At 37.5% G+C, this 72089-nt stretch overlaps 1 long non-coding RNA gene across 1 annotated transcript; it reads right to left on the bottom strand.

Moving 5' to 3' along the window:
• Positions 1-32531: 32531 nt before the first annotated feature.
• On the bottom strand, positions 32532-42775 carry LOC106885969. Its single transcript, XR_001411546.1, has 3 exons — positions 42684-42775; positions 33088-33185; positions 32532-32640 (listed from the first exon to the last, which is right to left on the bottom strand). It is a non-coding gene; the product is annotated as an uncharacterized LOC106885969 (long non-coding RNA).
• Between the last annotated feature and the right edge of the window lie 29314 nt (positions 42776-72089).

Below are 72089 nucleotides of genomic sequence, written 5' to 3'. Positions count from 1 at the left end.
AAGAATTAACATACCGTTCCTGTAACTTCGTGCCCTCCAGAGAAATAGATCCCATCCTAGCATCTGCCCAAAAGATCCAAGGTAGTGCTGAGTTGATTTCACCTCTCATTAGTGGCAATTTCACTTTTCACTAGTGGTAATTAACCACGCATTCTTCACACAATTGTGATATTCACAGCTGACCTATCTTGCAGGAGTCATCCACAGTTAGAGCACACTGTTGACTGATTGTGTGAATTCACTGTGAAGACTCGCTATGTTTTGGAAGACAGAAGATCAGGCTGTTCTAGTTGTGTGCTTTCACCAGCACAGCATGGCTCCTTAGAGAGCTTTGAAAATGTCATTAGCCATGTTATTGTGCTCAGTCTCACACAAGAGGCAGCTGAACTACCTGGTGGGAACATAAGTAAACTGCGGTCCTTAAAGCAATCTTGCTGTCACAGGAGACTCAGCTTCACCCACACCTTCATCACCAACATCAGCCATAAGAAAAAAGGTATGACTAAATTTTGTACAGTCTAGGAACACTTAAGACTCTTCTGTGTTTGTCATAGGGCTTGTGGGGCTTAAGCCACCAGCTGCCTACATGTATGTACCTCACCATCTGCCAAGGCAACACCAGTACCAGGTCAGGCATGAACCTTTGGTTCTGATGGAGATTAGGAGTCAAGAAGACAGAAAGAGATTCTTCTGTTTTAGCTAATAGGTTATCAGCAAACAAAGGCACTAAATTACTGATAGAAAATAACTAATATTTTGCTCACTTGCTTACCATTAAGTAAACAAGTCAAGTATCTGCAGATGAAGCTATATATAAGTGGAAAGTATAACCAGAACAGACTGCAGGGACAGATCAGTGTTTGAGGTTCATCAGTCCCTCTGATCAGCATTCTCTGTCTTGGCAGTATCTCAGTCCAAACATCGTCTGATTCTCTCTTTTTTATCAATAAACACCTGTTCTGTGTTAAAAACTTCTGCTCTTGGGACTTTTGGATAGGTAGCTGAAACCAGATCTCTTAGCTGGCAACTGGGCAAGATTCAACATGCTGAAAAGACGTTTTTCTTAACTCTAGTGTATGCCCTGCAGACTAATGAAGAGTTCATGTGCTCTGTGGTACATGTGCTGCTTGGTGTTCATCTTGTATCCTCAACTGCTGCAGAGGCCTATGAATTAAAAAATACCAATTCAAAAAGCATCATTCAGAAGTTTGAAATGTGGAAAATCAAAATCTAATTCAAAATACAACAATACAGATAGGTACATAACAACGTGCTGACTAAATGAGGTTATGTAATGTACCAAGATGTTTAACCAGCACCATATGCCTATATGCACTCTTAATTGTTGAAACATGTAGCAACAGCTTACAGAAACAACTGGCCCTTAAGCTCAGTGCTGGCTCTAAACACAGCTCCTTCCATGCCGTATTTACTCTTTTGATCAGGTTGGAAGAGATACAGGTAAAGAAATCTAACTTCCCACCTTGCTTGACAGGTAGAGAACCCCACTCCCACCATCACTTCTGCTGAAACCGCTCCATGAGTCTATAAACCACACTAATATAGTAGCAAGTTTACCCAGGTGGCAAGAAAAAATATAGTTCTCTGCATAAAAAAACTGAATTAACTCATGAAGCGGCTAACAAGTGAAAAGAAAGAAAAAAACCCAGTGCATCAGCTTAGCTTCTTGTGAAACTGCAGTCGTAGTTTCCATGTATCTCAGTTCCTTCTCTGTAAAACAGGAATATTCATAACATTGTACCTCAGAGGAGTTTGTTGGAAATGTATTCAAATAAATGCCTCAGAAGCACTGAGAAAAGCATGACGCACTATACTGACTACTGAAGTAAAGTCCATGAGGAAATTAATAATTCCAGCTTCAGTGCATGTTCTTGTAATTTGAAATAAATAAAATATAAGGCCAAATACTGAATGAAGAAGATAAAAGTGAAAAATTAAATAGCTGGTCATGAATGGTGAACACAATTCTTCCTGTATGCTAAACAACACACTGGTCCTATTAAACAAACAAACAAACAAAAAAAAACCAAAAACCCCAAACCCAGATAAGACTATTTAATTAAAACTTATATTAAAACCCAATCATACTTTCTGGTTTTTGAATAAAATATGAAAAGGCAACAGTAGATAAATTCTGAAAATGATGCCAAAGCTCACTGTAAAACTAATAATGTTGAGAACACTGTAGCTGGTGATGTTTAAACTGGCCAGCCTGGATACTCTGTAAGACAGGCTTACCTGAACAACATGCCCTTCAGAACTCCCAAAATCCCAAGCTAGGTACTGTGAAATGAACAACGAGCTACAGTTATACAGTACAGTTATACAGATCTACAGTACAGATGCCATGCAAAGGAGAGGCAGATAAAGAGATCAGATTGAGCATTAATGCTACAAAACCGACAGAAAGCAAGTCAGTATGAGGCTGTAGATAGGACATTAAATGTAAAGTTTGGGTGCATAAATGAGGGGAATGTTACATAGAGCAAGGAAATGACATTACATAACATTAGCATATTACTGAGTTGCTGTTTCTCTCTCCCTGAAATTCAGCAATAAATAGTAAATTTCATGAGTCCACTCCAGCAAGAGATTTTACAAGCTTCTTCAGCCAAGCCCTCTCAACTTTGTCAAAGAATCCGGTGCTCTCAGGTGTAAGATTCCCTCCTGTCAGCTGTGAGAATAATCAGAACAGAAGCCTGGTTAGTTACTGTTGGTGTTTTGCTTGCTACATCAGTGAGGTTGAGTATGATTAGCCAGTTGGCAGAAAAAAACCCCCAATATTTATATCTAAACATATATATTTATTATTTATATATATATATATAATCAGTTGTGAAACTCAAAAAACATTTGGAAAGTGCTGATTAAAGTCTTGATCTTCAGATGTAAGTACATTCTGCCATGTGTACTACTGCAACGGGTATGTTAGAACCTGCCAGGAAAAAAAGTAAATCAGCAATGACAGACAATAAGAAAGTGTGCAGGCAAAAAGGTGGCTGAATAGCTTCTTCTCAGATGCTCTCAAGTTTTTCATTTGCAGGGCCTGGAGATTTCTGTGTTTCAGGATGTATTTCTGATAATATACTGTTTGGGCTTTATCTTTTTTTCCTTAGGAAATCTCACTGATATTTCCTTATTTTTCTTATTTACCAAAACTTAGAAATCATTTATTTGTGCAAGTCTACATTATCTTGCACGGAGAGTCAGAAAGACTTCTTTTGTTTACATTTTGGGCATACTAAGATAAAAATACATCCCAGTTTATAGAAATCTCTAGCACATGTCATTAGAAGCACATTATGTAGTTTGGTTCCAAATGTATCAACAAGGACAAAGCAAGGATGAATTTCACCCCAGAGGTATGGAGAATTACAGAAAAAATGGTTGAACCAATTAGAAAAAGTTAACCTTATGTCAAATGCTAAAAAGTTTTAGATTGTCCTATTAAAGTAAAGGTTGCAGGGTATAACAACTCTTTAATGAGTTAAGCTAGCTCAGTTGACAAATAAAAAAAAAGGCAAAAAATTCAATCCATTAAAACCCGATATCAATACTATGCTAGAAATTATCAGTTTGCAGGCAGGTAATTTGTTATTTTAGGGGTTTTTTTTGTGCAGAAGACAAACAGCAGGTAAAAATGTTGACCTGGACTAAATTTTGCACTCAGAGACATAGCAGCTATGGAGAAATTATCTGTCAAAGGAATGAGAAAAAGACATGTTTTGCCATTTAGAATCTGTGTGTTTCAGGAAGAAGAAATATTTGAGCTGGACAATTTCACTCTTTGAATCCATCTGAGCCTGATTGAACTGACAACATCTTATTTTGAGATGTGTGTTTGCTGGCTCTGTGCTGACCTACATGTTATTTTTCACTTTTTACAACTTTTATTTGAAGTATTAAGGCCTTGAGAAAAGTTCTAACAATAACAACTGTATCACCTTAAAGCATCTTGCTCACTGTTTATTTTTTCTCTCATGGCAAAAGCACAAGTTTTTAAAAATAAACCAAATTAACAGCTTATTGAAACTCTTGAGAAACATAGACAATCAGAGAAGCGTGGTTGCCAGTCCTATTATCATGTAAAAAGACTAAGGAGAGATGGTTAATATAATGTACATACTCATGTCAGTCTCTAGATTCAGCAAAGTATTTAAATATATCTTACAAGGTGTCCTAAGTGTCATCCCATGATCAAAAAGTCTTTAGAAGCTCTAGAGAAATCAGAGTGAGTTAAATGATGCAGGTAGAGAAAGTGATTGGACAAATTGAAGCAAATAAAGACACTGTGTCTAACAAAGGGACAGTACATAGAAGAAGGTGTTGCACGCAGAATGGCACAGACCCCAGCAAACCATAGATGCATTTTCAAACACACACATCTTCTCTGGAAACAGAGTGAGCAGAAGCGCATCAGCACACCTGCACTTTCATAGTGTGACATGGAATTTCTGCTGTCATCACTGTATGTGTATGTGCATAACATAATACATATATAAAATACCTATCTATGAAACAAACTGTTAGTTATAAAATTAAATCGCACCTTGTCCATCACAGGAATGAGACTCACTGAGATCTTTCTGTGTCCTGGCCTGATACCTTACCCTGCTGGCACCAGTAAAATAATTTGATGGTGTGAACGGGCTCATACCAAAAAATGTCCTACTTGAAAGAACATAGGAGAAAGCCCTGTTTCCCTGAGCAATGAAGGACCTAGGAAATAACCCAACTTTGCAGTTTTAAAGATGTCTTTCAGCCAGCATAGCTCTCTGAATCACCCACGACTGTTTCTTTCTGGCCCGCTACATTGTGGGTGGGATTTCTGCCCTGACATCCACCAGCTGCCCCAGCAGTTGACCCCCTGTGGTGACATGTTTGAAGGGTCCTGTCAGGAAGCTGCAGGAGAGGACTGCCAGGCTGCACCCAGGAGGCCAGAGAAACGGGCAGGATGGCCGGGAAGTGTCCAAGGAGACTCAGGCTGGGTTGGGCATGGTGACTGATCTGATGTCCCTTGAGCAGGTCAAAAAACCAGGAACTTCAGAAAATGCCTTATTTGTTTATTTATTTTAAGTGATGCCTGCCTTGTAGATAATACCTTCATAATTCAGATATTTATTCAGGAATGGTAAAATTTGATTTTCATGTCCTGCCCATCTTCCACCTCTTAGAAAGAAGGCACCAGCCACCAAGTCATCAGTATAAACTTGGTGAATTCACTTTCCATTTTGAACTGTGCCTCTCACAGGAAAGAAAAAAATAAAAAAGAAGCACCCTAAGAGAAAGAAAGTCCATGTTCTCATGATTGGGACACCAACTGGGACACCAATGTAGGATGAGGAAATCCAGACCCTGGTTCACACTTACAGAACAATTTCTAGGACAATTTCAATGGCCACTGAATCTCAAATCCATAAACAGTTGTGAAAACAGGACTGGAAGACAAGAGTCCCCTCCCTCACACCCACAAGGTAAAGGTCCTAATTGATGGACTACAGAGCCTTTCTTATTCTCCTCTGTTCCTCACTAACTGCAGATCATTAGATAAAACACTTCCATTGGCAGAACTGTTGCATTGCCTACATCTGTTTTGATGGAAAGAAAGATTTTCTCCATTCTTTCAAAACAAATGCCCATGTATATCTGTCTTGGGAAGGCTTTTTCTGATATCTGGAGAGAAGTAAGATTTGAGACATAGTCTCGTGCTTGGTGTTTTTTCTGGCTTTTTGCCCAACATTCAGGGTTTTCTAACTTGTTTTTCTGAGCCATTCAAATAGCACACTGCTGTTTGTGAATCTGCATTCCTGACTTTAGATTCTGTTCTTTTGCCTTTCAGGAAAGAACATTTTAAGTATGGACAATGTCTAACTCATTTTAGGCTATTTTTAAAATTCCAGGTCCTAGCATAGTAGAGAGCAGCTATTGTTGTGTCCAAGTCTCTCATTTCTCCTTTATTTTGCATTCCCACCAGCTTTACCAAGGCATTAAGGCTATCCATAGATGAAAGTCACTCACATTTTCTGGCGTAATTAAGTATATTAGCCACTTCACCATGCAAAATATTGAAAGGTTCATCAGTGGTAAAATGAAAGTAAAAACTAATAGAAGTGGACAACCAATACAATGCAAATAATATCCATGATAATTCTGCCTGTCTGGGGATTCTGGTGCCTTTTTGTAGCAAACAAAGTCAAAGTGAATTTACTAAAACTTCTGAATGGACTATTCAGCATATATACAGTATTCACCATGCAATATCCAGCTAAACAGCGAAGCAAAAGACCTGTTCTACTTTCTTTAAATCTCAGTTTGTAAACAGCTGATCATACCTAAGTAAATCCAGCTTCTCAAATATCAAATCTGTTCTGCCTGAGATATGTTATCCTGCCAAAACACTCTGCAGTATCAATAATTGGAGCTATTAACTGATCAGCAGGAGAATCATATTGATGACTGTATCGTTAGGATAAGACAATTCTCAAGCATTTACTCTGCAAGAAAACACAGAACTAATGATGGGAATCTTCAGCGTTCTCTACTTGCAAAACAGCTGTTCATATATTTGTAAACACTGTTTTCCACTTTCCCCTTCTCCCTTCTATTTTAGCTCTAATGTCTTATTTGTAAGATAAGTAGACACATCAAGAAAATTGTGATTTTATTTCCATGACAAACATAACTTAGAGGGAAATAATAAATCTAATATAACTTAGTTTGGCATACAAATTGAACTACTTCCTATATAGCTCATCATTAGACCTTCATCTATATCCATGCTTTCCTTCACGTGTTTATAAAATTACCCAGATTTGCAGCTACTAAAACTAGCTACTATCACAGCTAACATCACCCTCAGTGCCATCATGCTACTGGCTAGGGAAGCTTTGGCAGCATTAAGACCCAGGAACATTGACTACGAAGAAACAGATTCTAGTTTGTGGCACTACTATTGCCTCCCTCTGCCACAGGTAACAGGAGCTGTATCTTCTCTGATATGCTAAGCAGCTCCCAGGATGCCCGTGAAGCTGAGACAGTCCAGTTACCTGTTTGCTGAGAAACTCCTGGGGGCCTTCACATGCCGGTGGGGTGGTTATTTTTGATCTCTCTCTCACTGCATGTGAAAAGCAAACTGGCACAGCAAATAATTCTGACCCATTCTCACAATATCCCTTAAACCCCGGAGTTCATCCTAAAAGCGATATTGCTATTTTTACAAACAACTCCTAGGTACATAAAATGAAATTACATCAGTATGTTACAAATCACTTTCTTTTCCTGAAAAGGAATGGATAAGAGGTAAGAGAATGCACTAAAAAAGAGAAAAGTATTAATATTGTTTTGTTTAAAGGAAAAAAAATGCATTTTAACCTGGCTGACATCAGCCACAGAAACTGACAAACTGCAATCAAAACATATGACTTTGTGAAATCAGAATCCAGTTGATGACTATTTTGAAGCAGAGCTAATTCAATTATTTGACAAGTGTGAAACTACCACCTTAATTGCATGCATTTAGCTGGTGCTAGATAGAACACTGATGTAAACATGAGAGAATAGAGATATTAATATGAAGGAAACTGGAAAAGTTAGAATGTCAGAAACGTACTGAGGAGACAGTCAACTGAAATGTCACTGGGAAATGAAAGTCAATGCAAAACTATTTGTATAGTGAAAGGAGAAGAAATGCTGGGAAAAAATAGCATTGACAGTAATTTATACACATTTAGAACTCAACATAATGAGGGAGCTAGGGGAAGGAAATGCAGGTGTAGACTGTTATCTAAAAGACATCACACATCAGAATCAAAGGGGAAAAGAGCCTTTTGATAGCTAGCAATAAATCCTGCCCAAGAAGATAATGCAATCAAGCCAGTTAGAGAAAGAGTAACACATTATTACTGGTAGAGGAAGGTCTCCTGCTGTTAACTTATGTTAATTTTCCTTCCTCCCCCACCCAGCAAACCTGCTGACACCCTGTTTAACTTGTGTTCAACAGGATTTCTTGAAACAGGGTTCTAGCCTATTTAGGAAAAGATCCTGTTTTCTTACCTCATCAGGGATACACCAGGCAGGGAGACCCAGATTGGCCACTTAATAGTCCCACAGTGAGCAAGTCCTTAGATATTCCTTGCCATGCATAATGTAAAGACTACAGAACTAGAGGCAAATAAAAAGAAAGAACAAAAAAGATCAAAATCAACAAAGAACATTAAGATAAGTGCTTTTTTTTAACGTGTAATGATCAAGAAGAAAATCACTTACTTAAAATTACAGGAACGTTAAGTTGGAGAATCAAATAAATCACAGGTAATTAAAAGTAGTTTGATTAGAGAAGAAAATGAATACAACATGTGCTTTATAGTCGCACAGTATAAATTTCAGAAATATTCACAGTATGTTCCTTGAGGAAAACAATCTGATTGGAAAATCCAATCTTGCCAAGATCTAGGTGTAATCCAAACAGCTTTTCTGTTTCTAAATTGTATGGTTCACAGTTATACAAACCTTGCTTTAACGATACCCATTCTCTGATGTTTTGCAGTATAAAGGCAGACATTTCTGGTTATCTTTAGAGGGGCTACAAGTACTGTGCACTGTGCATAAAATAGAAAATATACAACTTCTTTAATTAAGTTATTCTCTATGTAGTGTTTAAATGATACTAAGAATGGTTCTGTGACTGTCGTGGTTTAACCCCAGCCAGCAGCTAGGACCGTGCAGCTGGTTTCACAATTCTCCCCCTTGCTCCCAGAAGGGCAGAGAAAAGAGGGAGAAAAGGAGGGGAAGGGAAGGGAAAGGAAAAAAAAACTCATGGGTTGAGGTAAAGACAGTTTAATAGAACAATAACAGAAAAGGGAAAAAACAGTAACAATAATAATAATGACATAAGTCACTCTCACCCCACAGTGAATTTGTACTTTCCTGAGCAGTGATCACAGATTCCAAACTCTGCCCCTGGCCACCCCCCATTTATAGACTGAACAAGATGTCCATGGTATGAAATATTCCATTGGCCATTCTCTTATTCTGTCTGTGCTCCTTCTCATCTTCTATGGGAAGCTGAAAAGAGTCCTTGAAAAATATTAACATTGCAAATAATAATAATGACATAAGTCACTCTCACCCCACAGTGAATTTGTACTTTCCTGAGCAGTGATCACAGATTCCAAACTCTGCCCCTGGCCACCCCCCATTTATAGACTGAACAAGATGTCCATGGTATGAAATATTCCATTGGCCATTCTCTTATTCTGTCTGTGCTCCTTCTCATCTTCTATGGGAAGCTGAAAAGAGTCCTTGAAAAATATTAACATTGCATAGCAACAACTAAAACAATATGCATTATTGACATTCCTGTCACAGCAATCACTAGAAAGAAATTTAACTCTTTCCCAGCTGAAACCAGGACAGTGATCTTCTGATTCTGAGGAAAATAAAGGAGTCCACTTTTAAAGCTTTTATTTTGGAAAATTATGTTTTGTGCAATTTCTATCAGGATGTTTGTGTACCGCTGAGAAAGCAGATTCTAATAACAAAGAGGTGAAACACAGGCAGCGGTATACCTTCTCATCAACTTCCACTAGTTGTGACAGATTTTGCTATGATGAAAAATATAATAGGATATATAGATAAAACTTGATTACTTGTTTTGATTTTACATTCTTTACTTGTTCAGTCAAGTGCACTGAAGCCAAGCACAAAATGACTCACCTGGAGTTTTCAAATTTATCTAGTTCTTTCAAAGTCCTGGTTTCTCTCAAATATCTACAAAAAAAAGGGGGAGTAGAAAAGAAAAATATAACAATGTTATTTCTTTGCCAAGAGCTAGTCCCTAGGTCAAATAATTCTTCTTTAAAAGGCAATATTGCTATATCTCATATAGGATGCAATAAGAAAAGTAATTTCTACAGGCACTTTCAGGGTTTCAGGTTGAGTTTTGTAATTCTCATTGATGTGAAAGAAAGTCATGCTAGTAAAGCCCAATAATGTTCATTTGGAAACAGGAAAGAAGAATATAAAATAGAACTGAATGAGAATGGGAAAAAAACAGACACTATGGATCCCAGCTCTAAAAAAACCCCAAACACCTACTGTTGCTTCTGTGACCCAGTGCAAACTGCATGCAAACTGTAACCCCTATCACACCCCATGGACAAAGCTCTAATACACAGAAGAGATTAAAAGAGGGTTTTTTTTTTATTAGGAGGAGAGTGTGAAGCAAGTTTGGACCCTTCTGTTGAAGAAAGAAGGTTAAAGAAGCAGATGTGTTATTCTGAATCAGTCTTGACCAAGATAGCAAAATAACTTCATACAATTGATTCTCTTTACTCAATCACTACAGAGGAGGCAGAGTAAGGGAAGGAGTAAAAGAGCGTTAAGTCAGCTCTGTGCTACATTTGGTAGGCCTATTCAGGACTCGATATGCTCCTACTATAAACCAATGGCTTCACAGACAGCTTTGCATGCAACAATTTCCCCCATTACCTGACACCTGCCTCTCCCAGAATCATGTGCTGCTACCATTTTTCTTGTAATGTTTCAGATGCTCACTGGCCACTCCCAAGTTGATTTAATTAACTAATGCAGCAGAAAACTCATTTGCCTAGAGGAAAAGGAGACCATATCCTACTGGGACAGCAAGCTGAACCGGTTAAGAGAAGAGCTGTCAATGAGTTGTCACTGGGGAGGGAGTGGGATTGTCCCTTTTGGCAGCAAAGAACCATTAGCTCAGCCCAGCTGTGCATACCTGCAGCTAGCAGTGAACTCACCAGCAGTACCCCTTGCAGATAATGTTTTCACAGAATCACAGAATCATCGTGGTTGGAAAGGACCTCTGAGGTCACCGAGTCCAACCATAAAAACACCCCTACAATCTCAGCCACTAGAGCATGCCCTGAAGTGTCACATCTACACATTTCTTAAATACCTCCAGGGATGGTGACTCAACCACCTCCCTGGGCAGGCTGTTCTAGTCCCTGACCACTCTTTCAGTAAAGTAATTCTTTCTAAGGGCTTTCTCATCCATCTTAAAGGACCCTTACATAAAGAAATAAAGAAAAAGCAGTAAATCAAATCAAGCTCAAAGGGCTTCTAAAAACTCTCATCAAAACACAGTTACAAAGGCAATCATTATTTCTGCCCCCCAAATAGGTAACAGATTGCAGATCAACCCCTTGTTCTTGGTTTGCACAACAAGAAAATGCACTGGCTACTACTTGTGTTTAGCTCAGAACAACACACTAGGAGCTCGGTGGAGCACAGCTACTGAAATACCCTATACTTTTAAGATCCCTCTTTATAACGAGCTGGGGCATCAGTTCTGTCTCCCCTTCTACACTTAGCAAGCTCGGCAGTACCCAGAGTGAAGCAGGTGTTTCCTATGTATTAAGCTCTAGATACTTTTAAGTAAAATTCCTCAAAACAGTTCAGACTCAGAACAGGAGAAATATTACTTTATAAAACAAAATGCTAATAGTTCCTCAGACCTCTCATTCAAGATAAACACGCTCTACAGACAAAGCCATGGATGAATTGCTGTTTATGGAGATAATTCCAGGGAGCTATTCAACAACTTAATACTGCAAGTTCTTTCCTCACACATTGGGAACAACCAAAAATACAATAGAAATAAGATTTCAAAATAAAACTTATGTTAGGAGCAAAACCAGATGAACTAAATATAAAAGATACATAGTGATTTGCATAATATAGACTGTAACAGTGTGACTGAAAAAATAAGTGAAGAAAAATTGAAAATTGTAAAACATCAAAATGCAGTAGTGTAAATACCATTAAGGTTTAGAGGGTCTTTAATACGTTTCTTTTAGTTCAACTTAAGGATCCTTTCTAAATCACAATACCTTCCCCCCTCCTTTTTTTTAGAAGACAGACGTATAAATCCTAAAATCTCATGGATAAGTTCAAATCAATAAAAATGTTTAAAATGCAGACATTCAGTGTCGTTACTATGTAAAAATATTGTAACCGAGAAAAGATGATTCCTAAGAATGGTGCAAGGGATCTGGACCTGTAGGAATATAAATGTTGTAACAGAAATTAATTCATAGATCTGAGAGATATTAAAAATATTATCAAGAAGTACAAAGAAACACAACCTGAACACTTGCTGAACAAAAAGATAAAGAAACACATAGCTGTAGAGTTTGAAGATAAAAAACATCATTCCAAGTAACTCACCTGAATGAATCAAAGCACAGCCCCCAACACATCTACATTTTCACATACATCAGTGGGGCAGTATTTCATTCTGTATCAATAGCGAAGCACACTGCAATGAACATAGCACCAGTCTCACCTTTGCCATTTTCTTGCATGTTTCTGTTTTATGAAACTGCTTGCTTTCATTTCTATTCATGCCAGCCCTTAAGCATGTAGACAGAGCTTACCAAATACTAAAATGTTCTCTTGGATTGAAAGCTGGAAGCACTTTCTTGTCATTCTGTTAAAATCATTACAGTGATTTAAGCAGGACTTCAGCACAAAATGTACATATATAAATATTTCACATGTTTAAAAATAGACACTTCTCATTGAAATAACACCTACGGATACTAAAAGCCACACACGCGTGCAGCCAAGTGGAGAACGCACAAACTCAAACCACCGGACAAGGGAGTGGATTCACTTAAGAAAGCTGCCATAAGAATTATCCTGCCATTGCTCCTCTTAAAAGTTGTGCTCTAAATGGTCTGTGACAGCTGCAGGGAGGTAATCAAATTATTCAATCTAAAATAAGTTGCTTCTGCTACACTGAGAAACTCTGTGTGAGAAACTCTTTGTATGAAAAAGGTGGATATGGGAATGGGACATAAAATGCAGAACGCCCTTGGAAAGTACAAGCAGGGTTACGCATTACCATGAGGGAAATGGCCCAGGTGTCAGGGACTTTAGATCCTGCTGCACTCAAATATAGCTCCCTACTATTCCTCCTCACGCAGCACTATTCGTGCCAAGGTCAGATCAAGTCATGGAAGACATCCATTTAAGGACAAGATAAAAGTTTTACCAGTAGATAGACAAAATCACATGCTGAGGCACTTCAGGCCTTGTGAACTTTACTGTGGTTGAACCACCCTCCAAATCTGGAGTTTGGAAGTGCTCCTGGATTCCTCTTCCACACTAAGCTAACACATCCCCCAGCTATGCTTTCCTTTCCGACCCTATATTTGACTGGCTGAAAAATCCATCCTGTGCTAACTTACTAGTCTTCAACCATGTGATGACAGGAGTGTTTTTCCTGTTTGTTTTTGAAAATTAATCAATATCACAAACTGTTGGAAGCTTTCATCTACAGAACTTTTATCCTATTGTTACGCAGAGGTATGGAAACAGTAAGGAAAGGTGTTGTAGGTAACGATGGCAATCCAAAGGTGATAAAGTGCAGGGAAGGGCTGGATTCCATCCTTTCATTTATAACAGAGCAAATAGGGAGGTCATGGTCAGGAACAGCACATTATTTCATGGATGTCCAGCTTGAGGTGTTAAGATGTGATTAACTGTTTAACACCCCAAAGTATGAACTGAATAAAATCAGGATAAGAAATTAAAAGTGGGATACATCTGACCTGAGCTTCGGATGCTCCTTGTTAAATAGAAATGTCATCATTGAGAGTTTGTGTGCATGGGCCTAGATGAAAGCCTTGGTTTGCATTCCAACTTCAATCCTTTAAAAGCTGTGAAGTTTCTAAGACACAAGGTCTTGACAACCCCTAGTTGAGAGAGGAAAGCCATCCCACTGCCCCAATCACTTATGTGGAGGGACACGAGAAATAGTGTTGCTGGGAGCTGATCCTTATTGCTGGTGAGTTCTTAGCTGTTGCTTTTCAGATCCACTCTTTCTTCACACCATGCCTCTGGGCAGTAGCAGACAGAGTTGCCAGTCACACACAACTGTTGCCTGCCCCCCAGCCCCCAGCACTTCAAAGCTGCATTTTGGAACAAATGATTAATATAGAAAGATACATATACTTTTACATGACACCAATGCTTTTAAACATTCACAACAGTACTCCTAAAGTCCCATTTCAGCTGCTGATTGCATATTCATGATCATAAATATATTCATTATGGTTGTAGTTGTAGCATGTTCCTCAAAGTTTTAAAACGTTTTGTTATAAATCCACTCACCCTATACTATAGGTAATTTACATCATTTGCCTTTTTGCAAATTTATGAGAGGTGTTACTGCGAAAAACAAGGTCATTGAGCAGACCACTGTCCTTGACCATTTTACCTAAGACCATTTTTATCCTTCTACATAGCCTCTAATTTAACATTAAAAGCAATAACATATATAAGTAGCTGCCATAGTCCAGATAAGGCAATGTTTTCCTGACCCTCAAAGTCATAGTTTGCTTGATAGATTGATGTTTCAATCAAAAAGATTTTTTTCTCTGTGTCAGGCTGAAAAGATATTTGATACAGAACTAAGCAGACAACATATCTTGTCTTTATCTTTACTTACACAATCTCCAAAATTCTGACCTAAGGTTCTATTCAAATATGGGCAGTGTTACAGATACAATGGCACATGCTGCTGAATTACACTTCATAAATGTTTAATTTGTTGATCTTCATACCCACTTCATTATTGGCTCCATATGCCCCAGGATTAGTCAGACTATGTTAAGTAATTGCAGATATGGAGACAACCAACTTTCTACCGAGATAGGAAAGTCCTGTCATTATGGTGTATAAACGTGATCAGGAAATGCACTTCAACAAGAAACAATGCTATAGATTTTCAGTCAATTACAGCCTAAGCTCTTGAAAGATAAGCTCAGAAAACTGCTTAAAGATTGGTACTTGCTTTAACATTTTCCTCCATGAGGCTTCATATCAGTTCCCCTCATCTGTTAAATGAAGGCGACATAATTTCTTTGCAGAGAGTTACACATGTGATCTTTTTTTCAGGCTAGTTCTGTTTATATGGTCCTCCTATTGCATAAGAAAAACTGAGGGTATATGGGTTATTTCTATGCCATTTAAAAACTGCTGCACTCCACTTGTGTTTAGATTATTATTATTATATAGATAACTGAATTCTAACAAATATGGTCTCATCATTTCTTCATAAACTAAAGCATACTGCCTCCATTTCCAAGAAGGAACTTCTTCAGACTATTAGGACAATGCCTTTTGAAAAGCTATGAGTAGGTGCTCTTTTAAGGCTCATTTGTTCTTCTCATCCTATCTCAGAGTGTCCTCTAAAGTTCTTGAAATCCTAGTATTCTATTAGACTATGCAGGAGAATTTTAGTGCTGAAATGCTTGGATGTGACATGTTCTTATAACAGGTATGAATCTAGTCTGCATTTGGACTAGCACCTTTACCACATCTACAAATACAAGTTCACATATACAGATACATAGAGTTTATAGATGTGCCAAGCTATGTGTGTGCATCATACACATACATGAATTATGTTATTGTCCCAAATTTTTCCCAGTGGGTGAGAAGCAAGGAGGCTTCATTTCAGGTTTTGACATCAACTGAAATTGTGAGGAAAAATCTGTGACAGTGTGTGTGATTTTGAGTTCATTCATTTCCAGTTTACGAAGTATTTGTGAGCCAAGGAGATCTTCACCTACTAAAACATGACCAAGTAGCACATCACAGGTTTAATCTTACATTTCAAAAGTCCGAGCAACATTCTCTAAAGATTTGCATTCAACAATCTACTTCCCAACTCTTCCTTCTCTTTATAGAGTGACATTATAAACAAACGCAGTTTTTGTAGCAGATTCACATCTGAGCTACCCATATATACCCCTTCTGATTTTTTATGGTGTCCATTAATCCAAAGCAAAGAAACATCACAGAAGAATGACCTGGTCCATCAAGCTCAGTCCTTCCTAATCACATGCATGAAACTGATTTTTAGTACTGAGAGGTTGTGGAGAACCCGTTTCATCTCCATAAGACATTCCATTACCCAAAAAACAAATACAAAAATTGTAATAGACCACAAACAAAGATTTGCTAGAGGAATATGCCAGGAAAGATCACAGGCACTGTTGTGTCTTCCACCCCTGCAGCAGAACAAGCAAAACTAAGGTCCAAATGTGAAGTTAATGGCAGAAAACTCTACTAACCTTTAGTAAGGATAATCATGTCTTACAACAGGATTTGCTTTGCTAAAGGCAGGCATCACTCACACACAGTACTTGCTGCATAAGCTTGTACATTACAGAGCATCTATGTTAAGCTGTTATAAAGGAGAAGGCTGGATGTTCTTCCCTTCCCATCCCATTTCTCCTTTACTATTTAAAGACCACTTTCCTTAGATGTTGGACATCTTTCTTTTAATATTTGCTTGAACTTACTTCTTATTGTGCTACTACTTATAAGAAAACCACCTGCAGGTTTTGCACTCTCATTATTCTTCCTACACTTTTGTGTGCAAAAGACTGAAAAATAGCTAAATAATTTCCCAGGACCTGATGTTCAGGCACCTCTGAGGTCAAACAATAGCTGTTTCGACAACACACAGTACACATCTGCAAATGAATTTAATCTGAGCTGAACAAAATCTCCAGAACAAACTGCAATTGAAGAGAAAAATAGTTATGAATGACAACATTATTCATAAAAAATATCCTGAGAAGCTAACAACATCAGTTTTATATCAGTCTCACCATATACCACAATTCTACAGTGAAGTGACAAAAGTTGCCATTGCCTGCCCTACTTCAACTAGAAAAGTCCACTTTACCCAAACTTTAATTGGTTTTGGATCTGCGAACTTTCCGATTTTCTCTACTGTGGAGATACAGACCAGTCTGGACATTTATAAGGAAGGAGAGGTGTACATGCATCATAAAATTAGCTCATATCTGACAGCCCGACACAGATATTATGGCTTATATTAAAAAAAAAAAAAAACAAACCCACAATATATCCTGGAAAATGATGTGTCACCATTGATGTATAACAGTCAAATGATTAAATGCTTAAATTCAAACAGCAAGCGAATGCTTGCTTGCTATAGGTTCTAGATAACACAGCTGCTTCACCTCTGTCCCTTAACTTCATTTTTTGTATTTCATGCTAGAAAAAAATCAGAATTATTTATTTTATTTTTTCATTGATATTTTTTGGCTATTCCATAACCCAAAGCCTGTAGCTTTAGATCCAGCAATATGTAAAATCACTATGAGGAAAGTTGGATTTTATCATGACATTATATGAGACACAAAGCGATATGTTGTAAGTGATAAAAGAAAAACATCACAAATACAACGTACAGAAAGGATTATTCTCCCCTGCAGATACAGAACTCCTGAATCTCTGATTATTGGTGAGGTATTAAAGTACACTATCTTCCAAAAAATGCCAGCTTAAGTAATGGTACCTCTGTGCAATAAAGAAAATATATTGCCTGAAACGGTAAGAGTTTCTCTATTTAACTTATTTTCTCTATACCATTTCAAGTAAAAAATAAATATTGGAGTATTAGGTAAACTGTATCAGTCTGATGAAAATATATTATTGAAATGTGCATATACTAAGAAGTGACGAACATATTTACTTAAAGCTACTGAAGAATCAGTTTTTACAAAACAAAGAATGTAGTATATTAAACGAATTTTAGGATGATAGCAGGACTTGATAGTGAAATGGAAAGAAAATGCCTTACTAAAAATTTCCCATGCTTTATTTTCACTTACAAGTATAAATATAGCCATCTTGCTAAATTGATATATAGAGAATATTCCAATAATACTTACCTGTAATACTACTGCACTGAAATCAGAACTATGATGAATAAAAGTAGACCAAAATCATCCAAATAACAATTGGAGTTACAAAAGCTGCACTGAAATTAAAAAAATACCAACAAAAGACAACAAAAAACCCCTGTAACCATACTGTTGTTAACATGTTGGGTATGACTTATTTTCTAGAATAAAGGGAAACATTGTGCCACAGCTGACCTGAGATACCAACTCCTGAAAGCAGCTAGCTGTCCAAGCCAATGGCAGCGGGCAAGTCCTGCCAATGTTGACTTTTTTATTTTAACTGCAACATAACTAAATGTTCTCCATATCTTGCTCTAAAAAACTAGTTATGCAAGGAAAGCAAAAATTGTCTCAAAAATGAGTCTTCCTTGCCTTCTCTCATATTCTAGAAACTTCAGGTTAAACCGTGATTTTGAGACTGTTGCTTAAGTATGGTCTACATAGTCAGAGAAACAGCAAGCCATTCCTATTGCTTCCTTCTTCAGTATCATTAGTTCAAGAATGCTTTGCAATATGTTGATGACGTTCATTGAATTTTTTCTGTCCTGCAAAATACATCCTCTTTTTCATGTAGTTGATTAAAGTTGTCCATTCATAGGGAACATAAATTAAGAAGGAATAAAAAGCACCAAGTAAACCAACCAAATTCCACTTTCCTAAATCCAACAGTACACTCCAGTATTAGTCAGTTAACTTCCCTGAATTAAAAAATAAAACATTTATTATCTGGTGTTACCCATAAAAATTTATTTTTAGATTGCTAATTTAGAGAGATCAGTCTGAATACACTGAAATATTTATATAGGATGAGCCAAATCCAAAGTACATGAATGACTTTGAGCCCTTTCGCTAGAAAGAAGAGAACTTTTACATCCATTATGAGAAAAGACAGAATCTGAGACTACAATCTCCTTCACTATTCTCATGTTTTGTCTCTTCTGTTCAGATTCTTTGTATGTTGTCTCTAATCATTAGAGTGTTAAAAGATTCCCTGATCATAAATAACTTTGTAAGCAGAGTTAGTCACTTGTAGGGCAGAATCTAGAGAGGAAAATGAGCCAGAAACGCTCTTGGAAAGCATATGAGAGTCTTCAATTAATAAAAGAATAGGTATTCTTTATTAGCATATGTCCTCCAACAAGCCTATTTTATGGAACAGTCAGAAAAGATACGCCAAGGAAGCCCCAGATGATGGATGCCCTGGAGGGACTAAGGGAACAGTTTCCAGCATTGTGTTCTCAAACTATTTTTCAATGCTTAACTGAACTGAGCTTCCCTATTGCAGTGTTGACCTTCCCCTGTGGAAGGATGTACATTTATATCAAGTAGGGCTAGGTAAGAACATGGCCACTGAAGAGATCCTTCATGCCATTTTACCACAGATGAGTCTGAATTTCTGTTTCCACAAAAGTTACAGCTGCGTAACACTTTTCTGTACACTTAGTATAAATATTTGGAACTCATTGTCTCTCACATGTTCATATGCAGGATAGAAAGGAAAGTAAGTGAAAAGATAATGGTTGGTTTCCCTCAGTGTAAGTAAGCAGAAAGCACAATATCAGGATGCAGTGAGGATTTTTGCCAGCAAAAGAGAGAGCTGCTAGCAGCAGCTCAGAGATCGTATATGTTACTGACACAGGCACAAAGGAGAGCCTAGCAGAAAGCTAAAATAATTTTTTTTTTCCAGGGAGAATTTTTTTTCAAAACAAAACCCAAACCAAACCAAAAAACCAACAAAAAACCCACCCAACTACAACTCTAGCATCTATTCATATGTAAATACTACTGGAGCAGCCTTCCTGCCATTCTTCCTGAATCAAATGTGGTATGAAAAATTGGATTTGACCAATTCTGAAAGCAGAACTGCAGACCTTCCATGCCTATCAAAACCTGGTTTGAAGAGCTACACAAGGATTGAAGAACAAGACTTGAGACTGCCTTGTTTGTGAAATAACCCACTTCAGAAAAGCCAAGAGGAATTCCTTGGTAACTTGGGTTTTTCACAAACAGGATGTTGCTCAGATGCTGCTAAACAGTAATGTTGCAATTCATCAATTAAAAGGAGCTGGTGCCGTCAACCTGAGTGTTATTTTGAGATGCGTGAGCAGCCGCTCTGCTCTAGTTGATTGCAGAAGCTGACGTTTTTGCCACCGTATTGACTCTCCAGTTCCTGCATTTCAGCCTTAAGTGAATATTGAGTCATTTCTCAGGAACTGCAAGAAACAGCTAAGCAGATGCGCTCAGTCAGCCTTGTCAGCTTTTCCCTTGTGCAAATCCAAATGTATCGAAGTTTGATTAGCACTGTAGAGAAAAAAGACCATCTGCTAACAAACCAAATGCATGTCCTATTGCAAAAAAAGGAGCAAAGACTGTTAGATACCTGCTCTGCTGAAATATAAAGGGAGCAGGAAGTTGTTGTTTCTCTCAAACAAATATGTGCCCAAAATAATAAGGTAAACTGTGAAACCAACACAGCAAATGTGAAATCACACAATCAGAGCACTTTTTCTCACAGTCCTCTTTTGCTGTATGTAAAAACACAGCAAGTACTGCTGTTGCATCCAGTTTTCAAATCAGATTAAGGAAATCCATTATTCACTGGATAAAATGATCATGATTATTTTTTGTGGTTAATCCTAAACAATTTAGATTAAATTCCTAAGCCTGTGTCTGCTTAAATTCCTGTGGAAAGGCTTTTGGAACACACTTTATAGCCATCTGCTTAAGTGGATGAAGTAAGGTCACATTCAGTAGCATTCGTCAATGAAAGAGAAAAAAATCTTTTCACAGTTCTTGGTGCTTTTGAAACATTGGTTTGGGGTGGACAGGAAAAAGAAAAAGAGGTCCTCAAATCAATTTTGTTTCTGTTTATCCAACAGCTATTGCCCAAAAAGATTGTTAGCAAAACACAGAAGTTGGAGTGATATTTCATTCATGCCTGCAATATCTATTACTTCATGAAATAAATGACCCTGAGGAATGTCAGTTTATACATTTTAAAACAAGTTTTAATTTAGGCCTGTTGTCACAGTACAGAGCAATATCATAATTAATGATGTGAAACTGGTAGCTAAGATGTCATTACACACGGGAATGTCACAGTGAATCAAGTTCAACTAGCTACTAAAGAAATTCAGCAATGGAATATTAGTTTTTATACTCACAGTATATCAAATAAATCTTTGACAAGCTACAAAAAACGGTATGGATTTAATACGATATGGGATGAGCAGATTTGGTACAAAGCTGGCCCAGAATCTCAAAATGCCAGCAAATCAAGGCCTGTGGGTAAGTCAGGATATTTATTTGCCAAGCCGACCTACTTCTATTACACTTATCATTCTTCTGAATACCATTTACAAGAGTCTTTCTGTCAGAGCAAAAGACAATGTTAATTCATCAGAGCTCTGATGTCATTTCTAAGAACGCTGCATACCTCCTGAACACATTTACAAACATTTCTAGGAAGTACTTTCAGCTGCTCAAAACTCCTTTATCCTGTTACCAGCTAGCATTTTCTAAATCAAATTAGAATTTACACCTAAAAATTAGGTGTAAAATCAAATTAGCGTTTACACCAGATTAAAGAATACTTTCATTTTTTATTTTGCATTATAGAAATATGCTTGTTAGTAGCATAAGTTACTTCTCATCTAAATAGTCATGAACAATACAAAGTTTTAAGAGAGCAGAACATAAATGAAACTGCATAATAGACTGAAAGTACAGTGTCTATTAGAACTGGTAAAGAGCCACGTAGTCCATTCCCCTTGTGGCCCTCTCCTTGGGGTTCCTATGGGTAGGTAGGAGGTGTGTGGGCATGCCTAGCCAACAAAATTCCCAGCCCTAGGGAAAGCGGTAGAATTTACACTGGGAATCCGAGCTGTTGCTTTTATAAAAATAATTTGCAGTGTACTGCTATTCCACTGCATTCAGTATATCTTCAATCAAACAATACACATTATTCATTGACTGACTGGAACAGAACAAAGTCATTTAAAAACAAACAGCTACAAAACCTCCAAGTTTTACTTATTGTATATGCATTAGCTTATGGCAGGAGACAATTACCTGTCTGCTACCAGCATGCTCTGATGCATAGGCCTTTTCATTTCAACAAATGAGGACATACAAGAGCTATTACTGCTCTTGTACACATCAGTGGATTTTTGTTCCATTTTGTAATGGAATTTTTTCCCTTTAATAATCCTCCTTTATTAATCTTCTCTTGTTTAAACTTGATTTGTACTTCTGAATCTAATTTTTCCCCTTAACTAAGGACTGCACTCCTGTCAACAGTTTCACTAGCCACTCATATTTGAGAGTTTTGTACCATCACACATTGCAGCTACTGGAAAGTGTGATCGCAACCTGGGGGCCTGCAATACCCAGGCTCATTTGGAACTGGTTTGTTCAGCCAATAACTTCAGTGATGATTGTGCCTCACGGGCTTTCTCCTGCTTTTGCCCTCATTCATCAAAACATTTCCATAGGCTTACATTTAGAAGCTCACACTGCTACCACTGCAATCATCAGTCCCTTTAGCCAGAAAAAGCTACTGCAAAGCTATGTGTACAACAGTCACTTATCCCTTGTACTACAGATCCACCTTTAGGTAATATAAATATTTAAATGGGATGTTTTGGGAGCACCCTTATGGGGCGTGCTTTCTCTGCCAGTCTCTTCACAACTAGACATTTTCACTGTCCTCTAACGTTACCCTGGATAACTAAAGCTTACACCTAGCATCTATCTCTAATTAGCTCTCTTGTACACACACTCAGCCAGTCACATCTGCAATGAACATATTTACACCTCTTGCTGAGGACTTCTGGCACAGGGAATACCTGGGAGAGAGTCCATCAGCTCCATATCAGCCTTTCCTACCTTGATACGCAGTTCAACTCCTGAGTTAGTAATGGGATTGTGGCTTTGTGTCAAATATTTGTACAAAAAGTCACGTTAATGAAACGTACAACACTACTGAGTGCTGGTATGCAAGTAACTGTACAAAGTGACTCCCTTTTTTATGTTAAAGAAAGTATGTTTTCAGCATTAACTGCATTTTGTTGTACACATTGTTCCCATTTTGTCATTGTCATAAGGGCTTCAAGCTACACACTACTCATGCAGTCCTGTAGACTACTGAGAAGGGAGGAGAATGGAGAATTTCCTATGCTTTTTCTTCTACTCAGCTTTTATTGTTTTCACAAGCCTTTACAGTCATTACTCTTACACAAAGACAACGTATGAATGCTTGTATGTATAATTAAAAAAAAAGCATTTCATGCTGTGCATGCTGTCTTGAGTCATCAGTTACCTAACTTGTACCAAATCATACTCCAAGGGTGTTTTCTCTTGTTCGTTCTATCCTTAAGAACCAGCAGTTAAAATCACCTTGGCTCTGATTTTGGCATACTAACACCAAAGACAAGACATAAAAAAAAAAGCAAGGGGATGGCATATAGTAACATATCATCACTAGTGTTACCTGTAGGGAAGAGCTGCACATGCTCTTGAGTTCACAGATAGCATGGCAACCTCAGCTGACGTTTCCTTTCACAACCCACAGTCCTCATTCCTTAAGGAGGTAAGGATAAGATGAAGCCATTACTTTGTTCTAACTGGGGGTGGGTTGGGGATGGGTGGTGAGATGAATGTGCCTTGACTTGCACAAGAATATTTTTCACTACTTAAAGCAGTGCTGGGCAAACACTGGCCAGGCAGGCTTTTAGAGCAGTTATTAATTCTGTACCTAAAATCTCTCACTATGGTGCAGGAAAATGCAATCTGAACTCTTTTCTACATGACTGAAGGCAGAAAACAAAGAACCTCACTGCTCACTGCAATAAAGACAGCACAGAGAGTTTCACAAATTCAGCAAAGTTTCTAGGGCGCATAAGGGATAACAGTTCATAAAGGTGTGCTATGCATTATCCAGTATGCCTTTTCCTCAAGTACCTTCCAATTGTCAGATCTAGCAAAGGGTAAACCGAGGGTCATTTAGTTCAAGTGATGAGATGAAAGTGAGGCAGGTCACCTTGCCTATCTGAAGGCGTTTATGGTAAAACACTGGCGGCACAATTTTGAAGGTGGGTGAGGAAAAGGAAGTGAAAAAATTCCCTTTGAAATTCAATGTTATTGAATTCAAATACCCAGGAGAACATGGTTAGTGTATAGAGGTCAGCTTTCTGCCAACCACTGCAAACTGGAAAAAGCTCAGAGATCAAATCATTGTCTTTGCATGCTGAGATGCAGAAGCTATGAGCAAATATTTAATAGTTATAAATAAGGATTAAAATAATATTGTGTCAAAATCTCAACTATTTCAAAGTGCAGCTGCTGGCCAAAAAAGGCAAGTTTGAATAACACCCTACCAAAAAAAGGCCCCAGAGAATCATGCCAGGAGATAAAGCAAGCACTTACTGGAGCGTGTGACAGGTATATTATTACTGTTCGTAAATAGTTCTGTAGCCCCAGCACCATGGTAGCCGGTTTACAGACTGAATAACAAGATGTGTGCTGTGAAGAGCCTCCAGCTCACAACCTCAGCTGACAGTTATACAAACATGCACAAGGAAGTGGAATAACAAGGAGGTGTGAGGATACACATTTTCATCAAGTACCATTTCAAGAAACAGAAGCCCAAATATCAGTTCATTGTTGCTGAAAGAAAAAGTTCTTCTCTACCCCATCCCCACAGTTTTTGCCTCCCATCCTTACACCCAAACATACCTCCTGCATCAAATTCTCCTCTCCCTCCCAGAATCACATAATTCTTGGAAGGGAGCTCTGGAGGTGATCTGATCCAACTCCTGAAACTCCTTCCTCTCCTTCCTCACAGCTAATTTGACATACTAGAATGTCTAAAACCTACTTAAAAAACCCTGAACTGTTTTTTACTAACTTAACAAGTTAGACAAGGTCCCAAAAGGGACCACTGAGGTCATGTGACCCCATGACTGGGAGAGAAGAAACAGGAGCAAGACTCCTCCCTCTGAAGGTGCCAAGCCATTACTTGAGTTCAGCTTGTAGACACATCCTCTCTGCTCCATCCCTTATGGAATATTGCTGCATTATTTTTAATCTTAGATATTTTTTTTATTGCCAGTAAACTAGCTGAGTAGGTGCAGGGAGGTAGTGCATTATGTCTCTGTCTAAAAGTATGCTTTCAGGAGCATTTTTATTCTGCTTTGCCTTAGGAACTCTTCTCCAGCTAGGGAAACTTCTCAGTCACATTTACGGAGGTTGCCAAGAGGACTGCAAATGAGAGATTAAAGACCCACGAGATTTGTCCCTCTAAATTTTGAACAGGTATTTTCGAAATCCCTGACATAGGATTCTTGAAGTTATTTTCCTCTAGTACACATTTTTACATCTAACCTCACTGCTCTTTGAGTGACCTCAGTAGAGGTACTTCAAGGTATTTGCTCTGGTGCTTTGCTTCTGATGTAGCGAAACCATGAGGGATTTCACTGGGAGCCAAGCCAAAGTAGGTGCTACAACACTTGAAACCACATGACTTTACTGACTTCTGCAAGGGTTTCTTCCCTTTCATATGTTTGTATGTGAATAGGGACTGAAAGCACAATTCAGTTAATAGACTATGGTGCCAGCTTCAGAAGCTTATCCAAAGAATACTAAAATAACCAAGGCATCCATTAATATATAATGGGAAGGTCAAATTTGAGTTGAGTATATTCACACTTTATTCAGCATGTCACACGTATTAAGCGATAATAACACTAAAAGCACAAGATAAGAATGACAGTAGTGACCAAAATGGATACCGCACTGACCTCTGAATCCTACTTTATAGGTTCCAATTATAAACTGTGCACTGTAAATTCTGGAGGCTCCAGCTGCAGCTGTTTAAAACATATGGCTCCTCCTCTTGAAATTACCACCAGTCCCTTGCAGAAGTTTCAGAAAGGATCACGTCGGTTCCTCAGCATCTAGAGCACATTGTCACCTGATATAAGACCACTGCAACCACGCTACCACTGCAGGCTCTAAATAGGAGTGGCTGAAAACTGGGTACATATTACTTCAGCTGCTCCTGCCAGAGAGGTGGTAGCTCTTAGCTGAGGACAGTTTGTCCTAGACTTCAACCGCAGGAAAATTGACTGCAGTTTTTGGTAGCATTACTTTACAGTGGGTGACTGGTGATATTCAGGTCTGTCAAATACATGTTTTCAATTAAGGATATCAGTGGATTCCACAAAAGATTTTAAAGATAACATAAATGACAACTATAATGTATTTGAAGATACTTTCCCTTTTGAAATCAAACATAGGGAACTCTTCTCTGCCAGAAGAGCTCAGGGGTTGAACAGAATCATCCCCTTCTCAAACAGTTTGCACATCCCTCTCCTGTGCATGTTACCCCTTTAGCAGAGCTGAGCAGAGTCCTGCATGCAGCTGACAGGGCTGGAGCTGGGGTTGCCTGAGAGAAACTGGAGAGGGACTGAAGGAGCATTGGATGTCAGGAGTAGTCTGTGAAGGAAAAAGCAAGTGACTGAGGAAGAATTGAGAAAGCACCAATGGCAATAAGCGTGTCAGCAAGGAAAACCACAAGCTGTCAAAGGATATTTTTTTGATTGTGAATGCTGGTATTTCTACTAGCTTCACTGAGATAAGTCATATATGGTAAGCAAGAATGGCTCCCTCTCAGATATTAGCACCTAGTTAGTTACATTCAGAAATCCAGACCAATGCTACAGCAAAGAAAGCAAACTCATCCTCAGGCTAAGCATTGCATTCATATTCCAGCCACCTCCTTTCACAAGAGAAAAAAAGTGGTTCCTGTCTTGAGCTCAAGAGTCTGACAGTCACATTTAAATGCTTACAAGAAACATACTGTGCAGTTAAAACTGCAAAGGAAATATGGGGATTATCACTCAGTGGTAATGGCAGTGATGAGGGCAGTAGCAGCGCAACTAAACGTCCACTCTGGTATTTCACAAACCTAACTGAGAAAGGCAAGGGACAGAGAGCCTCTTGTCTTTTTGGGAAAGCACACAGTTAGAGAAGGGATTACTACTCAGGAGAAAGCAATAAAAAAAAAAGTGTTTGCAATATATGCTGGTAATTGAAGAGCTACTGCTTAATCCTGTTCATAGGTTTAATAGCTTCTAAGGGAATTTAAATAAGTTAGTGAGGTTTAACATTCCTCTGAGAGTTGAGTCCATGTATAACCTTGTATTTCATAATTAAAAATCTCTTTGATCTGTAGGACTCAGAAAATTGATTATAGTAAATTACGATCTGAACAACCAGCCACTTGATGCTATGAATAATGCAGGAAAACTTCAAGACCAGATTTAGCATGTCTGGACAATCTACCAAGAATGTGGGGCAATGAAGGTTTTAGCAGCATAAATGAGAAGCACATGTTATTGAAGAACAGGAATAACGTCATCATCTGCTTCCCCTTACTCCTCATTAGCACTATCCACAGAGTAGCAAAATGTGCATAATTTTAGCAATAATGTGAATGGTGTAATAGTAATAAAAGAACCCTTAATCCTTCAACTGGGCTAAATGTTTAAAGAATAAAAAAATGGCAGAAAATTAAGACAAAAAATCCACAAAAGGAGTTGGAGAAAAAAGAAGATTAAATAGGTAAAATGAACTGGCCATATTGTGGCTAAGAAGCACCAACTGGGTTAAAGGAAGGGCATTGTAAATAAAATAATAGCTCAACCCAGGACATATTGACATGAGCTATTTTTACTTCAGTAACAAGTTGTGTTAATTTATTTAGATTAAATATTGGATATGTTAATTCAGTTACTGAGCTGAATAACAAATAAACAAATATGGGTGTATACAAGTCAAAAGCATATTAATATTTAAACATAAAGACCTTGAATTTCCACCTTGCTCCTCCCTCATCATCCCTCTTCCAGAAATCAATCCCTTTTTCCCAGAAAATAATATTTCAAATTAGCAAGCAAGGAGTTTGCCATTAAGGTCATAAAGTCAAAGATGAACCAAGGGAAAAAATGTTGGGGAATGCAGAAAAGGGAGTGTCAAAGGCAACAGCAACATGAAACAATTTTAAAGCAAGAACATCTCAATACTACACCATATCAAGGAAAGCATTAATTTCTATATCTCAGGCCATTCTGAACTCTACCAAGACAATAGTTGTCCTTTGTATTCAAACTATAATGACACAGAAAATACCATACTCTCAGCACTTTTCCTGTTCTTGTTCCATTCTAAAACAGAAAGCTATGCCATAATTTGGTCCATATAGGTAAATGATAAAATGAATTTTTTTCATTCAGTGCACTTTCCATCCCCAGGTAGCCTTCCTATGAACACTCATGAAAAGTGTATGCTACAAATCCAAGCTTTTCATAAGAATTCAACTGAAATTCAACTGAATTTTTCCTATTTTTTTAGCATAAAGAATATCACAAGGTTTGGTAGGTTGTTTTTTTTTTTCATTTAGATAACATCATATGCCTGCGTAACTACTCAGCCAACTTTTGAAGTGTTTCAAATTCATCATTTCCAACACATATTCCAAAATATGTACTTACATTTGGAGAATACAAATTATCCTATTTAATCCCATTCATTGGACCAAGGGAACATTTTTATTTCAGTGCAACTTGTAAAGGTAAAATAAGCAGGAGACGTATGCAACTCTTAACAAACTAGACTAAGATGTCCCCATGTTTTCTTCAGTAGGATTTTATACTTGGATAACCATGTTCATCTGGTCTCTCAAAAGAGACATATTCTTTTGCAGTGAAGACATATAACTATTTTACTAAACAGTTCAGCTTGCAAAAGTGTCATAATCTCTACAGCAGTTTATACTTAATGAGTCAGAAATCTCTTTCTGTACATCTCATTTGAATGTCAATTCCAAAAATAATGCCAGATAAAAATCTTTAGAGCTTTCTGCTATTCCTTCTCCCTTCCTCAACCAAGCATTTAATTTTTTTTTAATTTCTAAAGATTCAACTCTACACATTAAATAAATCCCATAAAATAATAATACCTGTAAAAATAAAATCGCTTACTGAAGGCAGTATCACTTTTTAATGACTAAATTACTGTACCAGAAAAAAGACATCTTTTTGCATTCCTCCAAAATCACAGGAAGTCATGAAATAGGTGTTAAATAAAACTGGTAGTCACCAAATATCTACTTCAACCAAAACCACCACACGCCATCCTCTACTTACTATCCTATCCTGCAGCCATGTAGACAGCACTAAAGCCAGCACTGAATTCTAGCAAGAATACTATTATGTCCTATAGGTAAATTTGGTCAAATCTGGTAAACCATATCCTGTATTCTCCAATTACATGGATATTCTGTATACATGACTAAAATTTTCCATTACTGGGCAGAGCAAGGTTAAACTTCTATTGTAGCCCTGCATTTTCTTTTAAGTATCTGTTGCAGTCATTTTTTTGCTGCTTACACAGCACACAGTCAAATAAATAAGGAGAGTATTAAGCAAAAGCCTGATAACAGGTGATTGCTGAGAGCTGTGAACTAATGATAATGCTTTTTTCCTGTTTTTCAGTGCTGTACTCAGCAGCATACCTACAATAACTAAAGTAGCAGATAATCCCCCTATCTTCTTGTAGAATCCTAATGATACCAATTATTGTCAGAGAGCTACATTTTCAGTCTTACAAATAACATCCTCAGTTTTTTCCCTCTTAAGAATGTTGAAAATAGTGGCATCTCTTTTACACTTTTGTTGTCATTGCAAATCTATGTCTGTCCATACTATATCAATGTGATAGCTTTTCTAACTGGATCTATTTATGGGAGGAGGAGGGAGGATCAGTAGCAGAGAGAGACAGAGAGATACATTTTCAGAGGTGAGTTAGGAAAAATATTGAAGCTGAATTTTCATCACTATGACAGGAGCTCTGCATCTAATTTCTATAAATATGGAAAATAGAAAAATTTTCCTTACAAATGTGGGTTTTTTAAAACAGATGAACATTCAACTAAATCAGATGCTGTAATTATTTCTTTTTTTACCAGTCCCAAAACATCCATTCAGAACATTTAACTAAACCTTTGAAGATGCACAAATTGTTTGTGAAGAACGACAGAGAGACTTAGATACATCCCATGTTGGGCAGCAGAGTACCTAGATGGTCAGAAGCTGAACTCTTCATAGCATACAGGCCTCCCGACACTCACAAGCATGCCAGTGAAAAGAGTAGTAACTTTGCCTTAAATAGACCTTCTACACTGGCTTATTGCATCAGACATTGGACAAACACTAATATTCAACTATGCAAAATGTCTTTAATTCCTTATCTTAACGGAGTAGTATAATGTCAATAGCTATTTCCTCACGTAAGGATACAGAGGAGATACAGATGTTTGGTAAGGAACCATAAAAATTGTTCAGCCCAAGACTCACTAACTGTACCACTCACAGATTTGGGCCTCCATCAGTCCCTTAAAAAAGAAGTAGTATGTCAGTTTTTGCTCAGCATTAGTACAGAAAGATACTGATCCCAGAGGCTGGCAAAAAAGACCCCAAACTCCTCCCTCCTCCCCCCCACTAAAAATAAAATAGTATGGAGCAAGACTGTGAATATGTCAAAAGTATAGCCAACTTGAAATGAATGGTCTATTATTTTACCCAAATGCATCAGAAGATTCAGGCTAGGGAAAAAAAAGAAAGAAAAAAAATGTACCTTTTAGCATTGTTTTGCCAAATAAAGTATCAATTAGTGGCTCAGAAATTATAGCTCTACATCAGATTATGGGAGATCAAGATCCTAGTTACTGCTCAGACTGAGGGATGGAGGATTCAAAGCTTATACTTTTGACTACCCAAGTCTTGGCCATTGGCTAAGGGAGAATGACTCAATCTCTTGCTGTGAAAGCTAATCTGTTTTGTAAGAGCTACAAGTTCAGGGCAGCAGGAAGAGTACCCAGGTGTCCCAGCTTCCAAAGTTTCTTAACAGATATTTTTAGCTCTCAGCACCTGTCAGATTGCAAAACATACATTTTCCACTGTAAAAGCCCGTAGTTTGTTGCCTATCATCTTAAAACAATGGGATTTTAATTGTCTTGTAAAGCTAAATAAGAATAAGTTGATTTAAGTCAAAACATCTTCCCTTTTCCCACAAAATAGATAAATTAAAGATTTCAAAGCCTATCTATTGTCTACCAAAGTGTTTACAACCAAGTTAATTTTCAAAGTCTCTGTATAGTATTTTTCAAACATGCTTTCAGCATATTTTGGGGCAAATGACTGAAAAAAGCAGCAGCACCTAGAAAGATTAGTCACAAGTTATTAACAAGTAGCTATTTTTTGGTTCAGGTGTTTTCAACACACAGGCTTTGTAATGTCAGTGTCAACATAGAGCTATTGTTTAGTTGATAATAGCATTTCCATGAAAGTGTCATTTAGTTCTCCTGAGTGACTTCTCAAAGATCCAGGGGGATATGTTAGAATTCTTGCCTCACTGCTTTTAGTTCTGCTTCATGCTAAACTGATCCCACACTGCGTCATTCCTGCCAATAGGACTTTTCCTTGCAACAAATATCCCTAAACTTAAGAGATAAAGTCTCTGGTTGCTGCTGTGGTGCTCCCTGCATTTCTTTTTCAGATAAGAAACTTCTAAATCAGCAAGAGATTTTCTATATAACTGCTGGAGCCAAGTTTTAGGGTAATATCTATATTCCCTTTCACAGAATTATTTTTTGTTGTTTTGATTCTTGCAGCTTGTACGTTCTGTTAAAGATGTGGATTGCCTAAAATTTAAATTCTCAGAGAAACCCCAGATTATTTTTTAACTGCAGGCATTTCCATTGTTGAAGTCTTGAAAAAAAAATAATTTCATACTGTTACAGCTATTAGGTTCCCTTTGTTTTTGGATTCCCACCCCAGTGAAACTGTGTGTATCACTTCATTTCAAAACATGCATACACCTACATTTAATATCCAGCATGGACTACCCAATCTCTCTAGTATGTTTACAAAAGTGCATGTTTCAAGGGTGACTATCTATGCCTTCAAGCAAAGAAGTATAAATGCACACATTGTACCTAAGACAAACATAGGGGTAGTAAATAACAACATTGTGTCCCTGACTGGGTACAAAGGCTGCCAACAGAGGGACAGTGAAGGGATAAGGATGATATATACTTAACAAATAGTAGGTGTTACCTTCATTTCTTCTGGCACAAGCCTAATCACTTTTGTATTGGAAGAGGATCAGATCAGGGAACGCTTAAGCAAACATAAGTCCAGAGGCTCTGTCTTGTCCCCTTTGGTCAGATGGAGCGGCAAGCTGGCATGAGGAGGAGGTCCCTTGAGTCATGGGAGGTGCAGGAGAACTTGCAGAACTGAGCTTTGTTGGCTATATTACAGTTATTTATAGAGAAATATATTTAGCAAAGGAAGATATATCCCTCTCTTCTGATACAATTCAAGAGAATCAAAATACCATTATAATGAAAAAGCTTCTCCTTTCTTAATCATTCCATCAGTTTGCCAGAAACACCCTATAATTGAATTATTCTAATGAATAAATATAGCAATGTAAATCCAGACATTTTCCCCTTATTAAAGAATTCTGATTATCTTCATTATCTTTAATATGAATTCTGGAGTGATAAAAGAAATAGAATATGCAAATTAATTACTTGCTTTCCCTTTGTGAAATTAACTTTTCATAATTTAAATGTTTCAGAAATGCAATTATTACGTACCTTGTCTTAAAATAATGTGTCTCGTGGTATAGAGTTGACCAGATAAGATGCTCCTCACTAGCTGAACTCAGGATAGTAACATCCAACTGGGTGCAAACAGGCAGTGGTAAACTCCCGTCCAATATCCATACCCTTGTAGAAGAGAGAAGGAAGCCTGACATGATGCAGAGCATCAACTGACATGAAAGTGATTTCCAGCCTGTCTCTATCATCAACTTATAAATTGACAATTTACCATTTATTCTTATTCTGCTCTCATGTCTTCAAGGTATTTGTCAAAGTAGATAACACTTTTCTTCTACTGAGAATATCCAGACATTTTATTCTCCAAAGCTCCAGGTTTAACCTATGCCAAAATCAGTTTAGCATAAGAGTTTGGTTTCCAGAGTCTTAGTCCTACCTGGCAACTGGCTAAACACTGGTACCTAAGGATCCCCCTGAAAATTCTGTTGTATCCATTAATGTTGCGTGAATAAAAAACCCTACTGAAGGTATCTCCCCATTAATGGATAACACAACTTCTCCCTCTGCTCTTCATAACGAAGGATACAGGCAGCCAGCATAAGTATCTTCACATACCATCTTTTCCCCTCTTGTATCTTCCAGAGCTATGAAGAGAAAGGGGAAGGGATCTCTTGCCTCCTACCATTCCCATCGCAAGAGGACAAGTATACAACCTGAAAAGGAAGATACCAAGTTATGAGACATAAAGGGGGTCCATCTTTGTTTAAACTAGCCTACTTAATCCCCCAGCACTGCTGAGTTGTTGCCACTGTCTGAAAATTGATCTCTAGACCTTTATTCAATAAACAGCAGTATCTGGAAAAGTCTGAGAAAAAGCCTCAGGATGACAAAGTTCTCCGGTGTCTTGCTCCTTTTCCTGCAACTCCAGAAGATTCCTGAGGGAAATAACGATGGCTAACACTGTCAGTAAACAGTCACATTTTTTTTCCTCATTTTGATGTATATTTATTCTGGATCTGAGAATTTCTTCCTCTTGTGGCAGCTTTCCACAGAACTAGGACCTTTCAAGTTCAGCAATGGGTAGAAAGAGAATCAAGAAGAATGAAAGCCCATTCTACTTTATTTAATTGCTTATTTGTTTTCTTTCGGGTGCAGAGGAAGTCAAGAGAAAAGTAGTTCACTTGAATCAAGTTAATTACCTTCATAATGCAAAATTATCAGATTACTTCCCTTATTATTAAGGCAAAACTATTGTCAGTATCAATACTAATACATTTAAAACTGTTCTTGAAAATGTTTCTAAACTAAACGTAGGACTAATGCAGCAAAATTTGTAAGCCTCATCCAAATTAGATCTATGACTGGCTTTTTCCTCAGCTGGTCATCAGATTCTCCTTTAAAATGATGGTACGTATGAGATTTATTTTAAATCTTTTTTTTTTTTCTTTCCTGTTCTTTTCCAATGCAAAACAAAACTGTGATAACAAAGAATCAGCTTGAACATGAACAGAGGCTTCAATTTGGGCTGTTACCATGAACATGTTACCATGGAAGTAAAAAGGACCTCTCTTAATTAGACAAGGACTTGTCTTGGTTAGGGGACGCCCCAGAAGGGAATAGAGTACCTAAAAGATGTAATTGCAGAGGCCTTTACAGCCTCTAAGTGAAACACATGCTTCCCACTGCTAGAAGTAGTCACCAGTACGGGAGTTGTTCGTAATGCAAACAGAACTGGGGTGAATCATAGAACCATAAAACAGAGTTAGAAGGGACCTTAAAGATCATTGAGTTCCAGCCCCCCTGCCATGGGCAGGGACACCTCCCGCTAGAGCAGGTTGCTCAAAGCCCCATCCCGCCTGACCTTGAACACTTCCAGGGATGGGGCATCCACAACTTCTCTGGGCAACCTGTTCCGGTGCCTCACCACCCTCACAGTAAAGAATTTCTTTCTAGTATGTAGTCTAAATCTCCCATCATTCAGTTTAAAACCATTACCCCTCATCCTATTGCTACACTCCCCGATAAAGAGTCCCTCCCTGTCTCTCCTGTAGGCCCCCTTCAGGTACTGGAAAGCTGTTATAAGGTCTCCCTGGAGCCTTCTCCAGACTGAACAATCCCAACTCTCTCAGCCTGTCTTCATAGGAGAGGTGCTCCAGCGCTCTGGTCATTTTCGTGGTCCTCCTCTGAATTCGTTCCAACATGGTTAAAGGACATGGACCTGTTAAACCCATGGATTGCTTACAGAAGTGGCTACTTCATCTGTGTTCCCACAGGCTCATTTGCTGAAGGACTGATGATTTGCCTCCTGCACTGCCCACAAAAATCTTGAAAAGCTCAGGTAACTGACAAGTACATATGATCATGTGTGTCTGACCACCCAGTGTGCTGATGGGGATCAGTTACCAATGTGCTGTATCCCCAGGTATCATCCTCTTATGATGTTCTGCTGCAAAAAAACAGGTCTGGTACATTTTGATGTTATTGGCCTTTAAGCAAAATTGTATAAAGTGTGCCACACAGATCAAGACAGCAGAGAAGAGATGTAATTAGGTAATGTCTTGACAAATCAAAGAGGAACTTATGAAATGCATACACACGGAGAACCCATGACACGAAAAGCAGATCCAAGGGTTTCAAAAGAAAAAGGACAGGCCTGCGCTAAGAGGGACGATTACTGCAAGAAACGCCAAATTTTAAGATCATATGGAAAAATGGACATCCAAATTGGCAATCTTAGTTTCAAGGGAGAGGTGAACCAACAGATTTATATGCACAGATGGAATTTTAAATCATCCTAGTTTGGTCAAGTCACATACATTTATGTATTTTTAATCTGATCTGATAAAGAAATCCCTCTTCATGTTAACACTGATCAGGCTATCAAATATTTTTCTACTATTTATTTTCATTAAGAGATTTCAAATTGAGCATTTTTCTTATTTTCTGTTTGTCAGAATCACATCTCAGCTATTATTACACAGCTTTTGGTGGCTGCTGAGAAAGTTTCTACCTGCAATTCAAAATCTCAAGAGGTTCTACTCTTTCAAAGAATTGTTATAATTAGTTACTATAGGTTGTTAGAAACAAATGTGATAGATACCAAATTATAATGTTTAGGCAAACCACATTTACTGATCAGTGTAAGTTCAATTGCAATAACCACTGATCCATGTTATAACTGACTTGTAATACAAGTCACTGTATTTAAAATATAAAATGCCAGGTTTTGCCCAAGCTGCTAATGCCTCAGAAGTAAAAATGCTTAGCTGTGTTCATCTAGAGAAATAAAAGTTGCTGAGTTTAAAATGTCTTCATTTGAGCTCTACAACCTCAGCAATTCTAAAACAAGCTGGACCTCTCTCATATCTCTTACATAGCTTTCAACTACCATCAGTGTTAGACCAAGATTTTTAAGTTTCTCAAGGCAATGGAAATAATATCAAAAGACAAGACTTTTAGCCAAAAGTTTCAAATGCATGCATTTTATTGTCTATTATACCATTAAATAAATGGCATCATTGTAATTTTTGTTTGTTTTTACCTAAAGTTTGGGGGCTTTACTCTTAGAAAGGTATTTAAATTTGAAATCATCAAGACATTAATTTCCTGTAGCAGTGAGGCTTCAAATTTCCCTCAAGATTAATATTTCCACTTCTGGTTCACCATACTTAACCTCCTTACCACTCTTGTACCAACCTCCTAGTAATCTCACCAGATATCAGTATTAGTAGGAATGTTTTCATGTCCCTTAATCCCTTAAATCCTTGTGTCTATTAATACATCAATCTACTGTTGTTGTATATGAAATGAGTACACAAAGGACTTTTCAGTGCAATGCTAAAAGGAAAAGATTTCTGTAAGAGGACAGTTTAGAGCCTGTGCACTAGAACATTTTATTCCTCTTGCTACATTTCTTAGAAACACATCGTGTCTCCTGCTACCCAAATGAGATCATTTGGAGTACTACCCAATGTCCTGCATGGTCCTTGATGATACAAACTGAAAACTATACCTAATCTCAATACCTTAACATCCTTTTCCTATAGATCTTATATTTCTGAGTATAATATTCCATGCAGCCAGTACAAAGTACTACAAATACTGTTAATATGAAAAATGAAACATAAAAATTTGAAAAGAACACTTTGAATCCCAGTCCCATGGTCTGTTCCAGCCCCTGCAAGGAAAATACACTCTCACAGTTATTGACATATGAGTAGTAAAGAAATTAAGTTTTATATATTTGTTCTAATACCTGGTTTCAGTATGTGTGATTTTGCATTTTGTTTTTCATCTGATTTGTAAGATGAGAAAATAAGATTTATTTTTTTATTATTCTAGATAAGGAACATGAGTCTTGGATCAAATAGAAGTACTAATACAATATAATAATGGACAGAAGACCTGAGCCAGCCAACACTTACCATGTTCCTAAATCATATAGAAAAATGCCAGTCACTGTGAAGAAAGCTAAAGCATTCATGCATAAAAGGGACACCAAGTGCAAGGTTTCATGGCTTCTGAAGTGGAAAGTTCTCAGGAAGAAAATCCACACAGCAGCTCCATGAAGGTCTGTTAATGGTGACCCACATCCTTTGAAACCTTTGCTGCTACAAAGTCTCTTGACTGTTCCTTAGCTCTGCCAAATTGTTTATGCAATAAATACTAATGATTGCCTTAGAGCTCTAAGGGTTTCTTACAGCATACAAAAGCCATATCTGACTATCTTTCTGTATAAAACCAATATTTCTGATTCTTTATTCGAATAAGAGATATATTTCTTATTTTACATGACTGCTTACAGTAACTTACCAAGCAAGTGAAATTCTAGTAATAAAAAGATTGGAAATGTCTACTAATTTCTATCAGCTTTAATTTTAGCATGATCTGTCTTACCTACTTGTGATTACAATCCTTTCTGCTTGGCCACCTACCTGAATTCATTGATTTCTTAAATACTTGGGCTAAAAAAAAAATACTTCTATCAGGTAGCTAATTCCACCTGCAGTCTTCTTACCCCCTTTAACCTTGAGATTCCAAAGACTTCAAGAGAATGCAAAACTCACAGAATTTGCATTGTGAAGGAAAAACCCCAAATTGGCCAAATGTGGTTTGCAGTTCACCAATGAAGGGATGGTGAAGGCTGCAGAAAACAAAAAGCCCAGCTAGTTAAACACATTTCAAAATAAAATATTATTCCAGGTTTGTTTGTACTAGAAATAATGTTTTACAGATCAGCTATCATATTTTCATTCTTCTGATGAATACCTCAAAAATATTAATAATTTTTCATACATGTTAAACAGTTACCAACAAAAACAACCCCTAATACTCTGTCAAGTATCACAAACCTCTTGGGTTTCCTGCAGGAGCTTTGCTGCATTCTGTGTGGCATATGATCACAAAGTGGAAAAATAAGAGGAAGATACCAGTGCTGAATAAAACCTAAACATCACTCGTATCAACTGTGTCTTTCACTTGGGCTAAGAAGCAAAATAGACTTTCTGAATACCAGCTGGAGACGAATTTATAGCTATCAGCACTTTGCTCTTGGTAGACAAATGTTTGGTATTTGTTGATATGAAACTATTAAAATATTACAGCCTACCCATTCTTCAAATTCACAACTCCCAAAGAGCATGCCATTATGCTCAGACATAAGAAATCATTAACACACTAACAAGGCAGCAAGAATACTACAGGGAAAATAAAATTTGACTTAGTTATCTGCTTCATAAAGTACATCAAAGAGCACAGAGAGAATGACTGTTTCTGTCAGTGCATTTACATGGCCCCATTTGTTATTCTTTTCATAGCTTTTCCAACTGTATTTCTTATTTAGTCATAGCTTAAATCAGAGATCAACAAGCAAAATACACCATGAATTCACAAGTTTATCTAGCAATACAAGAATGATATTGTGCTGGCTCTGTCTGGGATGGAGTTAACTTTCTTCCCAGCAGCCTGTATACCACCGGGCTTTGCATTTGTGGCTACAGCAGTGTTGGTCCCAGACCAGTGTTTTGGCTATTGCTGAACAGTCCCCACACACCATCAGGGACACCCCTCTAGCTCCGCTCCACCAAGAGCCAGTAGGATGGGAGTGTGTCTATACTGGCCACATTTGTCAGTGTTGTGATGGTGTTACTTAGGGGTGGGGAATTTTTGTTGCTGATGCAAGCAGTTTGTGAAAAGTGCATAATGAGCTTACATTTTAATGATGATTCATAAATATGTGTTTCAAAGAGGTGTAGGGTGGAATGTACCAGGTCCAGGTGCCCCCCCTGCAGGGCACAGCCCAGCCCCACAGCCAAGGTGGGGTATTTAAGAAAGGACAAAATGCTTCATGGCAACCATGGGAAAAAGGAGTGAGTAAAAATGTGAAAGAAACAGCCCTGTAGACACCAAAATGAGAGAAGAAGGAGGGGGAGTAGGTGCTCCAGGAGCCCAAAGGGAGGGTGCCCTGCAGCCCATGGAGACCACAAAGATTTATCCTGAGGGACTGCAGCCTGTGGGAAGGATCCACACTGGAGCAATTTGTGAAGGACTGTATTTCTGGAGAGGGACCCCATTCTGAAGCAGGGGAAAAGTGTGAGAAGCAGCAGAGAAGAGCTCAAACCACAACCCCCATTAGCCGTTACCCTGCACCAGTCAGGGAGAGTGGCAAGGAAGGAGTGAAGCTGAGCCTGGGAAAAAGGGCAGGGGGCTGGAAGTTTAATTTGTATTTGGTAAAATTCTGTTTTAATTGACAGTAAATTAAGTATCCCCAAGTTGAGCCTGTTTTACCTGTGACAGTAACTGGTAACTGATTTTCCTGCCTTCATCTCAACCCACGAGTTGTTCCATCTTCTTTTCTCCCGTTGTAGTGTTGAGGAGGGGGGAGTTAGAGAGAGACTGGGTGGGCATCTGACAAGCCAAGGTCAACCCACCACAGCCAGTTTAGGAGACAGACTTCTCAGTCCCAGATCTGCACTGTGGCCTTAGTACATGTACCCTGTGTGCATATTATGTCCCTGAGTGCAGCTATGATATATATTTAACAGCAAGAAATCGTTGCCATTCCACATTTATTTGCCACTCACAGCTTGAATAATCATTTCACTCTTTTATGAACATACTTTCAAAGGTCTAAATGTCACCAGTGAAGCTTCTTTCTTGCAAATACTGATATGGAATTTCAGTGCCTTTCACTTCATCCATCAGTGGAAAGCAGTATTTTGTCAGTAATCCAAGCAATTCTAATTGACAAAATCTGTGCTCTTAACGTCTGTCATTCAGGCATCATAATTGTAAAATCAATTTTCACCAGCACCATCAATACAATGTAATGAATATTATCGTAGATAGACAGCATAAAACACAAAAGGAAATTAAGCAATAAAGGTAAGGAAAATTTTGAGATTCACAGCTGACAATAGACAGACACATAAAAGTTGAGTACCATATCAGTTATGGGAATATTTGCGTATATGAAGCATATTTTGCACTTACTCATATATCTCTAACAAAGGAGGACTATAAGGACAATGATTTTACTTAAGTTAGTATTACCATTATATTTCTAGCCTTCTCATGTTATACTGTTATAGTATATGATGTAATACATGTAATTTATATTATAGATTAGAATTTATAATGTAGACAAAGTAGTAAGGAAGTACACGATGCAAGCAATATAACTAAGAGGGATCATTACCTTATTCTACAAATTTTTTTCAGTATTTGAACTAAAAATGTTCAAGAGAATTGTGGAATGATAAGAAGTATCTGGTAAAATACCAAGCATATGCAAAATTTTGCAGTGTGTTCTGTGTTGCATTATGTGCAGTATAAGTCACTGAATAATGTCACTAAAATGTGCTTCTCCCAGATTGAACCATTATATATATGCAACTCTTGTTCAAATACATTTGTATTGAGGTAAAATTAGGGTAATATTAAATTGTTTTTAAATGTAACCTCACCCTTAAATTGAACATGGTCTCAAAAGAGAGGTGAGGAATTTGCATTGCATATTAACTGACTTTTTTAAAAAAGTAAAAAAATTCCTTTATGATATTATGGTAGCAAATTTCTTACAGTGAGCTAATAAATCTTGCAAATATGTGTTTGTGCACCCTAAACTAGTGCCTTAGTAAATGAATAAACTGGAGGGTAGAATGGGATTTTGTATATCCATAGTTTTGCCCTAAGGCTAAGCCTAAACCTTATAACTGCTTAAAATACTGTGTGGTTTTAATAGAAAATAGCTGCTTTTACTCCCTTTAATAGCTGACAGCTCAAAAAGGTGCTTGCTTATCTCCTGAAATATCTAAACAGTGTCAGTGTATGAAAGCTCCTTTTATATATCTCCTAGGTGACACTTAATATGAATTCCATTCAGATAACATACTTGTTGCCAGTCAAAGAGAAAAAGAAAAAAAGGTATCCACATGCCTATACCCAGTAAAGTTACAGTAAAGCCTCCACAAAAAAAATCAGTAAGCAGCTTTATATTCCTTCAAAATACAGTGAAAAAAAAAAATCCCCCCAAAAAACCCCAAAACTTCAACCAAACACAAAAAACCCAAACCTCTAATAATAATAAACTAAATATTGCATATTTAGATTAATATTTTGGCTTATATTTCAACATCTTACACTAGTTCAGACTAGCAACACATACACTGTCCTTAAACACAGTCTAATTATAAAATATTGCTGCATTCCTAGCTTATTACTGTCTGGAAAATAACAACTGGACAATATCTTCTTTACTGCACACAGATCTGGCAGTTTATAACCATGCTTTGCTGAGGCTCTTCCTTTTTAATACCTCCTTTAAGACCTCTTCCTTTTTAAATAGAAAGAGTTATTCTGCATGCCTCAATTTACAGTATATTACTCTGAAGATATCAAAATATGGGAAACAGGTACCTTTTTACATCTTTCACTCTCACCTTAGAAATTATAGTGACCAACTTTGAAAAATAATCATGCAGTATTTAATCCAACTGAGTTATTGTTGGCTTACGCATTTTATTATACTTGCATTTATTTTATATCTGCTTAAGTAGATCTTTAAAAGACAGCTATTCTCTGCCTTCAGAATTCAAGATTAGTCATTAAAACACTGTGCATATTATTAGCCAGCATAGAGCAAAAAGGCTAATCTAGAAAACAGTTCTCTTTTGCTATTCAGTTTGACAGTTGACGGTGTATTTTGATCTTGAAAATGGAGTTTCTGTAGCCCCGTCACATTTTTTTTCCTGACTCTTTAAAACCAAAGCCAAAAGTACAACCTCCAAGAGGGACATCAGGACTACCTTTACATGAACTCTGCTATATTTATCAATTTTTTACCTGCTTAAAAATTGAGGGAACACCAAAAAACAGAATTTTTCATCTCTGACTGAGGAAATCTGTCCTGTAGTCTCTCTCCTTACAAGAGTTTTTTGTTGTCTTTATTATTTCCCACTGAGAAACTATTCCACAAGGGTGTTGGTATAACTGCCAGTAATTTCATTTTCAAAAAACCCAAACCAACACATTTCCAAGTAAACATTATTAACTGCAAATTTGGTTTTAGATATCTTTAGCTATTTCCCCTAAAAATTGTTCCAGGCACGTATCCACCATTGCTCTTCCTCCAAACTCTCAAAACATTACAAGAGAGAAAAACTGGATCAATTTCAAAGTGAATCTGCCATTGGTTTTAGCACTAGCTGTTTTCCTATCAGCCCTAGATGCTCAAATCTTTATAAGAAAATAAGAGAAACTTAATGAAGGAGGATTTTATCAAACCTATATATTTTAAGATCTTCCTAAAAATTTTACAAAATCTTAAGATGTGTTTGCACATCCCTCCCCCAAGAAATGCATAATTCTTACATTAATATTAACCCAAAACATTCAAAACATCATTAACCAAGTAAAAATGTTTGGTTTTATACACAGTTACTATTTTTTCCCCTTTGCTCTCCCTCTGAACCCTGGACTACAGCTGGGACAAGTTCCTCTCACACACAGAAAGAGCAGAAACTATTTTTAATCTCTAGAGCTAAGCTTTAGGATGCTCAGGAGAACATTTGCACTGAGGCACACATCTGCTTCACACACACTCTCCTATGGGTGAAGAAGAACCCAGTTCTGCTTTAGAATCCATGTTCTAGTAGCAGAATACCACGTTGCTAAAGCTATAAAAGAAATAGAGAATACTAGCCTGATCGTACCTGTCTTTAATGCAGCTTCTTAGTTTCTGAATCAAAACTTCCAGGTCCTTTGGAGCATCAACTGTTTCGATCCTCTCTGGCCAAACACCTGGCTAAAATGTGCAAAAAAAAAAGCACATACCTTTAAAACACATGCTTGAACTTAGAGTTTAAAATAAAAAAGTTTTAATATCAGATTGCAAACTTTTACACTTCTAAGTGCCTGTGTCTAAAAAAGATACCAGAAACAATGTCTTTTTTTTTTTTTCTTTTTGACAGATAAATAAGAAATTTCATATTAAGCCTGTGCGTTAGAAATCCTGTTGATATTTTACCATGTGCCTTTTACCTAGGGATGACAGCTGAAGACTTAGAGGCCCAGAGGGAAAAAGCACCAGAATCTAAATGAAAATTCCAGCTAGCTTGCTTGAAATTTCAGTATCCTGACCCAGTGAGTAGCTAAAACATATTGGAGTTAAAGCTTCCACAAAATTCTCAAATAAAATAATGTGTAAGAAAGAACCAAAATGTATTTATTTTTCATGACAGATTAAATTACAACATTCTGTTAAAAGCATGATTTTTCAGTCAGTGAAATTCTGTAGAAAGTTTATTGACAGCTGCACTGAATCAGGATAATAAAAATGCTATAGTCATATAATGTCTTAAATTTGATAATGGGTTATTTTAAATGCACGCTGGAACTGCAAAACAACGCTTTAAACTATTTTCAGCATGTATTTGAGATGACCTTTTTGTTCCACTTCCTGAATATTATTGTCCTTCTCATGGCAATGCAAAATACCCTATCTTATTATTAGCACTACTGGACATATAAATATTTTATCTTTAAGGTCAGAACCTGACAAAAATGCTCACATAATAAATATAGACTGCCTCTGCCACTAATATGAGTATTAGTTTGTAAAATAGCCATTCCTGTCAGGTTATCTGAAAATATTTGGGTCAAGTGCATTGTAGGAAACTAGGAAATATATTTTCCTGTTTCCCTGCTGTAGCAGAAAGGTGAAAGTTATATTGCTACTTTTTGCCCTGGAACAGACCTCTTTTCCCGTCAATCCAGCATACACATCAGCAAAAAAGAAAATGTAACTACACATTAAAAGGAAGAAAAAGCCAAGGAGAGATTTGTTTTGTATCACTTAATGCATGACATGAATAATTGAGTGCGTCTTTTTTCTCTTCAGTTTCTATGCATAAATCCCATCATTCAGCGTGAAAACACTACCCCCACTCAAACTGTTTACAGATGTTATTAGAAACAAAGTCAAAATCACACGCCTGAAAACCTTTTTTGAAAATAGTGAATTTCTGAAGAGCATATATTAATTACACAAATTGCCTTCGCAGGACAAGAAGTTTTATCTTTCTCTATTAAGAACAATTAATCTTTTTTCTTTTGTCTAAAAATTGTGGGGTTTTTTTATTAATTAGTAATTATATATAACACTGATGCTCCAGAAAAATTATTGAAGAAAAATTAAGGAAATGCAACATCATATTTTAGCTGTGTGAAGAGGTATACTACAAAAAAACAATCCTGAAATACATTCACGTGCTTCAGAAATGAATAATTAACAACTGCGAATGAATGTTTTGGAAAGTTTATTATAGATACATCTGATAAAGTGCATTTATACCTAGCTAATCAGAAGACTACTGCTTAAAGCTGTCCCAAGATGCTGATTACCACCAACATGTGAATACTAAAGAGCTAGGCAGTTTTGCTCATAGCTGGAGTTTTGTACATCAGACAAGAAAAGCTTTTTAATAAAGCAGCTCTCTCATTCAGAATGGTCCCCAATGCTATCCAAAATGACAGCTCAACATTCATTACATTAGGAAGATACAGCTCACACGTAGAATATTGCAGTCTGACATCTTAATGCAACTGATTCCTGCAAAATGCTACAACTGTAGCTCCAGGGAGTGAATCCCCTATTGTTGGCATTGAATCACTTGCTAGACTGGCACAGTGCTGGCCAGCTGGCAACACAGGAGCTGGACTAAAGCCCATAGGATGCTCCTGGCTGCCCCAGTTCCCTAGAGGACACCGCATGAGAAGCCAAGCCAGGAGAAAGGGGCTGCCATCACAGCCCTGCCCCAAAGCCAGTGGCACAGCGGGATTCAGAAGCAGTGGTTGCCACCACCAGCTCCTCAATTGCATCCCCCTTGACAGTAGCAACCCACCTCACTGTGCCAGGCAGAGCACGCAGTGACAATCACTGGCAGTGGCAAGAGGGCCGGATAGAGGGAAGGGAAAGGGGAGCCATAGTGAAGTGGCTCTAGCACTCCTGTAGCAAACAGGGTTGTAAGATATGGCAGTAAGACCAAGGATGCTGCATGGATAAAGAGAAGTACGTATTTTCCCTCAGTTTCAAGAGAAGTATCAATGTAAAACAGACTCTTAAAAGCGTGAAGGCTGGTATTTCCTGCCTGAAATAATTCAGGTTCATAGTTCCTGAGGGTGTTCAAATTTCTGCACAAAAAGGGAGGGAAAGATCAATTTTTTCATCAGTCAGTGAAAGAGATCATTGGAGGTACTTACGTTTCTACATGCAAATGACCTTTTTTTAAATCCAACTTCATCCCCCTCAAATCCCAGCAACTCGCTCAGAGATGGGGCTGAGCATAACTACTTTAAATACTTAAAAAGTTCACCTGAAGGAGGAAAGAAGCCAAAGAGTGGGGTCAAATTCTGATAGTCTCTCACCTTGCAGAAGTCTGAGGCTCTTTGCCTGCCCTGGCATCTCAGTCCTGAGTCATCACCTCCGACTGATGAGCACTCCTTCCCCCCTCCTAGTTCCACATAATTCGAGGCTTTTTTACTTAACAGTTTGCTGTATCCAAGCCCAGGGTAAGTAATAACCAGTGAATCTCAAAAGGTCTCAAGGTTTAATTCAGAGAAACATCTGAAGGGCCTTATATCCCTTCAAACTTAACGAGCTGAATAGCTCACAGGAATCAGGCCTCCGTTGACATTTCCAGAAATGTTTTTTTAACAAGGATTGAAATATAACAACAAACTGTCCTGCTGTTTCAATATTTCTTTATAATTTCCTAAGCAAAATCAGACATAATAGATTTGATGTGGGGGAGGGGTGTGGGGGAGGTGACAGAACAACAGAGAATGAAATTAAAGAAACACAATTTAAAGGAACCTCAGGTTTCAAACAAAAAATTCATAGGTTTTTAGGCAGCTGGTTCGTTAAACATACTTTCCAATTTTGTTGTTAAATTTTTCCCAAACATTTTAATCAAGATTGAAGAAGCACTCTGACATCCTGTCTTAACAATATCACATTTTTGGCAAAGTGTGAGCTCTCCTTCAGAATTCTTTTACTTGAAATTTGCTGGTTCAGGTTACTGAATCCAGCTAAATCTGAATTAGTATTCTTGAATAACATGATCTTTGTCTACAAAGACTATTTCTTTTCCATAGCTCACGGCCTGGTACCTAAGCTTCGCTTTAGTCTCAATATGGACATAATAAAAGATAGACAGAGATGTCACTAATTTGCTATATGCAACCTTGAAATTCAGTCACAGATGAGGTTTTTAAAATAAACAAAGCTGATGGCATCATTCTGTTCAAACACACATGTAGTTTTTTAGAACAACCTTTCTAAATGTACCTTTTTCTTGAATGATAATTTTGGGTCTTTGCTAAGTGTCAGCCTGTGTGATTTCCAAGTTATGTGATGGGACTACTGATTACTGACATACCTGCATCCTTGACAATTGTTCCCCCATGGAGTTAACTTCTGTTTAATAAGCAGTTTCATTCCTATTCTGCGTGCAGTGGCTGTCCTCTGCAGTCATGGTGCTACGTCACCCTATGACACAGTTAAGGTAAAAACGCATTCTGGAACAGATTGTTCCCTGCTGTAATTCACAGAATCACAGAATTGTGGTGGTTGGAAGGGACCTCAGAGATCATCGAGTCCAACCACAAAAAAAAAAACCAAAAAAAACCAAAAAAACCCAAAAAAACCCAAAAAAAAACCCACCACACCACCTAAACACACAACAACAACCAAACCAAAAATCCATCACCCACCCACTCAGCAGCCCACGACAAACCAATAATCTTGGGCACTAGAGCATGCCCTGAAGAACCATGTCTACACGTTTCTTAAATACCTCCAGGGATGGTGACTCCACCACGTCCCTGGGCAGCCCATTCCAATGCCTGACAACCCTTTCAGTAAAGAAATGTTTCCTAATATCTAACCTGAATTTCCCCTGGCATAATTTGAAGCCATTGCCCCTTGTCCTATCATCTGTAACTTGGGAGAAGAGACCGACCCCCGTCTCTCTACAGCCTCCTTTCAGGTACTTGTACAGAGCGATAAGGTCGCCCCTCAGTCTCCTCTTCCCCAGACTGAACAACCCCAGTTCCCTCAGCCTCTCCTCGTAAGACTTGTGCTCCAGACCCCTCACCAGCTTCGTTGCCCTTCTCTGGACCTGCTCCAGCACCTCAATGTCCCTCTTGTGGTGGGACAAGAGGGACATTCCTTTGAAGCCAACTCATTTTCATCAAGGGTGTACTCAGATCACAGACTTTTAAATTGAACTCCTCAGTATTTATTGAAGATAATCCAAAGAATGACTTGTTTCAAGAAAATTCTCATGAAACTTTTTCATGCACTACTGTGCACTATTTCAAGGCAAGATTATTTTATTTGTAATATTAGCCTAATCTAAAACATACAATCGTTTCTGAATCTTTCAAGACACAATTACCTTTTAAGTACCTGAAGTAAAAAAGTGACAGAAAAGATATTCTGAGTGGATTTAATAAATTGATAACATGTCTGGGTCTCCAGTCCCTAAGTAGCCCTTGTCTTTGGTTACTTACCTGGAGTTTCCAGAACACAGAAAGTTTACCATCACTTCATTACATGTTAAATCAATTAACCTTAATTTTCTCCTAAATATAACATCTTTTTCCATTCCCTTTCATTTTGCCTTGTGTTGCTCAATCGTTTTGACCTGTGAATGCAAATGGGAGGAGCTATTCCATTTGTATTTGAATATTTTATGGTCTGGAGGTTCTTTATCCATGTCTTAACCTGTCTCTAACAAGGCTGGGAGGTTGCATTAGTCTCAGGAATATAGAAATAACTAAACTTCTGTGATTTTCACATCAAATATAATACCAGGCGCAGAGAAGCAGTATTTCATGAAATGTCAAAAAATGAACCATGCAAGTCTGCTTGAACTGGAAGGGGCATGTAGGTAATCCCATAAAATCAAAAACAAATAGTCCACAATACATTTAGTATTTCAATGAACCAACAAGAAGGCTACAGTTGCACAAACTGTATCATGGTAACAGATACCAAATGATTTTTTCCCACACACAATATTAGTATTACAGTACAAGTAGTAGAACATAAAAGATCTACCATGATACTGTCAAAATGATGTATGTGGCTGGGAAGTATTTTGTCTTGAAAGACAGATGTTTTATGCTCAGCAAGGCAGGAATGTATTTGAAATGCTCTATTTAACATTGGTCCAGCCTCACCTTGAGTATTGTATGCAATTCTGGGCCCCACAATTAAAATGCATCCAGAGGAGGGCAAGAAAGCTGGTGAAAGGGCTGGAAGGCACATCCAGGCAGGGCAAGGACATTGGCTTTGTCTGGTTTGGAGTAAAGGAGGCTGAGGGGTTGTTCATGGCTTCTGGAGAAGGGGATGAAGAGAGGGAGGTGCTGATCTCTTCTCCCTGGGATCCAGTGTGACAGGAGATGTGGGAATGGCTCAAAGCTGCGTCAGGGGAGGTCCACGCTTGATATTAGGAAATATTAATTTACTGAGAGACTGGTACTAGAACAGGCTTCCTAGAGAGGTGGCCAATGCCCCAATGTCAGTATTTAAGGGGCATTTGGACAACCCATAATATGCTTTAAATTCTGGTTGGCCCTGAAGTGGCCAGGCAGTTGGACTAGATGATCATTGTAGTCCCTTCCAACTGGAACTGTTCTATTCTTTTCTATTCTAAATCTTAAAAATTTCAAAGATTCATAGAACAAGACAGCTATCTCTTGCTAACCTACGCTCAAAAGAGTTTTACTGTTGGTTAGAAAGGTAGGGCTTGACCCATTTTTATGAAGGAAAGAACAATAAAGTGTTCTTCTCAGCCATTCAAATAGCAAGAGCTGAACACCATCTTTTCTGCTTGGTCATTTCTCCAAGTACGCTGCCACGTTCGGTCTGCCAAACTTGTCTCTCCCTTTCTTGTACCATTCCCAATGCAGTTTGCCCCAGGAGATGGAGACAAGCCTCAAGTTAGTGGCACTGGTCTGGCAGAGGACTAGGAGACTAAGAAGCAAAATTTCCTTTACTCTCCCAACTAAATCTACTTCTTAGTCATGTTGCAAAGGGTGTGAACAGTTGTGGACAGAAAAGGTCCTTACACCCTGGAAAAAATCCAGGTGACAGCCTCCGCTCATGCACACATGAGCCCCACACTGTTCAACACCCGGACTTGCCTAGAATACCACTATATCAGCCGAGCTATGCTTGGCCAGAACAAGCTCTATCTTGCCCACCTTTTCTTGTCTCTGATGATTACCAACAGTAAACACCTAAGTATAAAAACTGAGAAAATATATAACAATATTTTTCCTATTTTCCCAGCCCTTGACCACAGAAAGAATTTCTGTGGAAATTCAGATTCTGCCTAGTGAGAAAGTGTATCCCATTTCCTTCTAAAAGAAAGGTACAAAAGAAACCAAATTTTAACAGTCTGTTGTCTCCAGAATTAATATCTGTGCTGCTGGGGTAACAAAATATAAAGGTCAATGTACCATCTCTATTGTACAGTCTCTAATCATTTTGACCATCATTTATGTAGCTCCTAGATGTCAATATCTCTTGTTCATGTAAAAACAGGAACCTAACATAGTTGACTGCTTTATTTATAATTTCTTTAATTCAGTGGATAAAAATGTACTTTTTGGTGTACTTGACCTAGGCTAAACAAATAAAAAAAAAAGCATCAAAGCATGTTTTCTTCTTATTTTCTCACAGAATCCACCATCTGGATTAATATATATTAATTAATATATCTCAATATAAATATATATTAATTAATATTAATATTCTACAATTAGGAATAGATTAGGTATCTAATTATTTGGTGCAACCTTAGAACTGCAGGCTATCCAGATAGATGTATCATTCCCTGATACAAAATTGAATGTATATTTGAAACTCAGCTTGAATGTTGTATTAAGTTGCACAAGCAATTAGGTATATTTCTTAACAAGGTTACCGCTTCCTATGTATAAATAAAACTATGAGACTTGGTATGCATAGTATTATTTGGACATGTGCCAAAGTTCCTTATAGCAGCTGGCTAATTGCTGTATGCTTTTAGATACTACAGCATCTGTTTTTAATTTTGTCATTTGTCTGCCATGCCAAAATCCCTCACAGGAGCAGAATCTACAATTAAAACTTCTTCAATATGCAACGAATGGCAAGAATGTGAATAGCTTCCATGTAACAGAACTAGACTAGGTCAGTCTTGAGCCTATGCGTTTCCTGAATTCAATTGCTCTCCAGCAAGGCTTCATTGCATTCCTCCCACAACATCTAAATGTAGTCACCTGTGACACAATGAGCTCACTGCTCCAGAAACAGAAACAAAAGAACAGAATGAAAAGTTAAAGTTGCTACATACACAAGACCTTTGTATAAAGTCATTAAATCAAGGCAATGAAAATGGCAAGCCCAACAGTGTCACTGCCTTGTAGTGTAATCATTCCCCTGCATGCCTTCATACCTGTTCCTCTGAGACCAAATCTACTAGGAGTTAACTATATGAGAACATCAAACCTCCTTAATTTCTACAGTCTCTGCCTTTATAGCTGAAAAAATCCACTTCATATTACTACAGGAGTATACCTTAAGAGGTGAATCAGAATGCATTTTACTCAAATGAGTAGCTTAAGATTTTAATGACAATTATGTGACTTGAGGATTCAGCATTTTCAAATGCTCAAAAGTTGCAATGTTACAAATAAAGCCTTTATTTTGCCTCCGAGACATAAGTTTAACTTCTCCATCTTGCAGCTACCAGATAATCAAGAAGCTCCACCCTTTCCTCCTTAAGCACATCAGCTTTCCAGCCACACTTTACCCCACACACCAGATCATGTGCCAAGCTTCCTCTTTGCATATTTCTTTCAGGCCTCTACCACTCCTGGATGGACGAAAGAGACAGTCTGCAAAGACAGGAAGGCCAGAATCCTTATGTGATTGGTGTTTATGCAATGCAGATATTGCTTTGCTCTTGGAAGAAGCTGGAGAGTAGTGTTTATCATCATTATTGAGAGAAGCTTGTAAATTCAGATCCCTTGAAAATGCTGGAAGAACACAACCATTTTTGAAAAGTTAAATTTACAGTTCCTTCAAAGATGAAGAATGAACATCTCAATCTCTGCTTAAGAAGGTGTCAGTAGCAGAAAATGGTACTGTCTTCCTAATATTTTTTTGACAACATAAGAACAACAGAACATGTCCCAATTTACCCCTGTAACAACACTGAAACATACCTTGAGAATGATTTGTTCTGTTCATTACACACTCTTGCCCGAAGATGCCTCTTTTTCTCCAAGGACTGTATGCCTAATTGAAATGGCAGCAAAAGTTACATGAGTAAAACGTGACCAAAAGACTCAGTCTTAATTATGTGGACCTGATCAATCACAAAGTCTAGAGAAGAAAAAATCCCCAAGGATCTCCAGATATCCAATTAATTGCCCATTGAAAGATAAGACAGGCACCAAAATATTTCTGAGTGAACTGGTGACAAACAAGCACAACAAAAACATATGAGAAGCATATGAGGAAACCCTCAACTTTAAGAAAACCTGAAGTGCTTTATTATATTTTTGTTATTCTTCACTCTGAAAATAATTCACCTTACAAGTCCTAACTCATGCAGTAGTATATATACTACTTATGCAATGCTTATCACAAAAAATAATAATAAAAAACTAATTAACATCTTCCAAAATAGTATTTCTAATATTTAAGATGATATAATAAACTTCTGAATTGGTGGTATGACATTTCCACAAGTACTAATTTTCTGGACAGCTGTTCTGATACAGCTATTTGATACTTAGGTAAACCAAACCACTGTTGCCCTGCATTTTAGAAAATGAAAACAGAAAAGTCATAAGAGTCTATCACCAATAAATTGATAATCAAATAGCAAGACCACTTTATGTACTCAGGTAGCAATGAAAAAGACTTCAGTGATTGTCATTGGACTGCCTGTGGTACATTTTTATATAGAATTCAGAATTACCATTGGATTTCCCACATTTTCATTTTTACATCTTAAGAAAGGAAAGAGCTTCATAAAAGAAAAATTATCATGCTTTGTCTCTGGTTATGAGCAGGTTAGGAAGTACATCAAAAATTCACTGATGGAGACAGTTGCTACAGATCAACAAGAACTAGAGAAGTTAACGCTTATGAAATGGGATCTCAGTATCAGCAGTTCAACAATTCAGTACCTAAATGTTAATGCTAGAAATACTGTTCGGAAGAAATTGTTCATTTTCTCTTTGGATTACCACCATCACTTCACTACTTTAGCAGAAAAGCAGATGATAACATCCCTCAAGAGATCAGTTGTGTTCTTGTTGAGAGAGACTTAAAATAGCAGAAGAGAGATCAACATTAAGAACTGTATGTGCCAAAAGCTAACTTCTAGTACTGTATGATTACTATTCTTCACTAGGCTTAGATGAGAAAATTTCCATTGTCAAATGTTTTTAATGTCAACCATTATCACTTTTGGAGGTGATAATTAGTCAGCTAACACTATATGAGCAACATAAACTGAACACATAATATGTTCATTTCTAACTAAAATAAGAAGAATAATTACTCTTTCACTGCTGCAATATCCCAAAGTCAATAAAAGACATTGGGTTCTGAAAGCTGAGATAAAACGGGATAAATGGAAGGCATACATCAGCAGCAATCTTCTCATGTTAAGTTCCACCTAACTTCCACTAGAGGTTGAATTCCTTCTGAGAAATTCAGTTCTACCAATATTCTCCTATTAAGCTCTGTCCTGAAAGGGTTCAAGAGATTATTTTGCATAAAAATACCTGCAGATTATCTCATAACCAACTTCTCAGAATTTAATCAGCGAGAATTTAGTCATATACTTACTGTTTTGCCATGATAAAAGTTAACTTTTTTCATTAGATCCTATTTTGTTTTTTATACTTACTGCGCCTACAGAAGCCACTAAAATCAGCTTAATTCCCCTTACTTTAAAACTGAGCTGTCTGCTAAACCTATTTCAGAGATAATAATTTGCTAGCCTATAGTGAGTATGTTCTAAATTGATCTAATTAGAGTGTCTTGAGAATAAAGGTTGCAAGACCTATCCTGATTAGAGCACCAATTTTAGCAATTTATGGGGGTTTTTTTCTGCAATAAACTCCTTCGGGGCTGAGGTTGTTTATTGTTTTGCCTAAGCTCCATAACTTGGAGAGGGAGAAGGTACAGTATCAGTTAGTTATCCTTATATTTGTATTTACAAATTATTAAAACTGCTACAATTTTTTGTGATATCCTAAGTATTCCTAATAAGGGTAAAAAATACCATACATTTCACAGCAGTATCAGGTAGTATATGCAAAGAAATAAGGAGGGGTGGAGGGTGTTAAAGGCCTTTATTTGGTCTTGTGTTTAAGAAAGAGATGCCCAAATCAGTATAAATCAGTATTTTTTTCAGTTTTGTAAACACAGTGGCATTTTTTCTTGTTGCTATAGAGTGACAGCTAAACCGACATGACGAAATGTGCCCATGGTATGGTTGAGAGGAGCTGTTTGGCAGGGGGTGGGATCAGGAAAGATGAATGATAGCAGATGTGATAGCACTCTGAAGTGGATTATCTTCCCAGGATTGCTGTGGTGCCTCACTCAGGGACTTTACTCAGCAAGCTGCTGGGGGCTTTGGGGACTGATACAGCAAAATACCTGAACTCCTGTCCTCAAATATATCTACACAAAATACCCTAGTGTAATATTACACACACTTTTATACCAGCTTAATCACTAGGAGCTGTCTACAAAAATCATGTTGTTGCACATAACCTCTATACGGAAAAGCACCAGATAATAAGGTTCTGTCACCTGCCCCAGTACTCAGAAACACGCTCTGCAGGACAAATTAGCCTGAAACACTGCCACACTGTCATTGATAATACCACCACAATGAGAGCAAGTATTTCTATACTATACTCCAGTTTCCCTTATAAGCAAGACATGAGGTAATATGCCCCATACAGTCAACTAGTCAGGGGAAAAAAAAAAAAAAAGACAAATAAACACACACAACCCCCCAAAAATAAAAAGCCAACAGAGAGACTTTCAAGTGTGTGACCCAAGACTTTGCCTTATCTAGATGCTTAGATCATTACCCCACAACCACACTCATATTCCAGCATAAGAATGCCTGAAGGCATGTTCACAATGTCCCTGGTCACCTCAATATCACTGACCATTAAAATTCAGCAAACCACAACAGCGATAACTCAACAGTGAATGAAGGTACCAATGCAGGTACCCTGAATGCCAACTATATAAAGTGCTGACAACATAGACAAACTCAAAAAAAGCAAAACATTTTGTGTTTTCTGTATGAACAGCCACACAACAAGGCTAGTCTTGTGACTGTTCATGGCTCAGTATTTAGTTGGATAGTAGGCTGTTTCTTTTATACAAAAAACAAAAGTCATAGTATCCATTGCTGAGATTTCATCTGCCACTATATGAGAGTATCCTGTGTAAATTAGAGAACATACATTCACCGTCAAATGGAGAGATAGAAGTTAATTAATTTCATTTAAAGGTTTCACACAGGGCCAGGCTAGTAAGGTTAGCTATCTGTAGTGAGGGAACTGAAGCTCATGTTTTTTGAAGAATAGGAAGAACTGGAAAACAAGTTCAATGTTTCGCTTTCTTCCCTTCATCTTCTGTCACAAGCAACAAATAGAATTGCTTAATTCTTCCCCATGTATTTCACTGAGGAATGGACGAAATGGAACAGAATAAATATAGAGAAAATTTGTTACAAAATAGATCATCTTGACCAGGGAGGATGCAAGCAAGAGTCTACAGTATGAGATGCTGGTAGCAGGATCCTGGGACAGGTTCACTCTTTAAGCATACCAAGAGACATTCAGGGTCTTCACCTGTTGTTGAAAATGGAATGATTTCTTCTCTGAAAGCATAAGTAGGAATAAACCTCTCTAATGATTTTTACATTTACCTTTGCATAGTTCTTCAGTAATTACCATTCTACCTCTAAAAGATAGGGTTTTTAGATCATAACTTTTGTTGACTGAAGAGATATCGCATAAAGTATTTATACAAGAATCTGCTGTTGGAAAACCTAAACTGTAGTACCTGAGTCTAAGAGCAGCAGAATTCCTGAGCCTTAGCCATATTGTCAAGTTCCCAGTCAGCACTCAAGATATGGCGACGGGCATTCCCTATTGGTATGTCATCAATAAAACCCTTCAAAATTACCTTCCCATGGACTAACCAGTTAGTCCTGAGAAATGGCAAAGACAAGGAACAGTTTATGTCATTTACATTAACCTCTTTTATTGAAGACCCAATTTAAAGTGCCACTTATCGATAAGCTTAAATGTATCCCAATAGCAGGAATTACTTAAATCTCACTGAATTTCTCAGCACTGTGTCTTTTTTCCTAATGAAAAATGTCCTTTGATTCCACAAGCCTGTAAGCTCTGACTGATTCTGGCACTGGAGCTGTGTTTGACTACCCTCATTGTACATCTCTACTTTATTCCAGAGGTGTAATTCCAGTTACTGTGGACATATATTACCTTGGCATCTGTTTGAAAGGTCATCTTGGGTTTCACAAAGCCAGCAAAATTTGTCAGGAGGCCTCAGTGAAAATGGCTCCCACAGACCACAATGCTCCACAGCACGAGCAGTACCAAATTATCTCATTTAAAGCCAACCAAGGTATACATACCTATATAGGATTCAAGCACACTTTGGAACCTGAGCAGTGATGATGTTTGTCCTCAAAATAACCCTCAGGAGTGCCTCTATTTTGTGTCCTATTACATTAACTTCTATACACCATAGTTTCATCTAGGGAGTATTTTGAAATAAGAACAAACAATAACATTTGAACATTTCTTCATATGATCTCTGAAGGATGGACTTTACACCCAGGTATCAGAGAGGTATTTCTATCATGAGCTTTCAAGAAGTATTCTATTTCAAGTATAAGAAAGATCTAGCAAGACAATTACAGTACATCTCAAATAATGCAAAGCATTACCATTTTTATTTTGTTAGATTAACACATGGAGCAAATGTCTAATAACAAACTGCTCAGCATATATTATATAGGTTACATTACTATTTACTCGTTTTAAAAAAAAAAAATGAAGTCCACCTATTACAGGTTGACATGGACTAAGCAAGAAAATAGAAAGATGTCTCACAACAGCTTCTGAACCAGATTTTTAGAAGAGCTTAATATCAGCTTTACTCACCTTCCACTGTCAATGGTAGTACAGCTCAAGGCAGCCAACATAAGGGTATGTTTTTAAGAATCATATTCTATGCATATTTTTTTTACAGTATAGCTAAGAAGCAGCTCTACTAATAAATAAAATCTTGGAGCTGAGTTTGCCTCCAGTAAAAACAGTGATCTGAATACTGTGGACATACAGTAAGTTAGAAATTTGTTTTTATTTTCGCTTAAGAAACAAAAAATGTATTTTAGAAATTCATCTCTACTCTTTACAATTTTTTAGCAACACAAGATCACAGAGAAGAAAAAAAAAAACCTCTTGGGCAACCTCACACTCTGGTTTGTTAATAGTAAGCATAGCTATTCCTAGTTAGTAACAAGTTTGGAAGCACCAGCTTGGAAACAAGGTGGCATGCTCTACTTTGAGTAGAACTGAGGCATTAGTTGGAACAAAATACCACTTTGCTTGAAGAAAAATCATAGGCTATAGTTGCATTATCCTTTTGAATCATCAGTCAGAAGGCTGAGTTTTAGACCCTGATTGATTTCTGGATGCTATGCTGAAAAGAAAGGATAGGACCACAGTCCACCCACAGTGCACTTAAAGTAATTCAGAACTGACAGGCAATAAAAGAAATATTGTTCCTCTTCTCATTTAGAAGAACAAGAATAGCTTCATGCAATTTTATTTCTGAATTTGATAAGTGAAAAATGACTCATTTTATTAGACAAAGACCATTTAAAATGTTAAAAAAGCCTGCTGCTATAATTTGCATATTTTGAAAATGAAATCGGTTCATCATAGAACATTTATATATAGTATTATGAGATATGTGAAAGCCTGTAGATATAAAAAATGGTTTACATCATAGGACTTTCCAGTTTTGTGTTACATTAATGATCATTAAAAGTACACAATAAAGATATTATGTAGCTGTTCATATGTCATTTGACATTTTTTACTATCATAGTAGACATGATTGGAAGACCAAAATCAAATTCCTCTGCTGATAAACAGAACTAAAAAAAAAAAAAAAAAACCAAACTAAAAGGGAGGACCTGTTTTGAAATTTATGCCTCTTCCCTGCATTTACAAATAGATGTCCCCATCAAAACTGCAACTGCAAATCAGTTTATCACGTATGTGACTCACAAAGCGTGTAAACGAATGACCTTGTAGCTCTGTTGCACAGCTAGTTCTCTGTCTAAGGTAATGAAGGTAATGAAGATTTTACAGGTTGAGATGTCATCCTCAAATGCACATAACATTATCTCTCTCACATGCACACATGCTTTTAATTCATACATGTTGGTATAGCTGTATAGCTGCATTTCCTCCCTCTATCCTTTTCCCATCTGTGCCATCAGAAAAGAGTGAGCGGTACGGAGGCAAGCTACAGTTACACACCCAAGCAGGAAACAGGTCTGTGGCTGCCTGGATAAATGTTAATATATATGCAATGTAAAATCTCAAGGTAGGTTTAAAAAAATTATATTGACACCATTAGAAACTTGCAGTAGAATTACTACTTTGCTATGTATAGTCAAAACATAAATATCCTTTATGTTGCCAGTTGCTTAATTTTAAAATTTTAATTTAATAGAAATACTGGGGTAAAAAAAAAAAAAACAACTTTAGGAGTTAGAAAACACAATTTAGTATTTAAGTCACTGAGCTGGAATTCAGGACACAGTTCAACCAAGTTCACAGCAGACTTTTTGTGTAATTTTAAAACCATCTAATTGAATCTCTCCATAAATCTCTTTTGTCTACACTTTCTTCAGGTTATGAACTCTTTGGGGAAAGAAGCAGGGGGTTTACATGTATAAATGCTGCACTTAGTTCCCAGGGCCTTGCAATGGTCACTTACACCTGAAAAATGAATAATGAGGTTGTACGACCTTTGTGTTTCCCCCATCACTCACGCCTGAGAGAATTCCCAGTGAACATCTGCAAAGCGAATTGATTATCCTTCTCCCAAAACCCTCCTCCTTCAGATGCCTACAAAAAACTCAGCTGAATCCAGAAGTGGTGTGCCCAGAAACCAGTGTTATGCCAACCAGTATCATGTTGTTTTGTTTTACTATCCTCAATTTCCCTGTGCTTTTAGGAGTGGATATAGTCTCTTTGTCCTGTGTTTTTACACCATCTACAATAAAGAGACTCCTGATCCATGGCTTGGGGTTATGGTGCTCCTGAGTGACCAAAAAGCCCCACTTCCAGTACACTGCCCTGAAGGCCCCAGGCAGTCACTGCTCCTCCCAGTCCCTAGGGACCCCATAGCCCAAGCAGCACCTTGACGGTGATTAAGGTGCATTGTTTTACTCATTTGAAAACTAACAGTACATTGGAATCCTGTTGAAGCTACCTAGCTTTTTATAATTTTACATTTTATAGTAAAATAATTTTACATTTTATCTAAAATTGGTAATAATAAGCACCGCAAACAGAAGTCTTTGGCTACAAACTATTTGATAGCTTTATTTTCTGAATTTCTCTTGATCTGTGGTCTCTTTACTTCTATGAAGTCCCTCACTGAAACTTAGCTTGAAGTACGGCACTCTGAGCAACCCGATCGAGTTGAGGATGTCCCTGCTCTGGGCAGGTTGGACTAGTTGACTATTAAAAGTCCCTTCCAACCCAAACTATTCTATGATTCTACAGCTATTTCCACTTCTTATCAGGGTGTAGGAGGGAAAGGGGGAATTGTAATCAAAAGTGTTACAACAGTTTTGCACTTCTATTCAGTTTGTATTTCTTTTTAAGTAAAAATCATTTAAATACTATTTAACCTAGCTGACAAAAAGTTAAAATTAGTGCAAAAGCAGAAGAGGAGAAAATGACGACATCTAGAAATGAGAAAAGGTGGGTTTGGATGAAAACAAACTTATGAACTGAAGCTCTGAAGTGAAATGGATTCATTTTTTGAAGCAAAGTCACTTCCTCTCTGTCACATTTTGAATCAACGTCAGGTAATGAACCATTTTCATGGAATATTAATATCGCACATGACTTTTTTCAGTTGTTAGGTGATGCAACATTCTAAACTTTTAATTATGGAAAAAGGAAATCAGTGTTAATAGTTTGTAATGTTAATCCTTTACTTGAAGAATGACCTTGTGACAAACGTTAATAATTTTTTCATTTTTTATTTATTCGGGAAAAGGTGCATGCATTATACCATGCCAGTAGCCTAAATGTTTGTCAAAGTCTATGAAGGAAAGAGCAAAACTGCAACACCCGGAGAGACAGTTCAAGGTTTCCTGACAAGATCTTTCTGATGTCAGTGACTTTGGGAACGTGCTTGGCCTAATAAGTTGGAGAAAATTAATTAATCAATGTGAGATTCAATTTTCAAATATGCTAGAGTGTAATTTCAATTTTCAAATGTAATCTCTTACATCCACTTCATGACATAAAACACACAAATTTATACACTGACATACAGAGTGAGTTGGAGTCTAACATATGAATGATAGCCAAAATGTTAAGGATTCTGTTCAGAAAAATTATCTCTTTATGACATTTACAGAAAGTGCAGGAGATCTGAAAATAGTCACATCCAAATTTGGAGCAAAATTTTGGGGTGGTTTAAGTTCTTTCTGCCAGTGTAATTTCCATTTTAAAGGTTGGAAATTGAGAGAGATGTTGTGACTGGTGCCAATTATTAAGTATTATAGAATCATTGAATAGTTTGGGTTGGAAGGGACCTTTAGAGGTCATCTAGTCCAACCCCCCTGCAATAAGCAGGGACATCTTCAACTTGTTCAGGTTGCTCAGAACCCCATCCAACTTGATCTTTGATGTTTCTGGGGACGGCCTATCTACCACCTCTTTGGGCAACCTGTTCCAGTGTTTCACCACCCTCATTGTAAAATATTTCTTCCTTACATCTGGAATGAATCTACCCTCTTTCAGTTTAAAGCCATTAACCCTCATCCTATCACTCCACTCCCTGATAAAGAGTCCCTCCCTGTCTCTCTTGTAGCCCATTTAGGTCATTAATGAAGATATTAAACACTACTGGTACCAATACGGACTCCCAATGGGCACCATTTATCACCAGTCTCCATCTGGATATTGAGCCGTGACCACTACCACTAGTAGTATAGCAAGAAATTCTGATTTTTAATTCCAATTAAGTAGATGATAACAACTTACCTTGAAACATCATGCAAGGATTGCATATGATTAGCAGACAATCAAAGACCATGTTTACACAAGCTAAAACATTTTAACTCTGAGGATGTGATTGTTACCTTGAGCTGTGAAGCAGTGGAGTAGTCTTTTACTTTTCATCATAGTCCAGAGAACCACTTTGTGATATTAGAGATTCAGCTTTGCATCAGAGCAGCCTGAGAGGAGAATTGAGTTACACAGAGAAGAGATCTGAGCAGAGGTTTCCCAGCACTACTTACCGTGACTCTGGCTATCAAGACACCCTTTTTCTGTCTTTCACATCAGCAAGCTCTGATTTGGGGAAAAAGTCTGAATGCTTGGAATGAAGGAAAAAAAAAAAAAAAAAAAAAGCCCTGCAGACCAAAGCTTCGAGAAACCCTGCAAGTTTTTCTGGAAATGCGTAGCCATCCTTTATGCAGCCTTGCTCTGAGTATTTGAATGTTGTCAAGGACAGCTCTAGACACAGATGAAGTCAGTAGCTGCCTAAGGCAGGACACTGCAGACGGCAGCAAGAGAACCATGACTACTTTGTCTTGTCAGTCTGTGCCAGCTCCCCAACATGCCAAGCTTGTTATTACAGTTGTCAAGCAGCGAAGCAAAAGGCCTTTCATTTTTAGGGAAAACAATAAAGTTAAAAATTTATATGTATTTCCACAACTTCTTTCTTATTCTTCACCTTGAAAGGAGGTTTACACTGAACAAAAAAGTGGAAAGAAAAAATACGTGCTTTTTATTCACAGTCAAATATCCAAAAGCTCACAAATTAGGAGATGCAATGTTGCATATCCAAAGTAGAATCCCAAATGATTATCAACACTTACCAGTTAGGCGAACGCTCAGATATCTGACTCGATCACAAAAAAATGGCATCTATATGTATAGGTCCAAGATACAGGGCATACGTACATTATTTCTTTTCTTTTTCTTTTTTTTTCCTTCTTTAAATATGGGAAAGATGTTTTTGAGCTTCTAAGTTCTGTGGAAACTTCTCCACCAAATGGCATATCCTTTTATATTAAACCTAGTTTTATTAAATCAAGTCCTGTTAAGCATAAATTGTTCACCATTGACCCAATTATCTAACTTGTGTGTGTACTTATCTGCCCACATGTACTCTGGCAAATGCTATAATTATCCTGATGAATCACAAATAGAATTTTCATTTTACCTTGCAAGTACCGGAAAGCAGTGGCTAGAGCATGACTTGATTATATAAATGTTACCTTATTTCCAGGAATGACGACAGAACTGGTGAAAAGTATTGTTAAATATAGCTCTAAATGAGCCACTCTCTTCAGCAGATAGAGAGAAAACAAAAATCAGACAAACACAGTGAAAGAAGATAACAAAAGAGGGAAGACCTGAAAAAAAAAAAAAATAAATCACCAAAAGCCTCATGTAAAAGCTGCAAGACAAAAAACCACCAATATGCTGAAATCAAAAGCCTTTGTAGGAACAATTTTAATGTGGGAAGATATAAAACATATTACATAATATAATACTCAAAAGGCAGGAAACATGCAGCTGTGATTCTTCTCCTTCAGTTTCCTAGTGTACTTAAAGCCACTCATTTCCACACAGACTATACATATGAAGCCACTGAAAAGCCCCAGTTCTTTCTCCCAGTGTTCATTCTGACTTACACTCAGCAGATTACCTCCAGATCCCTTTTCAAAGGGCACTTGTTTCAAATGCTATATGATTGGAGGATACAAACTTTTTTTTCTTACAGATATGTAATGCCATGGCAAAGTCCAGCTACATTCTGCCTTCTAAAAACTCTTTAAATCATGAAAACCAGAAGGTGAGGACATGAGAACTTTTGTAAAGCTATTAAGAGAAGTAGATGACAACGTCCTTGAGTTCTGCACAGTAGGACCCAACAGGTAACATCAGCTTTGGTTTCATTTCATTTACTTTGGCTTCCTGTTTTTAAAAGGAATGTTATAAAATACACCCCAATATTTGCTAAGAAATTGATCAGTGAACTCCCAGCTACTGTAGATACATCTCCACAGAGTGGTATCATGATTAAGAAATTGATCAGTGAACTCCCAGCTACTCCCAGATACATCTCCACAGAGTGGCATCATGACTTATGAGGGCAGCTCTCTTTAGAAAAATGTTTAAGCAAATATTCATGGGAGTTTTCAAACTAGCTATTTATGATCATGATAAATTTTAATCTACCTGAGGATTATTAGATTACCTATCAAAAACCTTTTTTTAATTTAAATTCACATCTTCTAATTATAAAGTTTCAAGATATCTGGAAAAACAATATATATTTGGATATAGTTTAGGTTCCAATGCATGAGACTGAATTCGAGGTTCTATTTATCTCTTTTCAAATATTGATTCTCACTTTTTAAATTTTGATTAGAAGTTATTAGAAGATGGGAGGGTTGCTTTTTTTGTTTTTCAATTTCTTTATACTTTCAGAGGGAAAAGGTACTATTTTTCCTAGGACAAATCCTAGTCTGACCTTGGTAAGAATACAGGAGAACAAATGCAAAACCATTTTTAAAATTTAAAAAGACGAGAGCATCAACTAACATGGCTTTGTCTAGAACAAAGCTTGTTAAACTCATTTAAATGCCTCTATGGCAGGGTAACAGGCCTTACAAACGGAAAAGATGCTGTAGGTGTTATACAGCTTGACCTTTGGCACTGTTTCATGTGACATTTTCAAAGCAAGCTACAGCAAATAAGTCTAGCTGAAATTGCTGTTAGGTGGGTGCAAAAGAAAGAAAAAAAATGACTTACAGAGTACCAGTGGTTCATAGTAAAACCGTGTTGAACCTTTTTTCAAATGGGAAGAAAGGGAAAAACACAAAAGAAAGAGGAACCATACAACAGACTTTTTTTCTTCAGTATTTATATAAAACTACTAGTTTTCAACATTAATGTAAATATGAAAGTTTAAAAAAATTGTTGCAAAGTATTTATATTTTCATTAGTATTACTGCAAAATACCACATCCTTTTTAGACTAGTCATGATTTTATTTTGTACCTCAAAAAACATGATTTTGCCTCACACTGCTACACTCAGCCACCCCACCCCTCCCATAGAAGAGACAGGATGCCCCTTTGGTTTATGCAATTTGGAGGGAAAAACTCTTTGCTCCTAAATTTTACATGCTATTTCGAATGGAATCTAGGATCATACTGCCTATGAATGTGGCATAAGAAAAACAGGCAAACTGGTATGAACAACTCTATATTATCACAGTACTTCATTCTATATCAAGAAAATAATTTCAGCCTTAGTTGCAGTATAATCTTGTTAAAGTATCTACTCACTAGCAATGGTCTGCTTTAAAATAAACTCTGCACTTTCATATCCAGCCCAGACTCACTCAAGAAAGGACATAGTAATATGTATTTTCCAAAACGGACTGTATCTCCTTATTCTAAGCTATTTCCACAAATACATTAAATCTTATTCCTTTCCTACCTTTGCTCAAACTGTCTCCTGATGACTGATAAGATGTTCTAGATTGGGATTCTTCCCATCTTACTCTACAATTATGCATTCTTCAGTTGTAGTAAGGTCACATTTCTGTAAGGAAAATAGTTTTGATTGTATGCATTACAGAAGTCCAACACTTGATAAATGCAAAACAGACCTATAACCCTATAGTCTCATGTACTCTATGAACAAAAGGAGAAAAAACAAATTATATGGTCGCTTAAAAGTATTTATCCACAAATTATAACAGAAAAGATCAGCTAGATGTTAAAAAAAATGTAGTTTAGTCAGATTTTAATACAACAGTGAGAACAACCTATACAAAAATAAAAAACTGACACTCTTACGCTAATTACATTTAAAGTACAGCCAAATGTCCTAGTTTTCTTTCAAAATCTGAAGAGTTTTTCCTTAGAGTCAAAACCAATGAAACACTCTGCCATCATCTGATGTTAATTAATGGCTTTGTATTGACCTCAGTGAGCACAGATGTTTTGCAAGGTGCATTCTGTTAAAAGCTACTGATGGTCTAAACACTTCACAGTAACTAGCTCTATCTTCCTCCTCCTTGCATTTCTCATACCCTGAACTAATTAAAACTAGGAATGATTAATAGTAATTTAATGAAAAAGGCAATAATCTTCACCCTTACTGAAATTGTTTTGACTTGGTACAACAGTTATATTCTTCAAGCTAATCTGTAAAATAAACAATAAAGAGCACTAGATGTAAAGAAGGTTAAAAAGTGAAATCCAGAGCAAAGACAATCACTGAAGATGCAATCATTCACAGAAATGCCAAGTGGCTGTGGGAAGTCAAGATGAACTTATTAATTAAGCAGTGCTATTAATTTAACAGCTCAGAAAAAGCAATGTTTTGCTGAATCAAGATATTACTTTGTTGCTAATATGTAGACAGGAGTTTGAATAGGCAGAAAGCATCAAGGCCTTCCTGTGGCATTCAGAAGTACATACACTATGAAATATTCCTGTTTGCATACAATTCCAGCAACAGCCACTAACTTAAGCTGAGGTTGTTGTACACAGACATGCACTGCCACCTATATCGAGAAAAGAAGTCCGTGTTTTGTAAAGCCAAGAGGTTAATACTCAGCCTCATGTTCTGACAAATTAATAAGCTTCAGTGAGTTTAAGTCGATGGACTTTTAGAGCAAACCAAAAAGTACACAAAAGACTCTCCAGCAGTCAATAGCCTCACAGCCCTGACATAACCTGGGGAATTGAGTCTTCCACCACATGCTGTTATAAATGGTGATGATTTGTGATGCCAAACAGCCCCAGCAAAAGCACTGGGCTCTGCTTTTGTAAGAACAGAGCAGTCAGAACCTTAGGAAGCAGGGATTAACCATACTATCAATTAAAGCCATCAAATTTGACATGCTCTTGTAACCCTCCAAATTTCCAGTCCCTAAAATCTCTGCTGCAGCAGACTGGAATTCACTGGTACCAAGCACTCGCTGTCGTGGAGATGCAGAAATGGTTCTGCAGCTGTACTTGGAGATAAATGGGGAAGAGAGAGACTTGTATAACCTTGTAGTGCTCCTACCAATGCCACTGACAGCTGTAATCTCACACTTCTGTCAGCGAACATCTTCCCCAGCTTTCTGCCAGTTACAGGTCTTGTGGCACAACTGCAGGGTGAAAGCAGCACACCACCTCTTTCAATACAAGTTTAGCACCTTGCTTAAGAATACTTTTAGCAGCAGCATTCACTCAGTCCTGGTCTTTACCCAGAAGCTGCTGAGGTACAAATACATTTTGTTCTGGTGACTTTGCAGTGATAGCAGTAACTTCAAGACAGAAGACAGTAACCATTCATTGGTGGGGAGAATGAAGCCTTAAACCGCTACAGCTGTTTCCTAAGGGATTGCAAGCAGAATCCTAGCTGAACTTCCAGGCTATGTCTAGCCTGCTAAATTAAAACTGCCAGGGACATGCCGATCCTTGAAGCCAGCTGACAAGGATCAGCCTGCATTTATGCTTATGAAGTCTTTTAGCCTCTGACCTAAACTAGTTATATGCTAACAGCTGTCGGGAGTGCGCCCTGACACATTTTCAACTATTCATGCCCAGGTACTGTTTCAGAGTGATGTGCTCCAGTGCCCAGCCACCTTCCTAGAGAATAAATTAAAAGCTCAGGTGTAGATACAGAAAACCTTTTTAGTATTGTCAAAACCCATCTTATAGATTTGTGGGTTGCTGTTCAGCCTGTGCTAGGTAAGGAGCCCATTTTCTTTTCCTCACCTCATTAAGGCGGCAAGGTGCAAGAGATTTCTGCCAGTTCCCTATTTAATAATGTATCATAACACGAGCGTATCATAAGATCATATCTTTTTGGTCCTTTTCATTCTTAAACTTGTGAGACCAAACATCAGAGTCATAAAATAATATCAAATTTTCATTCAACATAGTAAACTGGCAAATCTTAGTTTATTTACTCTTAAAACTGACACTTCAAAATGTCAGACTTTCATTACATACACTCTTTTCCCTAGCTTGAGTTTATTTATACTTTTAAAAATACTTGGATCAAGTGGCATATAAAGCAAACAAGTCAGATAAACCAAAACCAGGTCAAAGGACTAATACTATTTTCCCCTCAGTGGAAATACAGTAAAATATAACCACCTGGTGTCACAGAACTCTTCCTGGAATTTAATCAAAGAATGGCTGAAAATGCCACAAACAAAAGCAAGAGATACTGGAAATTTCCAGTTCATGAGTTTTCTAACTTGACTACAGTTTATTTTTTTGTTTTTCCAAATTACATTTTGATCCCCAGCTAGAATGAAGATGAAGTTGGTGCACTGTGCCTGTGCATTTTCCACTCTTCAGCTTGTGAACAGCTTACTGAAAACCGTCTGTATTTATGCCAACATGGCCAAAATGACAGCCAGCTTTGGCAGTCAAGCAGCTGAACCAGATGCTTTAATACAATTTCTGGAAACTGAAACTAAAAATACGACACTCCAGAAACCAGATAGGGAAGGACTAGTACTAAAAAATGCCTTATCTGATCTCCAGACCGTAGAGCACAAGAAGACTTCAGGTTTGGAGGAGCTCAGGTAGAGCAACATGGAGCTACTTCAGCACAGGCTGGGTCTGCTGTTTTTTTTCTAGTTCCCAAACCAGTTCCACAACAGTGCTGAGCTCCTCGCTGCTGAATCTGGATTGTTGGCAGTCTCTAAGTTAGCTAACATAAAGCCTATCTCATATATATATAGATTAGACTGAAGCTTTGATAGTTTTTTTCCACAGAATATGCATTAGTATATTCTATCATAACTGATTTTCTAGAGAAAACACAGAAATCTTGCCTCAGAAAAGCTGGAGCTTTTTGGAGCTGCTCTATAGCACAATGAATTGCACTGTTGCACTCGCAATAACATACCCCTGTCTATGTAATGCAACACCTTTAACAAAGTACAATGTATTATAATGTTTCTGCATTTTATTTTTTACACATGCTTTCTGTACCTCAAGTAGAGCAAAATATCCTCCACTGGACAGAAGACAACTGCTGTTATGTGGGCTTTTTTTCCCACATGGGCTTTATCTTTTTCATTCCCACTGGGGTAAAAAAAAATAAAAAAAATCAATGGTACCCTTCCTTCCTTTTGAGTTCACAAGTTTTGTGATATTAACACTATTCTCCATGTTCCAAAGATTGAGCCTAGCAGGATAACTTCAGTCTGGGAGTAACAGTCTGGGAGTATTTAAATGTAATTCGTTTCCTTTATATATCTGTATCTATACCCACGGAACAGAAATTGTCATCCTGCTTTAGCCCACTCCACCTAAGGATCACCAGCAAAGAGAAGGCTCAGAAAGACATACTCTCCAACAACCATATTGAAGTGTGATGATACAATGAATATTTCTAAATCATCTTTCCCATTAATGCCTCTACAACCACAAAGACACAGTATTTGAATTTTCAGAATTAAGTGGGTGGGGTTAGCTTTAATATTTTGAAACATTAATGTATTTCCTTTTAAAAAAATTCTACACAGTGACATTCAGCCAAGTATTAAACTACTCTATTTTAAAGATGTGCATCTTAGATGAAATCATCATTCACAAAATTCTTGCCCTATCCATAGGCCCAGGTTTTCAACTTAAGCTGCAACAAATTAAATAAAACTCTTCATTATTGCAATATAAATACCTGTAGAGTATGGAACCAACACAGGACAACCATATCCTGTGCTGCATCAAAAGAAGCATGGCCAGAAGGTGGAGGGAGGTATTTCTGCCTCTCTACTCTGCTCTCATGAGACCCCACCTGGAATACTGCATCCAGCTCTGGATTCCTCAGCACAGGAAAGACACGGACCCGTTGAAGACATGGCCGGAAAAATAATCAGAGGGATGGAGCATCTCTCCTATGAAGAAAGACTGAGAGAGTTGAGGTTGTTCAGTCTGGAGAAGACAAAGTTCCAGGGAGACCTCATAGAGGCCTATCAGTACTTAAAGAGGGACTTATAAGAAAGATGGGGATAAATATTGTAGCGGGGCCTGTTACAATAGGAAAAAGGGTAATGGCTTTAAACTAAAATATGGAAAATTTAGACGAGATATAAGGAAGAATTTTTTTAGAATGAGGGTGGTGAAGCACTGGCACAGGTTTCCCAGAGAGGCAGTAGATGCCCCAGGTTGGACGGTGCTCTGAGCAACCTGACCGAGTTGAAGAAGTCCCTGCTCATTGCAGGAGTGTTGGAACTAGATGAACTTTAAAGGTCCCTTCCAACCCAAACTATTCTATGATTCTATGTAGGACACAGGTTTGCTATAGGTAGAAGTGTTAGGATTTCTTTAACTCAGGATTGTATCAGTGATCCTGGTTACTGGTGGAGTACACACAGTGCTGAAAATACAGTGAGCCACAGCGAGGGAATAAACCTATGGGAAAAGAGGAAGACTTTACGGATGAAAACCAGCTCACCATGAGACTATGCCCTGATACTGGGCTCAGGGTTTTGTATTATTTCCTCCCAGTGGCCTTGGAGACAACTTGTTTAAAACATGCATACAAAAGATTTCTCTTTTTGCATTAAACTAAAATAAAACTCCATTCCTCCTCTAGACTTCAAAATACTTTAGCACTCACTAAACATTAAACAAGCTCCCATCAGTCAGTGGAAAGTCTTTTAGTAATGTTAATGAGTTTTGTATCAAAACCAATAAAGGTTCCTGTCATTATCACCTGTTATCACCTTTTATTCAGAGAGCTACATTCACACATTTATAATACAAGAATAATTAGCTGCTAGACTTGCTTATGATCAACATCACCCTAAGGGAATGATAAGAAAGATGATTTGTTTAACTTGGTGTTTTTTTTCATCTCTCCCCCATTCTTGTTACTTTTTTCTTTTTTAATTGTCATTCATTTAATCATAGGCATATAATTAAAAATTATATAGAAATACTAAGGTTTCTGTAGAGTGTTGTGTTTGCCATTGGTCCTGCTGAAAAAGGTTGTCGATTTCACCATTCAGTTTCTCAGCAACAGGTAGTAATTTAATCCATTGCTGCTTGTAACTGAATAACGAGCTGAATAACAGGTTACTGTTATTTATTTATATATATAATAATAGTATATTGTATATATTATTATATATTGTATGTTAGTATATATTACGTAATTATATTATGTAATAATACCTGAAAACAACTGAACTGTTGGAGACAGAGTGGAAGAATTAGCAATTTGCCTGCACACCTTCAATGCAAATGTTGCCTCTCTGGGCAATATTATAGCTAACAGTCCATAGTATAGCTAAACATAAAAGTAAACATCCAGCGTAAGAAATTTTTGCAAAGGCACTGGCTTTGAAAATCAAACCAAACGCTGCAGTAAACTCAGCTGAACTCATTGTCTCAGCAGCGTTGGGGAGCTCTGTTTTCAGGTGGGTTCTTTTAAATAAAAACTTATCAATCAAGAATAAAAAAGTGCAGGACGGCAAACAATGCTGTCGGATACTAGATATCAAATATGAGTTTTTCCCCACCTCTGAGGGACCTGGGCCATGGGTAACCCACACTGGGCTGGAAGACAAGGACCAAGAGACTGCAGCCATGGGTGATGCATGCTGGGACAGAGGAAAGCCAGTAAGAAGGGCAGAGTAACAAAGAGAAAGGGTGACACTTGGTCCCCAACCTCCTGCACCACCTCATCTGAGGGACTGGGGGGCACTGAGTTAACACCCAGCAAAAGGAGGGTGAGACCACTATGGGGGAGGAGAGGTGGTGGAATCAAATTGAGCCAGGGAGAGGGGGATTTCTTTACCAAGGCGTTTGATTATTTCTTGCGTCTTATAACCTGAATCAGTGATTAAAAGTTTGTGTTAATGAGCAATAATTAGCAAAATTAAGTAAAATTCTATGCTGAGCTACTTTTGCCTGGAACAACGGGTAATACAGAATCCTGCCTACATCTGCCTATCAGCTAGATGCCAATCCTGTACAACTTCTAGAGCTTGAGGCAAGATTTTGTTGCATTTCATGTCCATTTCCCATGACTACCATTATCAACAGAGACACATCCGACTTGTGTTCACATTCCACTCACATGAAAAAGTACCTGAAGTACCAAATTCAGGCTAGGTGTGAAGAGCTAGCTGTGAAGAGCAGGGGTTTTCCTGTCCTCATGTGGTCAGGGTACCAGAACAAGCTACAGCTGATCTTCTGGCATACCATTCTCCTTGATATTTAAGATCTTGTGAGTAATGGCTTCTATGACCTGACTGTACAGGGAAAAGAAAGTCACCTCAAAAAAATCTGAAAATGGATACAAATTGCCCCTTTTAACATGCTATTTTGCGGATGAATACAGAACTGAAGCAGTACCTAAGTGGGAAAGAAGCTATCAAACTTACTTCATCAGTATTTTCGGATAAAGACAGTTTCATACAATCCTCAAGTCACTAATACCACAGTCTTTGAGAATTATTTTTTTTTAAATCTTATAACATGAGTTTAAGTGTGAATGCTCACTTGTTTGAAATGTATTAGAATGTCAACACAAAGACAATAGCAAGCCAAATCTCAGAGAACTATAAGAGACTAAATACATCATCAACACCTCTCACAGAAACTGCATTTTCACTTGCTTTTCTGGGCTTAGATTTTTGTCATGTATTTGGGTCTAGAAGTAAGAGATTGTAACCATAATATAAAAACAATGAAAATGGCTGAAACTTGAAAGCACTATAAGATTAACTGACAGTAAGAATTAAAACTTGTTTTATCTTTCATATATAATTTTGGGTTCAGAGATCAACTTGCATAATTTACTAGCACAGCAATCATTAGGGATTTAAGGGGACTCTGTAGTGCAGTTGCACATTTGTTGTGTGTACATTTTGCTGTCAGCATACAAATACCTGTAACTGAAACAACACACACCTACCAAATACTTTTGGGGACTTAGACACAAATTCCTGGGAGCTGCTAAGCACTGACATGAACGAAACCCCCAATTTCAGAGGAACTTCTTCCACTTTTCATACTAAACATACCCTAAACACATGCCTGTTAAGAAGACAGGTACTGTATATTCATCTCATGACTGCATTTACTGGAGGCTTCCACCCAGGGTGGGATTCACCCTGTTCTGCCTCCTAAAAATTCAGGATCTGGTCAAGATGCATTTACTATGAGAAGTACAGTTATGTGGTGAGTACTCAGAAACCACCCCTTACCATGAGCCACTGGGAACATGATCAAACTCAGCATAAAAGTTTGCAACTATTATATATTAAGGCTGAATTTGAATGAAGCCTGTGTCTTTTCCAAAGGTTCATTATTGGTTTTACTTCCATTTTAGAACCAGCTCCTTCCTCTCCCATGGTGGTACTAAAGCTGTATTCACAAAAGAAACAGTTTGACATGTCACATAGGAACAATGAAAGCTCTCTCACATGTGTGAAGGTCTCTGTTAATGAATTAAAACTAAATAAAAAATATTTACTAAAAGTGAGATAAAGTCACTAACATACAAGTGGGATTTTTGGCTACTTCCTTTAAAAAGCCCAAATGTAATCCATTCTCTCAGCTCACTCCTTCTCCCAACTCTTTAGAGAGTACTTAAGATTACAGCATACATAGTCTAAGGAATCTACATTATATCAAAACTCCAAATCATATGCTAGGTAAAATTCAG

The sequence above is a fragment of the Calidris pugnax genome, unplaced genomic scaffold, assembly GCF_001431845.1.
Source record: "Calidris pugnax isolate Ruff unplaced genomic scaffold, ASM143184v1 scaffold13, whole genome shotgun sequence".
Classification (NCBI taxonomy): Eukaryota; Metazoa; Chordata; class Aves; order Charadriiformes; family Scolopacidae; genus Calidris; species Calidris pugnax.
The sequence above is the reverse complement of the archived record's forward strand: the minus strand, read 5'-3'. Positions and strand labels throughout refer to the sequence as shown.